Below are 72,089 nucleotides of genomic sequence, written 5' to 3' on the forward strand. Positions count from 1 at the left end.
AGCCCAATGCAGGGCTCGATCTCTCCGCCCTGGGATCGTGAGCTGAGCTGAAACCCAGAATCAGACACTCAACTCACTGAGCCACCCAGGGCCTTGCTTTCAAGGACCACGCAAGCTAACTGAGAACTCTTTCTTCTTTTCCTGTAAATAACACTAGCAGTCTTCCGTCGGGCATGCTCTATGCACTTCACATATATTAACTCGACTGATCCTCACGCAATCCCAGGTGGTGGGGGCTACTGTTGCCCCCATTTTACAGAGGAGGAACCTGAGGCACAAAGAGGTTAAGTGACTTGCTCAAGGTCACACTGCCAGTAGGTGGCAAGTCCAGGACTGAGACTCTGGCAGTCTGGCCCAGAGTGTATGCACTCAGCATCACATGACACTGCTTTTCTAAATAATTCTCGACTCCAGAACGTCACAAAAGAAATTCCTGTGTATTTGAGCTTTTATTTTAGAGAGAATATAGCCTTTAGAATTTGTAGGAATGTTACATATTGATGGTTGAAAATACAGAAAATGTTGAAAAATATAGCTCAAGGGGCGCCTGGGTGGCTTCATCGGTTAAGCGTCTGACTTCGGCTCAGGTCATGATCTCGCGGTCCGTGAGTTCGAGCCCTGCGTCGGGCTCCGTGCTGACTGCTCAGAGCCTAGAGCCTGCTTCCGATTCTGTGTCTCCCTCTCTCTCTGCCCCTCCCCTGTTCATGCTCGGTCTCTCTCTGTCTCAAAAATAAATAAACGTTAAAAAAATAAAAAAAAAATATAGCTCAAGAACATTAAAAACCAGTACCACTCAGAGATTGTTGGTGTTCATATTCTGATGCATGCCCTATATTTTTCTATGCATATTTCTAATATTAAAATATGATATAATTTAAAATGTTATACTATGCTACAGCTTATATTTAAAACTATAAAATATTTTCACTTCATGCTCTTTTCAATTTAATGTTATTTTACTCATGTAGATTTTCCCATTCATTTCCCCATATTATTGAATAATCATAACACATAAGTTTAATTTTTTTAAGTCTATCACAGCTTGCTTAATCACCTGTATATCTCTGCTGTTTATTGTTTTTAACCTTTCATTATACATAATAGTCAAGTGCACATGTTGTGTAAACAGTTACTTCTGTGTTTCAGATTCTTTACGGTTGATTTCTACAAGAGAAATTTCTGGTTTAAAATTCCTCTTCTAAAGATATTCATGAATGTTGGAAATTTTCTTGTTATGAAAGCCATGTAATTAACGTACTTCAGATGTGTATGAAACGAGAAAGACTTTTTACCCTAGTCTGGCCAAGCTTGGGTATCATGTGGTTCAGACGAGGGAGCTAAGGTCTGGCTGGGTTGGTATCCTGATTCGGTAAATTAGACCTGGTGTTCTTTTGTTAACTTATGTGACTTTGCTATTGAGTTTGAACATTCTTTTTATTTACAGATAAATGTGTTTCTCTTGTGCTACTTTTCTGTTGTTGTTTTTGCCTATTTGAACTATTTGGATCTAGACGGTTTTCTTATATCTATCTGTTCACGCTTTCAGCACGTGAAGTACATCTTCTCTTGGTCGTGTCATTAGAGTTGTGTTCTGATTTGGTTGCCTTTTAATTTTGTATATGCTATTTTGATAGATAGATGTTTTAAATTTCTGTATAACCATTATTCCTCACCCCCCACCCTCAATATCTTCTAATCTGGCCTGCCTTCAGAAGAATCCTATTGGGTCTAGCAAGAATCCCCCTAGCCTTGAGGTATCCTGTTAATAATTTTCTATCCACTCACCCGCCCTGCGTCTTAGGTATCGATCCCTACTTGTCTTTGTTGTATTCAGAATGGAGCCCGGTCACTCCTTTAATGCAAAGCCCCCACTGAGGTGGTCCTTTGATAAAGTCTTCCTTACCATCTTTAACAAATGCTGGAATAATATTTTTCTTTGGCGTTATGGTCTGCTAATAGGATTACAGGAAGCCTGTTGGGCATTAGGTTGCAAAGCCGAACGTCTGCCAACCATGTGACCCAGCAGTTCCCTTATCTCAATGAACTTATTCTCAAAGGAAACAGGCTGAAGTATCTTTACTTCCATTTGCCCAGGTATTATGGGCCGAAATGAGTCCCCAAAAGAGATATGTTCACGTTGACCTGGAACCTGTGAATTGACCTCATTTGGAAATAGGGTCTTTGTAGATATAATCAAGTTAAGAGGAGGTCATTAGGGTGGGCCTTCATCCAAAATGAGTGGTGTCCCTTTAAGAAGAGAAGAAACACAGAGACAAGACCTGTAGGGGAATGGTGATATAAAGACACACAGGGAGTACTCTATGTGTATCCATTGGCAGAAACGGGAGTGAGGTATTTACAAACCAAGGAGGGTCAAGGATTACTGGCAGCCACCAAGAACAGAGATAGGTCTGGAATAGGTTCTCTTCTAGAACCTTCAGAAGGAGCACCATCCTGTGGACATCTTGATTTCAGACTTTTAGCCTCCCCAACTGTAAAACAGCAAATTTCTGTGGTTTTAAGCCACTCAGCTTGGGATGTTTTGTTACAACAGCCCTGGAAACCGGTATATGAGGCATCATCTTAAAAGCCAAGCAACCAATGCCTTTATCAAGAGCCACCTTGTTTTGTCAAAATAATGCCTCATAATTTATTCTCAGAGGAGAAGATTGAGAAACAATTACTCGTTCTGACTTTTTTTTTTTTACTTTGTAGAAAAGTGATAATAAATCTCTATTGGGAAAGCAAACACAGGATTGGTAAATGCTCCATAATATTTCTCTGGAACATGCCATTTTCCCGTTAAAACAACATTTGCGACTAATATCATCCCAGAGTTTTTGTCATCTTGTCGAGAATGGATGTAATTTTGTTTGTGACTAAGTTCTTTCAGATAAAGACATTGTTCTGAAAAGAGAACATAATGCAATGGTTGGAGAATTCCCGTCATTTTTCTTTTGTGGACCCTAATCCGTGACTTGGTAGCATTGTGTGGTAAGATGTTGCTCGGGCGAGGAAAAGAAACACTTGGAAAATCCCCAACCTCAGAGGTCCTGTTTTGATAAGGGCAGAGACAGTCACACTCGAAGAGTCACGTTCCGGAACAATCCGCAGCTTTGTGAGAACCGTATTTTCTTTCAAGCTCTTTTCCGGAGAGCTCTTTCTAGTGAAGAGTCTCTTCCTCCAGGGAAATCATCAGTGACTCCACTTCAGTGCTCACTGGGTTAAATACCACAGGAAGCCTGTGGAAACCCCCCACTCTCTCCCCCAGGGAAAGTAGGGAGTGAGACAAAGCATGGCTTGGAGTATGTGACTTGCTGGAAGAAAGGGGGGTTGTAATTTTTGATTCCCATTCTCCAACCCCCATGTCCAGACCTTCTCACCTCCACCTCCTCCAGATCTTGTGCGGCCATTTGCTCTTCCCAGCCCCTCAACCCCCCCATACCCCCCGACCCCAACCCCCCACTCCCCCATTAGACTCCGTGAGCTCCCTTCTGAGAGGCTGCACTCACTCTTTAGTTGGCCTTTCTGGCCATGGTCTTTATCAGCACCTGGTTTTGTCGCCATACTCATCTTCCCCAATGAGGGTTTAAAAGCATCACTTCCATTCTTAAAACTTTGAATTTGTATTTACTGGGAGTTTAGTACGTGCAGGATCCTGTGCCTTACTGAGACACCATACAGGAAAAACTTTCAATAAACATTGGATGTTTACAACGCATCGCTCCTGCATACAGTGTAGAGAGCTTGAAGCCTACTTTAAGGAAAAAAAAAAAAAAAAGTAATGAATAAAACATTTTCGAATTTTTCTTTTTGTCTTCCAACTTCACACTTGAACTGAGATAAGATTCTGGTGTAGACACAGGCATATCCTATTTTAAACCTTTGGCTCGAACACTTTCTATAACACTTGCTAAATGAGCATGTAACTCATGCTTGGTAACATTTTGCTGAGTGAATCATTAGAAAAAATCATTAGAAAAGCTTGGTAACAGTTTGCTGAGTGAATCATTAGAACGGTGTTACCTCGCTCAATGCCCCGAGAAGTCGCTTTCCTGGAAAGTTCTCTTTCACCTCATTTGACTTCTGCAAATACGCTTGTGGGATTTAGGAACGAAATGGGGACGGAGTTAATCAGATTTAACATCAGCGCTGAGAATGAAAAATGTGTTTTCTAGAATACAGTTCTTCACAGTATGGCCTGTGGACTGGCCAGCCCGTTCATTCTTGGTTATGAGTCACAACATGAGATACGAGGCATATGCTGGGATGTAAATTCAGATGAACCAACCAAGTTACCACACACACTGTTTGGGCCAACTGATCTCCCCCCCGCCCCCCCCCCAACTTTTTTTGTAATAAGACTTTCTCAAGGAAGAGAACAACGTGTTGATTACGTCACTCTGGGCACAAGCTCCTTGAGTAGCACTGTTCCAGAAGAGTCTGTCAAAGCTCAGTGGAAGCCATGTTCTCTGTGGATCCTGTCCTCTCTCAGGCCGAATGAGGGCCCCTGAGTGCACATCTATTATAGCACTCATCTGATGGTATTGTAATAGTCTTTTTAGGGCATCACAGAGTATGTATGTAGTATCGATTTAGTGTCTATTTTTTAGTTATAAAAATAGCACATCTAAGCCATAAAAAGGAATGAAATTCTGATACATGTTAACCCATGGATGGACCTTCAACTTTATGCTAAGTGAAAGACACGGGCACAAAGGGACAAATGTTGTCGATTCCACTTGTCTCGGGTATCTAGAGTAGTCACGATCACAGGGACGGGAAGCAGAGTAGCGGTTACCAGGGGCTGGGAAGGGGAAATTGGGGGGTTATTGCTTAATTCCTTCTGTTTGGGATGACGAAATCGTTTTGGAAATAGTAGTGATGGGTGGATGACATTAATAGTGTACTGGATGTTACTGAACGGTACACTTAAAAAAAGCTAAAAAAGGGGCACCTGGGTGGTTCAGTGGGTTGAGGAGCTGACTCTTGATTTTGGCTCAGGTCACGGTATCAAGGTTTCATGAGTTCAAGCCCCGCATCGGGCTCTGCATTAATGGCATAGAGCTTGCTCGGGATTCTCTCTCTCCCTCTCTCTCTCTGACCCTCCTTCACTCACGATCTCTCTGTCAGCATAAATAAATAAACTTAAAAGAGGCTAAAATAGTAAATTTTATGTTGTTATACTTTATCAAGTGCTGGTTGAAAGAAATTCAAAGAATGTACACATAGAGAAGGCAAACAGTCAATGAGAGGCTGGAGAGAGGTATTTCCGCCCCCTAGTCCCCCAAACCACAGGGGAATGTCCCAGGAGATTCTGGAAAGGCAAAGGGGCAGGTGATTGGTTGAGAATTGTGTTCTGGGCTTGGAAGAGAGAGGACAGAAGTAGGGAGACAGGGTGTTTCGTGTGGAGGCCGCTTGTACCATGCCTGTTGTCTGAGACTGTACCTTTTGGTGAAATCCAGTGAGAAAGGGGCCCACCTCAGGGCCCAGACACCTCCTCTCCTACATCAGGGCACACTGAGGGTACCCAGGGAAAGGGAGGGTAAAGACATTTCTAATTGTCTCCATTTTAAAATGGTAGAGGTTGAATTGTCTTGATAGCAAAATTAAGTTTTCTGCCACTCCGTGGAAATGAAGTAATGAAAGCAGACAATGGATCTGAAGTGAGTAATAAAAAATCATCATCATAGGGGCACCTGGGTGGCTCAGTCAGTTAAGCATCCGACTTCCACTCGGGTCATGATCTCACGGTTTGTGGGATCGAGCTCCGCGTCGGGCTCTGTGCGGACAGCTCAGAGCCTGGAGGCTGCTTCGGATTGTTTCTCCCTCTCTCTCTGCCTCTCTCTCAAAAATAAATAAACGTTAAATTTTTTTTTTTTTTTAAATCATCATCAGAAATCGTGGAAAGTGTCTCATAACATCCTGCACGGCATCTACCCTCAGGACCCATTTCCAGCTCCTAACCTGATAAGGCAAAGCATTGGGACAACGATTATCCCAGGATGCTTTAGGACTACTCAAAGTAGAGAGACGTATTGGGCCTCCCCCAAATCAGCAGTATAGCATCTCTGACTCCCCACACCACAGGCTTTGTTTCTAAAGTAAAACTGATTTGAAATCATGATATTATCAGAAGCCTTTACTATAAAGCTTGGTGGTAACTATGGAGAATTTTACTGTCCTGACTTTATTATGAGTGGGCAGCCTGGTCGTGGGATTGTGTTGGTTGTAGAGAGCTGTGAGGACCCATTCAGCCTGGTTCAGGTAAGTATAGTAGGGACTCACATGAAGTGAAAGGGGATAGTCACGAAGAAATCTAAGAACAAGAGCCTTAGGGAGGCCACCCTTCACTGAGACCAGAACCGCAAGGTGCTTTGGGATAAAAGGTGGCTTGGGTCCTGAAGTTTGGGAGCTGTGTGCCTGCCTTCCGGACGTCACCTTTCACTGCCTCAGCTCCTCTGCACCGTTCCTCCTTCTCACCGTTTACCTGAAAACAACTGCTAAGTTCCTTTATTCTGTGCTGGGCATATTTTTAAACCTCTTGTCTGTGTTCCCCCTAAGCTAAGCATAGTCCATGGGACGCCATCTTAGCTCAAGCTGCTATACCAAAAATACTGAGTGACTTAAACAATAAAGATGTATTTCTCACAGTTCTGGGGGCGGAGAAGCCCAAGATCAAGGAGCTAGTAGATTTGGGGGCTGGTGAGGACCTGCTCCCTGGTTCACAGGCAACCATGCTGTGTTCTCACACGGTGGAGAGAGAGCTAGCTAGCTCTGCGGTCTCTCTTTCTAAGAGCACCAATGTCATAATAAGGGCTGTATCTCATGACCTCATTGCTTCCTAAAAGCCCCATCTCCAAATACTATCACATTGGAATCGGGGTTTCAGCATGTGAACTTGAGGGGGATGCAAACATTCAGTTCATAAATCCCCGCCTTCCCTTCCCCAGTCAAACCCGTTGGGCTCCAGTACATGTTGAGTTAGTGGTCCTAGCTTGCTATGGAAAAGTAAATGACATGGAGAGATTTTAGGCTAACACACAAGGGTTATTTCTAGCCCGTTTATATAACACTGACCTTAGTTAGGTATATTACTTGATCTCCTTGTCCTTCATTTTCTTTGTTTGTGTAACGGGACCTATTGCACAGGTCGTGGTGAAGCATATGTGAGTTAATATGTATAAAGGGCTAAGAGGACCTGATAAGCACTCAGTACGTGTCAGCTGTTACTCACCTGTCACCCCCTTCTCCATTCCATTTAGGGTAAAGAAAATAATCTAAGTGACCCACAGAACCCAGCATCATCTAGCATCTTCTACCTAGCATCCTCTTAACATCAGCTGGCTCCCTGCATCCCCTGTGCCTGCCACCATTTCAATCCCTGGAGGTGCCAGCTCCTCCCAAAGCACAGGCCTTGCCTACACCTGCCCCTCTGCCTGGAAGGTTCTTTCCTCCTCTTGCTACTTAATCGATTCCCACTCAGGGTTCCAACCTCAGCTCAAATGTTCCTTCCTCTAGGAAATCTCCAGTCTCACTAAATTAGCCAAACCGTGCTCTATTCTTTTCCCTAATAGTTGTTATGGAAGTTGAAATGTGACATTAGTTGGTGACGTTTGAACCTGTCTGTCTCCCCCTTAGCCCATGGCTCCACCACGGCATGTACTGTCTGTTCCGCCCACCATTTTATCCCCAGCACATAACGCAATACCTTTCACGTTGATCCTAAAAATATGTTGCATGAATGAGTGAGCGGATGGCTAAGGGAACAAATGATCACCCTACTTTTCTTCTCTGCCTTGAGCCAAGCAATTCAGGGTAAGGGTCTTCTGTTCCCACTGCAAGTTGCCAAACATGATAAAAAGCATCTATCCAGCATGGTTTTCCTTACATTTTTTTTTTTTTTTTTTTTTTAATCCTTTAGGGTTATAGATTGTTTCAGAATTCTCCCGAAGACTTGTTTTCCTGGGCACATGATCTGAAACAAAGGAGGCTTAAGTAACACCTTAATGAGCCAACCAGCCACTCAATGTATATTATTTGTGACCGGTACTCCCTCCTGAGAGGGGGGTGGGCGGGGACTGCCCATGCCCTGTACCTACCAGCGTGCTATAATAAATTCTCCCCCCTCCCCATTTCCTTGGCTTCATCTTGGCCTGGCACTGATACGAGTTGGGCTCTGTGGTTACCGAAACAGCGGATCACTCCTCTTCTTTGAGGATAAGGAGCCATGTGGGCTGAAACAAAGCTAGACCTGGGACCTGCCGGGGACTGACGCATTCGCCACCAACGGCCCCTCCCTCTGTCTTTCCACATGACCTGCAAGGTACATCTTACTTCCAGGTTTTGCCTCTCTCTGCATGTTTGGCCTGCTCCGCTCTTGTTACTGAGTCGTTTATTTACTCTGTACTTTTGGTGGGATGAAAAGATGAGTTGGGCCACAGCATGGGTTGCCATGCATCACGTGGACCAGCTGCCTTGGGTCAGGGGTGGAGTTGGATCAAACTGCGCTACGCATGGCCACCTCTGATGTCCTTTCAGAGGAGCTCAGGAGGGGATTTTCCTTAAAAGAGCTGTGGGCATGGCGGGCGGGACCACCCCAGCTACAGTGTCTCCTACGGAGTCCAGTTTTTCCATCGTAAATGTCCACAATCTTGCACAGTTCTCTGGAGTTAGAACCAATATCATATACATTAAAAGAATAGTTGTCTATTGCAAAAAGAAATATTAAAATATATAAGAAAATTAAACCATAGAAAGACTATTAAGATAGCATTTATTTAAATTTTTTGAATAGGTAATATAATCACAACAGTTAAAAATTCAAAAATTATGGAATAGTATACAGTAACAATTCTCTCTGCCACCCTTGTCCCCCGTCCATCCAATGCCACACCCCATCCACAAGAAGTAGCCACTGTTGTTTCTTAACCTTTTTTTTTTTAAATAAATATAGACTCCAAAGAAATTGAAAAACTAGTACAGAGAACTCCCAATATAACCACTGTTTTAAATTTATAGTATAAGTCTTCATAAAATGTTATGAATATACAAGCACATATAAATATGTAGTATTTTCTGCTGTTTTTATTCTGATGGTTCATATTATACATAATTGCATATCTTGCTGCTATAGACTGGGGGATGTGATGATATGAGGAGGTAGGGCCTTCGGGGGTGACTTGGGTTTCTGTGAAGCTGTGAGGTCATAAGGGTAGAGCCCTCCTGAGTAAGACTAGTGCCCTTACAAAAAAAGACATGAGACAGAGAGTCTCACTTTTCTGCCATGTGAGGACACAGTAAGAAAGCATCCACCTTCAAATCAGGAAGAGTTCCCTCACCAGGAATCAAACTGGCCCCCACCTTGATCTTGGAGTTCCCAGCCTCCAAGAAGGTGAGAGAAGTCTTGGAGTTCCCAGCCTCCAAGAAGGTGGGGAAAAAAAAAAATTCTGCTTAAGCCACCTCACCTATGATATTTGTGTTATAGCAACCCAATCCAACATTTGCTAAACAAATGTTAAGACATTTGTTTAAAAACCAAAACAAACAAACAAACCCTACCGTAAGTTACCTAATTAACCAAACTGTCATTTTAGGGTTTTTTTAGGTCACTTTTCCTGGATCAAAGTTTTTCTCCAATGCAAACTATGATCATTTTTCTGCTCTATCTGTTGCCTTAGGCTTTGTTAAAAAATATATATCAAAACCTCGGGTCAGGGTTTCACAAATATGACGTTTTTAAAATGCAGACTATCAGGCCTTTTTCCCAGAAATTTTCTTTCACTAGATGTGAGTTGGTGCCTGGAAATCTCCCCTTTGAAAGACAAGTTCCCCAGGGGATTCCTAGCTTCTGGCAAGTTGAGGACACATTGCTCTTGGAGAAAAGTTGAACAGGAGGAAGATTAAACACCTTCTACCGCTGTTAGCAACCCCTAGCGCATTCAACTATTTACTCACATTCTGGAACTTATTGTCTACGCCTATATTTATTAGGCACACGATTTTAAAAAGCGAATGCACCTGGGCATTACCAAACCCACAACACACCCCCAGTGCACACGCCGTGATCTTTGCTCCTTTGCAAAGTCCTCTGAGAGTCACAGAGTTCACCCTGTCCCTCCCACAGCTCCCTCTTCCTTCATTCCTCGTTCCTGTCTCTGTTTGTTTAAGGGCAGTGTGGGAAGTGTGTGCGCTGTTCAGAGGGAGAGTCAGTCTTACGACCATGTTTTTCCTGACTCCAGTCCTGGTAGCAGTTGTCTGCATTTTGATCGTGTGGATCTTTAAGAATGGTGATGGAAGCAGCAAGAGACGGAAGGGGGAGCCCAGAGCCAGGGCCGAGGTTCGTCCCTGGGTGGATGAGGACCTAAAAGACAATACTGATCTCCACCAAGGGGAAGAAGGTAAGGACACTGGCCAGGCTACTGAGCTTCTCCCGTATGCGTTTTTCTGATGAGCAGGGCTTCTGGGGAGGAGGAAGCACGTGCGGGTCAGTTTCATCATCAGCTTCTACTATGTCATCAGAGACAGATCATTTCTCTCAGGGGACACCTGCTGGCACCAACCCACCCTTGATTTCTGGATCAAGAGTCAGTAAACAGCTGTTGAGAGGCTTTTTCCCTAGCTCCATTCCTGCTCTGGCTGTTAAAATCTTGGCCAAGGGGCACATCACAGGCTGGTGGTGGCCATGGGGAAAGGGGTCGTGGTTTGTTTTTTTTTTTTTTTTTTTTGGATGTTTATTTATTTTGAGAGGAGGGGAGTGCAGAAAGAGGGAGAGAGAGAATCCCAAGCAGGTTCCGCGCTATCAGCACAGAGCCCGATACGGGGCTCAGTCTCATGAACCACAAGATAACGACCTGAGCCGAAATCAGGAGTCAGACGCTGAACTGACTGAGCCACCCAAGTGCCCCAAGAGTGGCCAGGTTTTAATCAAGGACTTGGAAATGTAAATCTTTTTTTTTTTTTTCCAACATTTATTTATTTTTGGGACAGAGAGAGACAGAGTATGAACGGGGGAGGGGCAGAGAGAGAGGGAGACACAGAATCGGAAACAGGCTCCAGGCTCTGAGCCATCAGCCCAGAGCCCGACGCGGGGCTCGAACTCACGGACCGCGAGATCGCAACCTGGCTGAAGTCGGACGCCCAACCGACTGCGCCACCCGGGCGCCCCAAGGACTTGGAAATGTAAAATGTGGCATCGATCTAGGAGCTCACTACTCTTCCTTGTGCCAGTCGCCCTGTGTCTTCAAAGCTGGGTGTTCAACTTAGTGGACAAGGCAAGAAGTAGGCAACAATCAGGGAGTAATGAGGGGCTGAAGGGATCATCAGGGCCTTCAAAGAGGTGCGGGGAGCGTGGGGGTGCAACAGGGAAAGGACGAATCGGGCCTGGCCAATTAATAAGACATGAAGAGCAATGGTTAGGAGGCACCTCAGATGAGAGGAGCAGAACGAGCGTAAGAGCAGGGACGGACCCTCTGAGAAAAATGTGGAGGAGATGGGAAGACCTCACTGGTAAAGGCGGTGGGGGGAAGGGGGGAAGTGAAATGGGGTGGTGACCATGGGCCCAGTCCTGGCTGATCTGAGGATGAAGAGGTGATAAGGAAGCAGGCAGGGAGACGTTCTTGAGGAGCCTTGAGTGATCAGTGTTGGATGTGCCTCAGAGGTGGGTTTGTGGGATGGGACTCGATTTGGAAGAGGCTCAGTGAGTCTCAGCTGGACCGGTGATGCCCCCGCCTGGGAAGAGGCCACCTGGTCATGTGTGTGGGTGTGTTCGTGTACGGGCACGTAGGTGTGCACATGTTCTGAGTTGCCCTGATCTCAGGATTGGGGGTGGGGTATACAGCTGGCGCTCACTGCGGGGAACCACTGAATGTACTGCAGAAAAATTCAAGCCCAGGCAGCCTCTGGGAAGGGCTCCCTCTCACTCTCTCCCTGAAGGACATCCCCCCGAATGCCAATGCTGCCCAGTTGAGAAGCACTTTTCTTGAACAAAGGGGCATCCTTTACGAAGCCGTGTGGTGGTCTGCCCTGGTAAGGATGGCCTGGATGGTGATCCAGTGGGAACGCAGAGGAAGGAGTGAGTCAGGGCGAAGTGAAAGAAAGAACAACGGGGGTTGGTAATAAATTGAATCTGGGGAGAAGGAGAGGGTAAGCGCCGGAGGCTGGCAGAGGTGGAAGGACCCTATCATACATGGGGGAGGGGAGGAGAGCTATGCAAGAGAGGATGTGGAACGTAGACAAAGACGTGTTGGATTTGAGAAGATGACACATCTAAGCAGAAAGGGAGAGGGGGTCCAGGCGAGGGATCCAGGTTGCAGGCACGGATTGGATAGTCCCAGCACAGGGTGGTACTTGGAACTTATAAAACTGATGACTTCTCTAACGGGATGTTTGCTGGTGATAAGACTGAGCATAGAATGGGGGGCAGCCGCAACTAAGAGGGTCTGTGGTGGGAAAAAGGGACCACAGAAAAGACCACCTGGGGAAAGAGCTCCAGGATATGGACAACAACAGGCTCTTAACAGAACACTGGCTGTGTCCACTTAGCATCGCGTTTTATGGATAGTAAACCACTCAATCTTCAAATCAATACAGCAACGTGGGCACTATTATTACCCCCATATTAAAGATAAGGAAACTGGGGCTCAAACCTGCTAAGTCACCTGCCCAAGTAGGTAGTGATAGAGCCAGAACCCAGGCACAGAGCCAGCTGTTAGACTGCATTTCTCATAGGAGAATAACCTAGAACAGAGAGGGCAGGAGATGACCAGCGGGCCTAAAAATTCCCTGCGAGATCAGAGGTAGTGTGCCTTAAGGAAAGCCCACTCAATCTGCAGACTTTGGGGGTACAAGAGGGACTGATAAGGCTGGTGGGGAACCAGGGACCTGGGGCTGGGCTGAACGTTGGGAACACAGAGCAAAGCTGTATGGCCCCGTCTCGTTCTGCCTGTTCATTTTTGCAAAACCCTCTGCCTCTTTCTTTGTTCCTCACATGGAAGAATAAATTGCACCTTTAGTGGCCTCCTCAGCAGCCATGGGCACCTCTGCCCAGAATGTAGGGTTCAGTCCCTTGTCGGAATTTTTCTTGGTCACTTAAGTGACACCTACTGAGGTCTCAGAGGGGATGGGTGAGAAGCAACTCTTAAACCCAGGCTTCTCTGCCACCCAAGTCCCTGCGTCTAACCCCTGGACGGGTGGATACGGTCTAAGAGAGGATTCAGTGCTGGCACTGAAGGTTCAGAGGGGACCGGGTAGGGGTGTCAGCTGGAGAACCAAAAGGGTTCCATTACTGAAGAAACACGGAGATGCTTTTGATGACAGCAAACGGATGCCAGATTCAAACCATGTGGAAATTAATTATAAGAGACAAAACAATCAAATAAGGATTATAGGCCATTCTAGTGCGAGTTAAGGAAAATATGGGTACCAACCCCACCTCCTCCAGCTTTGGCTCACAAAGAATTCTTACTCCACCGAATCAGCATGCGTGTGAGCTGCTTGGAGAGTAAATTCGGCATAATTCAGAATAAATAGACATTCGGCACAGGCGTCCTTTAGGGAGCGGTCAAACATGTGTCTTGTTAATATTTTCTTGTTTAACTGTGGCAGAGGCCTAAGGAGGAGAAATGACAAAGAGGAAGGCTCGGATTGTCTCCCTAAAGTGAGCCATCAATCCTGTACAAACCTGCTCTAGTCAGGTCCAGGTTCTTGGAAGCTCATGGAAATGGAGATAGGAAGAGAAGATATAGGGAACACATCTCATCAGGATGTGTTTGTTTTAATACTGGTGGGGATATGTCTTCACTTAGCTTTACTGACCATCCAAAAACTACTGTCCTCATTGAAATTTGGTCCCGGATTGTCTAGTCACTACTAAGAAAGGCTAGTGTTAGGGGTGCCTGTGTGGCTCAGTTGGTTAAGCGTCGCACTTTGGCTCGGGTCATGATCTCACAGCTTATGAGTTCGAGCCCGCATTAGACTCTGTGCTGACAGCTCAGAGCCTGGAGCCTGCATCAGATTTTGTGTCTTCCCTCTCTCTCTGCCCCTCCCCTGCTTGCTCTCTCTCTCTCAAAAATAAACATTAAAAGAAAAATTTTTTTAAAGGAAAGGCTTGTGTTAGCAATTTTATATGGTTCTACCTAACACACTGTGTAACTTCCAAGTGAGAAAAGATAAAATGGGGAAAACTCAGTCATACCAGTGGACAGCAGGAAAGGTCGTGGAGGAGAGAGGCAAGAAAAAACCATGTGTTAGAAAAGTGAGCTCAGTGATGAGGATAGATATATGTACATAGATACGCATGTATGCATATGTATATAATTTTACAAATCTCACACACAAATTGATACATCTCTGTATGCATATGTATATGTGTGGGATATATTTGCATGTAGCGAATGGTAATAAGCAATTTCGGGGTTTGTGGCTGGCCGTTAAAAAAAAAAAAATAAAGGCCTGTGTTAAAATTATGGCCTGGGTGGGTAACACCTGAGAATTAAAATGTTCCCACAGACTTGGGGAAGGACAGTTTTTTTATGTACCCATGATAACGAGCAGCCGTTGGAAGAGGTTTCAAACCTGTTCAACGAATAGAGGACAACGCCCCTCAGTAAAAGCTTGGCAAACCCACCAATCAGTGGCAGCCTCTTACCTCTGAAAGCCAATCAGGGATGGATTCACTTCAGTACCAGCCCCTCTGGGCGCCAACCAATCAACAACAGTTTCAAACAAGTAACACTGTTCCTACAGATGATATCGATCTTTTTACACTCTAGGGAATCCACTAATTCCTGAACTCCAAGCTTCTCAACCAAGTGGTGGGCTAGAGCTAGACAATGGGAGGAGCAAGAACCAACTGTTAAACATTCAGGAACATGGTGAGCCATTTTTCACTCATCAGCTTCACGTCAGGCCATGATGGGAGTATTTGCTCAATGGAAATGGGCACGTGCTGCAAATCAGGCCTCCTCACCCCTCTCCTGGGGCTGGTTTGCCAGCACACCACTGCCAAAAATACCCCAAAATACTATAAAAGGTCAACACTCTACTGTGTTCACAGAGATTCTCCTTTGATATAGGAAGGAACAAGTCTGGCTTTGGCTTTGCATTTCATTATCCTTTGACACATACACCCGTTAATACTTTTACATGGCTAATTTTAAAAGGTTAGTTTACCAAGATTCCTGTAAGACCTTAAGGTTTTAGGGCAAAGGGCAGGTAGATTGAGATGAGAGATTAGCAAAGGGAAAGGACTTGAATGGAGTCCTTGTCTTTGAGATCAAGTCCCGGGGAGCCCTAGGGGGGAGGGTGGACCAACACAGGGGGCACTGGGGATACCACAAGAGATGATGGGGCTCAGAAACAAGTTCTGTCAAATTCATTCAGGATAGCACAGGGGAGGAAAAATTGCTCTCTACCCGTCAAGATTCTTACATCTGATCTAAGAATTAAACTGCCAGGAGACGGATTAACAGGAGGGAACAAACGACTACATGTGCCTAGAGTTTCAGTCATAAAATCGAGACCCAAAGAAATGATCGAGGCAGGCAGACTTTACACATTTTAGACAGAGACAAGAAACTTGTGAGGAATCAACAGGACAAAGAAAGGTTTGGGAGCTTCAATTAGTAAGAAATTCTAAACAGAATTTGGGCTGAGGTAGTAGATTAGTAAAAAGGAACAAGACTTGTTTCTAAAGCTTTCTTGGCTGTGAAGTTCATGTCTCTGGCGATGAGGATCTCTCTCTACTTTCTAGTACAGGGAGAGTACCTTTCATATGAGAGATTTACTCTCTGCTTTCAGGGAGACAGAGGAGGTCAGAGCGTCCTTCCTGTACTGGCTGTTTCCTAAGTAGCTTCAGTTCAAAATAACCAGTATGCCCTTGTGGCACATTTTGGGGCAGGTTGCCCTGCCCTGAGTCCCTACAAAAGCATGGCTCTATTCAAGAACTTTCCACTAACCCCCCCCCCCCATTCCTCAGGCCCCGCACACCTCGGGAGCTGCTGGTGAAATATACTGCAGGGAGCTGGACAGTTGACAGCCCTACGTGGAAACAGAGTGATGGCTAAGGCAGCTGGGAAGGAGGTGTTCTCAGGGCAGGTGTGGAGCCCTGACCTCGCTTCAGCCTCACCTTCAGAATTTGTCTCCTGCAAGAGCTGCCTCACCCTCAGCCGTATTAATATTGCTTCTCAATGTTCCCCAAAATTCCAAGAAGGGGACAAGGATGATGTGACACAAGTTGGCCTTCTAGCTTCATAGCTAGAAACTAGTTGGCTCATTTGCAAAGATTTTGAAGTAGAACTCCAAAAACACAAAAGCACTTTATGTGGAGATGCAGCCCCAAACGAACAAACACAAAAATACCTCTGTGTTAACCATGAGAGAATACACATGGCCTAGAGCTTCTTGGCTGTTGGACCTAATGGTGCCGTTTAGAGATCCTTGGCATTAAAGCAATGATGAAAGGCGAATTGTCCTGGGTGTCAATACCAAACCCCAAGTGTGGCAGTATAGGTTGCGATCAAAACGTAGACTACAATAGCATCCATTTGTTTTGAAATATGTGGGCTTTATGCTCGAATGAATCCTCTAGGGAGGCTTGGCTGGTGTAGCGTGGAGGCAGGATGACTAGAGTTCACGGAGGTTGTTCTCTCCTCTTGGAGTGAGGCGATCAGGGGGAAGGGAAAAAGTGGTACCGTTGGTATTGGTTCACTGCCCTGCAGTTCCCTGGGTGCTTTCTCTCCAAGCCCGCCCCCTTCCTCCCCCCCCCCCCCCCCCCCGCCCCTCCACTGGCAAAATGTAGACCATCTGCCCTGGGAGAGGCTCCAGGAACAGCAAGCCTTTCAGGACAATCCATTGACTGGCCATTCATCTACCCTGCTCGCTGATAACATCCAGGCAGCTGCTGCTTCATTCTGCTACAGTGGGAATGTTTACCTTGGACTTTACGAGCTGTGGAAACTGCCAAGTCATGAACCCGGGCCGCCTTTAGTTTATACAAATGCTGAATGGATATTAAGAGTTGGTAGCTTGTCTCTCACACGGTTAGTGAGGCATTTCATGAATTTACTCATTTACCACTTGCTAAGGACAGAAGTCGTCAGACTTCATAACAAATGACGTGAAAGGATTCACGGGCGTTAAAAGTCTGTTTACACATTTGCTAAGTTCAGGGTTCGCATTGATGACATCTGGGTTGGGTTCAGAGTCGACTGCTAGAAACCTGCCCCTCCGCCATCATACCCGCTTCATTTAACTGAGCAACTGTTGATGGTCCTTCTCATTAAATGTGTGAACTGCCCTGGCTAGTAAACTTTATACAGAGAAAGAAGTTTCTCACTAACAGTGGTGAGGAAACCACAGTACTTGCTGGTATTGTCATTGGGGTTTTCGGCGTCTTTGAAGTCATTTCTTCTTGACTTTCCCTCCCGGGTCAGTCTTCCGAGAGCGAGGAGTAAAGTGCAGTATGTGCGTGCGAGTGAAGGAGAAAGGTCATTCTCTACCTGAACTCCACCTGGAACGTCCCAGACCCTCAGGGCCAGGCACTGCATCCCTTTTGCTCTTTTCTTCTGTTCCTGTTGTCATTCTCATCTTTATGTGAGGGTTCCCAAAGTGACATCCCACCTTCTGGACTCAGACTTTTACTTTCACACTTGACATCTTTTTTTTTTTAATATATATATATTTTTAATGTTTATTCACTTCTTGAGAGACAGAGACAGAGTTTGAGCAGGGCAGGGGCAGAGAGAGAGGGAGACACAGAATCTAAAGCAGGCTCCAGGCTCTGAGCTGTCAGCCCAGAGCCCGACGCAGGGCTCAAACCCACAAACTGCGAGATCATGACCTGAGCCGAAGTCGGATACTTAACCGACTGAGCCACCCAGGCGCCCCTCACGCTGGACATCTTTGCTTGAACAACTCACAGGCATCTCTAATGTGATAGACTGATGATTCATACCCCTACTTCCCCCAGATGGCTCATTGCTCATCCTCTGTCTCAGTAGATGGTCCCACTCTCCCCTCAGGTGCTAAAGCCCACCCCGTGGGACTCATCTCTTGTCCCTCTCTCCCACCACTCCTGACCACATACCTCGGCAGGTCTTACCATTTGTATCTCCAAGATCTCCAAGAATGTGTCATTCTTTCGTGGCCCACCTACTCCAGGCCAGCATTCTGCCCTGGCTTCTCAGTGGTGTCTCGACCACTTCACTTTTGTCTCCCTCCAATATATATATCACTCTGCTTTGTTTTTTCTCACTCTTATGTTTTCTATCTATTAGTTTCTCCTTGCTCTAGATATTTCCTTCTATCTTCCAGTTCGCTAATTTTTTTCTTTAGGTATGTATAAATCCTAAATCCATCCTGCTTTAAATCCATCCATTAAGTTCTTAATTCTGTTACTTTATTTTTCAGTTTTAGAAGTTTAGTTTCTCATATTTTCTTTGTCACTTTTTGTCATTTCCTGTACCCTACAGATCTATGAGTTCTAAATATAGTAATCGTAGTTGTTTTATCTTTTGAGTCTGATAATTCCAATATTTGGAGACATAGGAAATCTGATTCTGTTTTTAAACATCAATTCTGTTGTTTCTTGCTCAAAATGTTTTGTTTCTTTTTATGCCTGATTGTATTTGGTGCATTGCTGGTAATTATACTTAAAATTACTTGTGTATTGACATTTGCTCTTGCTAGGCAATGGAGGTATTTTCAGGCAGGACCACCTAATTCCAAGTTCAAGTTTGAGGCAAGACCCACCAAATGGTATTACCCCTTGGGGGCTGATTTATTTAGAATTCATTCTTTCTTTGAGGATGTGATCTTGGGGTCCCAGCTTATTAGCCTTCCCATTGTGTATAGGCCTGGGCTTTGATTCCTGTCATCCTCAATCCCTGAAAATATGAAAATAAAAACTCAAATATGTAGAGATTGGCAAGTACTGTCAGAAGAAATGTGGCTTCTGTGCTTACCCACCTGCAGATTCGTATTTCCCTTCAGTTTTGGCTTGGGAATTTCTTACTACACTGTCGGCAATATACTGATTTTTTTTTAAAGACTTTAAAAGTACTTTATTTCATGATTTTACTGGTTTTCAGCTCATGCGAGATTGTTTCAAACAAACTAGTTCACCATTAATAGAAATTTTCATTCCTCATCTTTGCATAGGTAAAACTTTCTTTTTCTTGATTTATAACCAGTGGAATTTGGATAGTCAGTAGTCAAGACCAGAGTTCAGAATTCTGTAGACCAATTCTTTTCATTTTTTATGGACTCTTTTGAGCTGATAATCTTGCAGACATTTTTGAAAACTTTATTTCTTTCTCCCCACTGGCCATCTTATGACTGTAGGAGAGGAGAAATAATCTTCCCTCTATCTTCTAGGTTCTTGGCTGGGACCCCTTCCCCCTCCCCCCCCCCCATAATAAAAGATAGATTAAGAGGAGAAAAAGAAATAGGAGCTTAATCACATGTATACCTACCGTATACATGGGACAGGCCCAGGAAACTTGAGTAAGTCCCTGAAATGGCCCAAGTCACTACTTAAATACAATTTTCAACTAAAGACAAAAGAAAGACACTAGGGGAAGGGGATCCAGTTAGGGGAGGTTATCAAGAAAAGCACAGTGTTTTAAGCTGGGGTAAGGCGGTTGTACAGATTTAAGTCCACCTTCTTCATTGATAAGACTTTCTTGCCAGGGTCATCCTTTCCTTCTTGGTACAGGGAAGGCTTGTGGGTGGGGATTTCCTTCACAAAAGTACACGTCCCTTGCAAAAAGGTAACTTCTACTCTGGTTTTCAACACTTTTCTTGTGTCTTTTGTTTCTTAAAAATTATCGGCTCAAAATAATCCTTATGCCAAAGAGGCGTACCACGGGGTGACATATTCTGCTCTCCTTCATGACCAAGAAGTGCAATTTAGTTTGTTGCCTTTTTTGTTCTTATTTGTAGATGCCAATGACTGGCAAGAGTCAGAGGAAGACGTCGAACATATTCCATTCTCCCACACCCGGTATCCTGAGAAGGAAATGGTGAAGAGATCCCAGGAATTTTATGCACTTCTCAGTAAAAGACGGTCTGTGAGATTCATAAGTAATGAGCAAGTCCCCATGGAAGTCATTGATAATGTCATCAAAACAGCAGGTCTGTAACTGCACGTTGTGCTTTTGAGAATGTCAGCTGCAAGTCACAATATTGGAGCACTGCTGAAGTTCAAACACACTGAATAAAGCCTAGGGTGATACGTTTATCTATAAAATCTTACCCTGGTGTTGACTGACTGCCAGAAACATAATGATTTCTGCTTTCTACAAACTTTTGACTATTACAAACTACCCGGGACCAGATGTGACAACAGTTTAAAACTTCTGAAATTACTGAATATTAGGATCTTTTATTAAAAATAAACATTTCTGAACATACTATTATGCATTGGAAGAGAAACATCCCCTTACTTTACCCCCCTCTTAAAATACATTCACACACACACACACACACACACACACACAGGCTCACTCACATTTGTGCATTTCTCTTTTCAGAACCAAATTTTTTAGATTACACGCTCTACTACTATTTTCTAATAAACTAGCAAAATTTACCTACACGAATTTGCAAAGTAAACCACAGCAAGACAAACCCATTTTCTTTTCTTTTCTTTTTTTTCAACGTTTATTTATTTTTGAGACAGAGAGAGACAGAGCATGAACGGGGGAGGGTCAGAGAAAGAGGGAGACACAGAATCTGAAACAGGCTCCAGGCTCTGAGCGGTCAGCACAGAGCCCGACGCGGGGCTCGAACTCACGGACCGTGAGATCATGACTTGAGCTGAAGTCGGACGCTTAACCAACTGAGCCACCCAGACGCCCCAAGACAAACCCATTTTCAACATGAATTGATATTTCCACAGAGGAAAATAAAAGAATTATAGAAAAAAGGGGGGAAGGAGATGTCAGAGAAATCCCCTATTTGAGAGTCTCCTCTGATTGGAGTATTACTCCTATATAAATCACATTTAAGTTCATTTGCAAAGATTATTGCATGGCCGTTGTGAATCCATTGCTCAAATTAAAAGGAAGCAAGAATAAAGCTTTTCATTTCAGTTAAGAATCCAAATGCACCGGCTGGTTGTTTGTCTAACAACCCTCGTCACTAAGTTCCTTCCGTGTATCTGTCTGTGCTCTGTGTGTGTGTACACACACATAGGATGTCCAGATAAATTTGGCACAATTGAAGACATTAGGGAACAGAGTATTTCTTATGTGTAGTGACACAAATATTTAGGGGACAAACAACACAGGTACAAAGGGAACCAGAATCACTCCGTTCAGAAATTTGGGCTTTACGTTTAGCTCTTGACTTGGCGTTTCCCAATCCAATCATGCCGTCTTGACTGTAGGGAGGGTGGGTGACAACAAGAGCCCCATCAAGCGGGCAGTCCTGACCCGCCTGGTGTAGAGCTCCTGCCATTAAATTACTCACCAGGAAGAATGGAATAGTTGCTTCTGAAATAACCTATTCGTGGGTCCCTGTGGTCTCTGGCTGGGAACAGCGGGCCATCTCTAAGACAGCAGGGTGACACCTAGATCAGAAGCTGGGCCTGGTTGGAGTCTGAAAGGGGATTCTAGCTCCTGGGGCACTGAGATACACTACTAAGCTCTGTACCAGGATCCTGGGGCTGATCCAAGTGTGGGCTGAGGCTTCCCATAGCCCATGAGAGCTGGGAGACAGGCTCTTATGTACTGAGCACCCAGGGCCAAGAGTTCTTATGTGTCTCCAGTGGGACCACAAACCCCACGGTGCTGCCTTCAGCGTCCTGATACAGGTACCAAACAATGTATAGTTGAGTTACTTCTCGTGAGTGGTGTTTTCCTTTTATTTAAAGTTTGTTTATTTATTTTGAGAGAGAGAGAAAGAGAAAGAGAGAGAGTGAGCCAGCCGGGGAGGGGCAGAGAGAAAGGGAGAGAACCCCAAGCAGGCTCCACCAGCCCAGAGCTCACCACCGTGCTCGAACCCCTGAACCTCGAGATCATGACCCCAGCCAAAGTCAAGAGTCAGGCACCCAACTGACTGATCCACCCAGGCGTCCCTCTCATGGGTGTTTTAAAAGCCATTTGACCATTTCAGTGTTACCATTTTCAACGAGCTTCACGACTCTATCCTTTTCTAAGAATATCAAGGGGCACTTGGGTGGCTCAGTCGGTGAAGTGCTCGACTCCTGGTATCGGTGTAAGTCATGATCTCACGGTTTGTGAGTTGGAGCCCCACATCGATTCTCTCTCTCCCCCTCTCTCTCTCTGCCCCTCTCCCTGTCATGCTTTCTCTCCAAATAAATCAACTTAGAAAAATAATATCAAAACAGACAACATTTTGGAGCATGGGGGCTGTTAGAATTTCCCTTCTGGGTTCCCTTAGTTCCCTTACATAGGAATGTTTCCCCCCCACATACTTAGAGAAGTGGTGATAAATCCCCATAGCCCTGGAACCACTGGCCTCGACCTCAGTTAGTTGGTCTGTAGCCCCTAAAGTGATGCAGAATGAAACAGAGAGGACAGCCACATACCAGAAGCTGTGACCAAGCACTTTGCTCACCAGGTGATTGAACTGCGTTTTCAGCGAGTGTGAGTTACTCTACCCATTCTTAACGACCATTCTCACATTTTCGTGTTTCCATTTCTGCTTTTCATGTTATGGATGATAGGAACTGCCCCAAGTGGGGCCCACACAGAGCCCTGGACCTTTGTGATTGTGAGGGACCCGGACGTGAAACATAAGATTCGGGAGATCATCGAGGAGGAGGAAGAAATAAACTACTTGAAAAGGATGGGACGCCAATGGGTTACAGACCTGAAGAAACTGAGGTACAAGAGTTGATGGGATGATTAACCTCTTCCGTGCCTTAGTGTCCTCATCTGGAAAACGGGACTCCGTAGGATTTACTTCGTTATGAAAATTGAATGTGCAAGCCTGCTTGTCAGCACATAGAATGGTGATGACAAGTAGGAAGTGGCATCATTGGTAAACAAGCAGGCTTCCACCCAAGTAGTCGTAAACACACCTTTGAGGACTCACTTCACTTTTCTCCCATCTAGAGTGTGAGATCGTGGCATAAAGGTGTCTCGGGACCTTGCCTGGAGTAAATTACATTTGCTAAAGTGATAACATCTTCCAAGTAATCTTAGCACATGGTTAGCAAGAGTAAGCAATCCATGCAGGTATGCCATCTCTTAGGCATCAGTAACTGTGGGGGCTTCCTTATCTCTAGGAGAGAAGCGTGGGGGAACTCACTGTGACTAGGTTTAAGCCTGAGCCCTCGCGCCCCGGGGGAGGCCCTGCAGGTGTCCATTTTCTCTCGTAGCTGCCCCTGCCAGCCACGTGTGGAGTCCTGTTTGCCCATTGAGGGGCAGTCATCCCTCATAATGTCTCAGATGCATTCCATAACTTCTCTGTCACTTTTGTCATCACGGGGCCGTCACCTTCCATTGTTTAGACTCTGCTTTGTCATTTACGGAGTCCTCTTTATAAGCACGGCCCTCCCCACAAAGACCACGTCCTTTCCCCTCCAGCGCGCTCTGAGGCTGAGTGTGAGAAGGGACAGTGGGCAGAGATGTTGGTTTTTCTTTCTGAGAAGGGAAGCTTGCTCTAGTCTTTGGCATTTGGAGTGCAAGGGCGCTCACACCGCTGGTCCCAGCCGCGGGCCTTCGGTGGCCAGTCCTGGGGTGTTATGGGGTATTATCTGACACCCCAGTGTGACACAAGCTTGTGATAAGACAAAAGCAAGAAAAGGCGACCAGATTGCAGCCCTGGGGGCAAGGGAGGAGTATTCAGGGCTGGGTGATGGGAAGAGGGTCTCTTGGCTCTGTTCCTGTTTCACTGATTTGGCCCCAGAGGTCATTTTCTTACCTAAGATGTTTAAACCCTATTAAACAGACGCCCTTATGGAAATGTAACTTATTACCATGCTCTGGAACTAGCACAGACTATTAATAATAAATATAAAAATCTCACTGCATATTCATGGGAAAAAGGGGATGGATAAAAGTTGAGTTCCTACCCTTAGAGAGATGTCCTGCTCTATGCGTGCACAGTGCTTACAAAACGCTGCTGGCCCCTGACGTTTTGCCCGATGAAGGCAGAATTAGTCGCTCTCTTGTCTCTGTGCTCAAAGCCCCTAACAGGTAACTTCTGTGCATCTAAAATGGCCATTTCATCACATAGCATTTTGCTTATTGGCTTGCTTTTCTTCTCATTGCATAGGTGATATTTTAGAAGCCTTATGGACTTTCTTTGCGGGCAATACGTACACGCGCATATATACATAAAACGCTAGGGGTCCAGGTTTAAAAATGTCTTACACCATCGAGCGTAGTGCAGTTGCAGAGTAGGCAGTGGAAAAAATGTTAAATTGAGTTGCAAATGAGCATATATCCTGACATCCTAGGCAGAAGGTGCTAGTTGTCCCTTTATTAATAAGTCTCACTGCCGTGTTTTTATCCACGGTCATGTGATGTCATAATAAATTCTTGTGAACCTGAGCAAGCCAGAAATATTAGATACCAGTGTGCATTTAGACCAAAAAAAAAAAATAAGTACAAAAATCATTAAAAAGTATTCATCTGCATTTGAACAAAGGCACACTGCTTCATCTCTTACATTAATTTCTTTTGAATTATTCACTGCAATATAATATCAGTGACCATAATAATGCTAACACACACACAGCAATGTGTACTGGGTACTTTTCTAAGCCCTTAATATATTTGACTGATATCACCCTCAGGATAGCTGTATGAGGTGACAGCACATTTTACATATGCAGGAACTGAGCCACGGGAGGTTGAGCAGGTTGCCCAGCATGACAAAACCCGTGGGCTCCCAGAGTTTATCTTCTTTCTGAACAACAAGCATTCTTCCTCTTCTGCGAGGAGAAAAGAATTGGTAACAGCCCAATGTGACGAAACTGGCTGAAGCGTGAGAAGGCAGCTTGGAAAATGTGACCTGTAGAAGTTAATAGCATAAGAGGAACCATAGAAAACCGCACAAGCGAGTTTAGTATGTTTGAAAATAATGACGCACAGCTAGGCTTAAGGTGAAATCACCTCTTGTTTATTAATGACATAATGTGTCCCAAGAAAAATTCTAATGTGTATCATTGCATGAGTAGCACTCTGAGTATCTGAGCTAGAATAAAGCTTTCGCCAAATGTATGGATTAGGGTAACGGGATAGAGAAAGATATGCTCCTTAGCTGGCAAGCAAAACTCTAAACTTCGTATTTATACCTCACGTGAATTATCTCCCAATCTCAGAAAGTTCACTTCCTTTTCTCCATCACTGGGCTGGCAGCATCACCATCTTTGCACCTGTCATTTTGGTTAAACTTCATCACCTTTTTCTCTCCTTTGCTTCTGTACCCGACGACCAGCTTGTACGTCTTCCCGAATTCCCTTGGCCCATTGCTATTGTCTACCTTCTGGTCCCCCTTGAACTTGCCCCTTGCCCACACCTATCTACCTCTTCCTAAAACAGATCTGATCATGTGATGCTTCTGCTCAGAAGCTTACAGTCCCTCTCCATCACCTCCCACACGAAGTCCAGGACTCTGCAAAATCCGTGCGTAACCTGCCAGCCCACCCGCGCTCCACCTCGCACCCCATCCTCCAGCCGAGCGGGCTTCTGGAAACTCCCCGACCTGCCAAGCGTCCTCCGTCCTGACTCTGCCTTTATTCGTTGACTCACTAAGATGTCCTCCCCAGTGCCCCTCTCCATCCAGTCTCCAGCACCCCACCTCGAGGGAAACTTTGGAAACGTTCTTCTAATATTCTTATTCAAAATTACCGACACTTCATTTGGAGGGTTCCTAATGCAATTGACTTATATTTCTTTAATATCACCTCCCGGGTTTTAGCTTGCTAAATTTTACACACTGCCTTCTGGGTTATAGGCTCCTTGTGTGTGCCTTTCTGCATGTCAGGTGCCTTGCTACACTAGGCCCTCGTTAACACATGCTTATGGAATTGAATGACCTTGGACAGAACACTATAGCGAAGACACAAATAAACAACCAAAAGTCCTTTTTTTCCATTTAAACATAAAGGACAGGAAAGTGCTTTTATTTTAGATGTAAATAAGATAAGGTTGTAAAGGGAAAAAAAAAGAACGAAATTCATTAAGAGCAAAGAGTCTCTGGATTATCTTTCTTTCCCTTCAGAACCAATTGGGTTAAGGAGTACTTGGACACGGCGCCTGTTTTGATTCTGATTTTCAAACAAGTACACGGCGTTGCCGCAAGTGGCAAAAGAAAGGTCCACTACTACAATGAGATCAGTGTTTCCATTGCTTGTGGCATCCTCCTGGCTGCTCTTCAGGTATGTTACCCCCGCCCCCCATCCCGCCCCAAAGAGAGGAGCGATCCTGGAAAGCCAAGCAGTGGCCTTATTCACAAATCTCAGCGGAGTTTCTACTTGAGAGACACTTGGAAGCTGTTCCTCTAAAGTTGAACGCCTAAGACACGTAGCTTGGTGTGAAAAATGCCCCTGGAAACCTGGACTGGTAGGTACGCTGGTGCAACGCGCTGGAATCCTCTTCTGGAAACATCACTTGAGGCTCAGAAAAATGCCCACTGCGTTTGCCTTCATCTGTAACGACACGAAGCTCCAAGGGTTTCGGCAGGCATGCTGCCTTGCTGGGCTCGCTGTCGTCCGAGCCGGTGGCATGATTAAAAAGCTATAAAGAGGGGCACCTGGGTGGCTCAGTTGGTTGGGTGTCCGACTTCGGCTCAGGTCATGATCTCGCGGTCCGTGAGTTCGAGCCTCGTGTCAGGCTCTGTGCTGACAGCTCAGAGCCTGGAGCCTGTTTCCGATTCTGTGTCTCCCTCTCTCTCTGACCTTCCCCCATTCATGCTCTGTCTCTCTCTGTCTCAAAAAAAAAATGAATAAACGTTAAAAAAAAAATTAAAAAAAAAAAAAAGCTATAAAGAGAAGGCTCTCCTAGAGCTCCTTCCCTGGAAAGTCGAGTTTACGTGGCCTTGCACTGGAAAGACATCTATGTGCTTTAAACAATTCCATCTCTGCGGTATGTGGGGTCGCTGGAGCCATGCTAAGCATGAAACAGAGCAGACTGAGGTGTACCTTTTACTGGTTTCAGTTCATTCACTCAACTCCTTCTGTGTGGCCTGTCCGAGGGGAGGGGGGGGGCACCAGGGAGGTCTTGCCTCATGAACTGTGTGTGCATTCTGGGGTCCTGGGGTAGAGAGAGACAGCGAGCACGCAAAAGAAATGAGGCAAACAAGATGGTAAGTGCGAGTGATCATACTTCCAAGCGACAATCGAGTCCAAAAAGCTACACGCTTCTTCACTCACTCGAAGCAAACTTTATATGGCGAAAATACCTTGCAAAATACAGTCGTGGCTAACACAGAAGAGGAATAGGCTTTTAGATTACTTGAAAAGTTTACCTAGAGAAAGTGGCATGTCACTTCCTCCCTAATGCTGTGAGCGTGCAGATAAAGGAAGTGATGTGCAACATCGGACCACGCGGACCGATTCATTCATTCATTCATCTGCCGGAAGAAGCAAACGGTGCACAGAGATTTTTGAGCTCTGAAGCAACAGCCTTGTCACGTTAGTGTTGAGTTTGCTGCCCTCTAGCGTCGCCTCAGGCATGATTCTGAGCGTACGTCCTATTTGGGAGGGAGGAAAGAGGAATCTTCCTCATGATGCTCCCCATCTGCACAGATCGCATGGCGACCGGACCAAAGAGCCTGTCCTGTAGGACTCTCAAAGGCAGTTCTAGAACTTCTGTGTGGCTCAGGCTTAGCGGTGACCCTCTGATTGGGAAATCAGAGGGGAGGGAGGAGCTTGGGAAGCATCTTGAAGCTGCATGTGATTTTTATTAGGTGTTTATTATCCGGAGGGGCTCGTAGACAGGTTGAGGGAGTAATGCCAGGCTACTGAGCCTCTGTCACTGGACGTAGGTATTTTCGGCTGGGGTGGTCCTCCGCCTGCATTGCTGGTTATATAAGCATAGGAACTCCCTGTTGTTTGAGGGTATACCCCTTCCTTGGGTATATTTGGACCCCCCAAATTTCCTTCCATGAAATAACCATTCCTGTGTCCTAACCATCAATGACGAATAGGACGAGTATTTTTCTTCTTCAAGAAGCTTCTTACTGTTTGGTTCAAAGCATGTGGCGACTAGGGAGGTTGAGGAGAACAGGTGAGGTTTAAGGTCCACCTGCCCAAGCTGGCGGGCTCTTTGCTGCCCAGCTGCAGGGAAATGATGGGACAAGCAGGCCTAATGGGGACCGGAATGTCCCCAGGCCACAAGCAAAGTCGTGACTTCCATTGAGTTGACACTGTATTCTCTCCCCTTCTGTCGTAGAATGCGGGACTGGTGACTGTCACCACCACACCTCTCAACTGTGGTCCCCGTCTGAGGGTGCTCCTGGGCCGCCCCACAAACGAAAAGCTGCTGATGCTCCTCCCCGTGGGATACGCCAGCAAAGAGGCCACGGTGCCCAACCTAACTCGGAAGCCTGTGGATCAGATCAGGGTGACCGTGTAGGCGGGAGCCCATCTGGGATGCAGGCAGACGACGGCCTGGTCCTCTCTTGTCCCTCTTGGGTCTGCGGGCTGCTCTTCCCACGGGTGTTAGGTCTCCCCAGCACCTCCCTCCGCTCAAGAAACCTTTCCGCAGGAGTCTGAGAAGCTCCTAGCGTGACGAGGTGAACATATTATAGTAAGAGGACGACAGGTGCTTGTCTTCCATTTCCCATCTGCTTTGGGGATGCATGCAAATTTTACTAAGAACAATTTCAAGATTTTAAAATTGTTCCAGAAAAATCCCTGGTGATTCTTTTTCTCTCTTACACCCTAAAAGCTCGTATGCAGCAAAGATTCATCAGAGAGTTTAATGTGGCCCCAAGAACTCAGCTACGTGATCGTTCTTGAATTTGCATTTAGACTAATCAGATAGCCTCTGCCCTCTGATTTCTGGCGGCTCTTAGGCCACGGATGGGCTTTTGAGATCCACTCTTTTACTGGACTTCATGGTCATCCTGCCAGTTTTTAGCAAGCAACTAGCAAACTAATGAAAGCGTCCCAGGCCCGGAACAGACGAGTGCACGCCGAGCAGGTGACCCTGAACTGGCAACCACGCGAACACGTAAGGGGACAGTCGTGTCATCCGGCGGTGCGTTGGAGCTGGCTCGCACCAGCCTGCGGAAGCGGACTGTTCAATATTCAGGAATTTGGTGAGCCAGCTGTTAAACCACGTGCTGCTTGGCATCTCCCGTGGTGGGAGTATTTGTACCACCGCAGTTGGCCGATACTACCATTTTTCTCGAAGAGCACTGTTTTCCATACCCCGCACTGAACCGTGTCTCTCTTCTTTTCTGCTCCAGACCACGGAAGACGCATCCCTTTTTTGCAGACGGCACTCAAGCAGTTTGGGACTGGTGGGGTGCGAGGTGTTAGGCTGGGAACGCCAGACCCCATCTTTCACCGATTGCTCTGTCTTCCCTTCCCGGGACTCTGCACACACAGGCACGTGTAGCTCAGATCCGTTTTTGTCAAGCAGCCCTACACAACTCTTTCTCCCCTCCACCACCCTTCTCCTCTTCTTTTTCCTCAGTTTCCTCAAGAAAAATCTCTTCGGCCTCTTTTCATTCCACGTGTGAGTACACAATTTAGGAAAAGCCCTTGGTATTTTTGACGAGAGTCAGAGCTGGAGACAAACCTGTATCAAAGGAGGACGTTTCCCCCCCCCCCCCTTAAAATATAATTAGATGTTACAAGAACCTGTGACCCTCGACCTCCCAAGTCCTTCAAAGGATCTAGAAGTCTCCTTTGGAATCTCCAAAGTCTTCCATCTGTGTTTTCCTTGTTCTCTAAACATGCTTGTCCCCATGGCTACAGATTTTAATAAATGAAAATTTTCTTACATCTGTTTCCAGCTTTTTAATTAGTGTTGTGACAGGTGTTTGTCCTGTACTCTTCATTGTAAACGAGCATTGTTTTAACTAACTATGGCCTTATTAGTCTTACACGGGCTGCGAGCCTATGGGAGCCTAACCACTGTATTTCAGATTTTTTTAAATAGGGAAAAGATACTCTGAATTCCAAGTATCAGATTAATAAACAGACTTTGGCGTCTCAATGCAAAGAAATTGGGGGGCGCCTGGGTGGCTCCGTCGGTTAAGCAGCCGACTTCAGCTCAGGTCATGATCTCACGGTTTGTGAGCTCGAGCCCCGCGTCGGGCTCTGGGCTGACAGCTCGGAGCCTGGCACCTGCTTCGGATTCCTTGTCTCCCTCTCCCTCCGCCCCCAAGCCCCTCCTTGTGAGCACGCTCTCTCTTTCTCTCAAAAAATAAACATTAAAAAAATAATAAAAAATAATATTTTAAAAACAACAAAAAGAACAATGCAAAGAAGTTGAAGTTATATTTATAAACTTCCGTTTCTCATGTGTTGAAACTGTTCAAGCCCAGAGAGCTATGTGCTGGTTTTCGTTCCGCTGAGGAGGGCTGAGGTGTATAAGGGAATCTTGCCTCTGGAGTGTGGGGTGAGAGGGAATCAGGTCAGTGGTGGGAGTCTGGGTACAAGTTCAAGTACAGAGCCACTTGAGAGGAAAGAGAAAGCCCAGCCACACCAGTCAGGAGCCCTCAGGCAACAGACTCCAAAGGCCCAGTCACCTTCCGGATCACTGTGTCCAGAAACACAGCCCTGGTTTTCTTTTTTTTTTTTTTTTTAATTTTTTTTTTTTTCAACGTTTATTTATTTTTGGGACAGAGAGAGACAGAGCATGAACGGGGGAGGGGCAGAGAGAGAGGGAGACACAGAATCGGAAACAGGCTCCAGGCTCTGAGCCATCAGCCCAGAGCCCGACGCGGGGCTCGAACTCACGGACCGCGAGATCGTGACCTGGCTGAAGTCGGACGCTTAACCGACTGCGCCACCCAGGCGCCCCTGGCCCTGGTTTTCATAGACGCTGAGCAAATGTGCAAAGGCACATAGTCTGGAAGCACTATAGCCATTCCCTTTGGGTTCAGGGAGGAGGATGGAATTACAGTCAACCTTTGAACAACACGGATTTTTTAGATAAATACACCAGGACTAGAAATGTCTTTTCTCCTCCTTATGATTTTTTTAGTTTTTAAATGATTAAGAAATTTTGTTAATGTTTATTTTATTTTTGAGAGAGAGAGAGAGAGTGTGAGTCGGGGAGGGGCAGAGAGAGAGAGGGAGACACAGAATCCAAAGCAGGCTCCAGGCTCTGAGCTGTCAGCACAGAGCCCCATGAGGGGCTCGAACACATGAACCGGGAGATCATGATCTGAGCCGATCCCAGGAGTTGGAACTTAACTGACTGAGCCACCCAGGTGTCCCCTCCTCATAATTATCTGAATAACATTTTCTTTTCTCCAGCTTGCTTTACTGTAAGAATACAGTATATAAAACATATACCACACCAGATATGCGTTAATTGACTATTTATGCTATCGGTAAGGCTTCCTGTCAACAGGTTATCTGTAGCAAAGGTCTGGGGGAGCCCAAAGCTAGATGTGGACTTTGGGCTGTGCGATGGCGGGGGGCAGTGCGTGGTCAGTGTCCCTAACCCCTGTCAACTGTAACAGTGGTTCTTAGTCTAGACAGCATAGCATAGATGACCTGGTTTGTCTTCTCACCAGCTGGGTGACCATGAAAAACTGGCTCTTTTCAGGCCTCATTTGCTTCATTTGCAAAATGACAGCAGAGGTGGCATTGGCCTCGGGATATGGGGCGATTGTGTGTGACGAGTCGCTTAGTTCCTAGCACCCGGGAGGGAACACTTGGTGCTTAGCTTTGATCGTTGGCTCCTGATAGCAGCAGGAGCAGTGGTAGCAGGTGGTAGGAGAAGGTATTCTTACAATTATTAACACTAGGTGCTGCGAGTGTTCAGCAAAAACATAAACGACACCCCTTAAGAATCTCGTCGTTAATGCACTCAATAGTCTTACACTGCAGAAGAAACGTATCTGCTATCTTGGCTTGAGTTAGGCGGTGTTAAGCATTTCGGCTTGACTTGGGCTGTGTCTGATTGGGTTCTGGGAAACTCGACAGGGGTCCATTTAACGAGTCATAAAAAGACTCATTTTCAGGGAGGAGCGCCGAGGACGTAAAGTAAGATCCCATGACGACAATCGATATCAGAAAAAAAGAGGCCAAAAAAAAAAAAAAAAGCAAAGTGCAATGTGGTCTGGAGTCTGCACCCCCCAGGTCCCAGTCCATAGAGCCTTGCTTACGTTGCTGGCCAGCTTCCGGAGCTGCTCCTGAAGATGCCTGTGTGATGAGTACACAGCCCGGCCATGGAGTCCAGTTACGCGCGGGGCTGCGTTCAAAGAAACATCAGACGGGCGTCGGTGGTAGAGCGGTGAGCGTAGCTGCCTTCCAAAGAAACATCCGATGGTTCTTGCGTAGCCAATAATACCTGACAAGCAATTAATATCTTTATTGCCTTCGCTTGACGACACAGCAAAGGAAGTTCCAGAACTTAAAGGCCTCCTTCCCATCTTCCTGTCTCTAAATACGTACCTCTAAATACGTAAATCCGGGTCTAACCAACAAAGTGGGGCAGCTGCTCCCAAAGTCCGTATCTTCGCCATTCTTTAATCGTCTCAAACGCTTTGCACACATTCTCTCTACACGGGCCCTCTTATACCCCTTGTTCCTTCCCGCTTCCTGTGTCTGTTTCTCTCTCTCACTTTTCAGCATTGTACACCCAGCTGGCCCTTCCAGCCCTTCGGGCTTTCCCCCACCTCCGGCACACATCATTCTGATCCTGGTATGAAAGGCCTAATAATAGCAGGTGAGGGGAGGCTTTCCCCAGCCGGCCAGGGAGAGGAGAGGAGCTGGTGCAGCCTTGGATAGCAGTATGACCTTCAAGGTCACGTCTGGGAAACAAGGGTGGCGGTGGGCGTAGCAGTTAAGCACGTGAGCTTCGGGGTCACACGGCCTGGGTTGATAGTCCCCGTCCTACCAGAGATCCCAAGAAAAGAGTCTTATTTCTTCGCTCACCTGGGTCCCATGTTAATGGAGGCTCTTATCTGCTGTACAAAATGGCGGCTTACGTATAATACGTATAATATTGATACGTTACCTGGCAGAGTTCAGCTCAGTCCCTGGTACCCAGCATTCCTACACAGGAGGTGTCTTTATTGTGTGGGAGGCGGTAGATACCACCGTCATCGTAAGGCAGCCCTGCTCTGGGATCCGGGTAAGCGAAGGTAAGAATCGTGGGTGAGAGACACCCCCCTGTTCAGGGGAGAAGCCTGACTATGGCCTGCACTATGGCAGCTGCATCAGCCCCCAACCCCCCCCCCCCCACCCCAACCGCCTCACCCCCTGTCCCCTCCCAGAGCTCCTCAGCGGGGACCACCGCTGGGAATTCTCTTTTGCCTCTGTGTGGTTAATGTTGCCAATTTGATACGCAATGAGGTTGTCTGTCTGCATGCATTTTTAACCTTAACATTTTTTTTTTACTTCAAACTTCCAGCGGGAAGGTGGGGCCGTCACCTTGACCCAGTGACAAACTCTTAGGACACACCGCCAGTAGAAGGAAAACGGACATGAAGTGCCTCCCTTAAGGATACGACATGAAGGGGTCAGCCTCGCATTTTGGACGAAAATGTCCAAAGGGAAACTAATGATACCCGTAGAGCTAAGTCCCAGTTTACAATATGGGATACCTCGGAGATATCGCGGGTTTGGGGCTAGGCCACTGCAATAAAGCAAATATTGCAATAAGCAAGTCAAATGAATTTTTTTTTATTTCCCAGGGCACATGAAAGTTGTTTATGCTATAGTGAAGTCTATTAAGTGTGCAATAATATTATGTCTAAAAAAAACCAATGTACATTCCTTAATCTAAAATACTTTAGGGGCACACCTGGGTGGCTCAGTCAGTTACACATCTGACTTTGGCTCAGGCCATGATCTAGAGGTTCATGAGTTTGAACCCTGCATCGAGTTCCTTGTACTTATGGTGCAGGGCCTGCTTGGGATTCTCTCTCTTCCTCTCTCTGCTTCTCTCTTTCTCTCTCTCAACATAAATAAATAAATATTAAAAAAAATAAAAATAATTTCTTATTTATTTTTGAGAGAGACACAGAATGTGAGTGGGGGAGGGGCAGTGAGAGAGGGAGACACAGAATCCGAAGCAGTCTCCAGGCTCCGAGCGGTCAGCACAGAGCCCGACGCGGGGCTCGAACTCATGGACCGCGAGATCGTGACCTGAGCTGAAGTCGGACGCTTAACCGACAGAGCCACCCAGGCACCCGAGAAGGGTCACTTTTCGATCCTTGCCACTCAAAGCGTGTCCCCACAGCTCCCACGGCGGCATTGTGATGCAGGCTGGCATTTGAGGACCACTCGTCTGCCCCATCCTGGCCAACGCAGCTCTCGATTACAGAGCCTGGCAAAGTGGGAGTCTTCTCCCACAAAGACTCTCTCTCTTCCTCCTGACAAAGTGGGAGTCTTTTAAGTGAGTCCTATCAAAAGGTGTCCGTGGATGGATGCCAAATTGGTACAATGAGGGACATCTTATTTGGCCACCTTGCTGATGTCACTCCTTCCTTATACTTTTATTTTAACTTCTCTGTGTGTTTGGAGTTTTCCAAAGCAAAAAGATGACGGAACAAAAACACTTAGAATTAGATCTGAATGGAAATGCTACATGTAAATAGGCATTTTTTTTTTCAGTGATAGAAAGGATTTGTCTAAAATTGCCAAGTTCATTGTTAGGTTTAGAGATTTGCTGAAGGCACCAGAGCTCATGTTTGGTTCATTGGCTTATCTTGGAGTGTCCCCAAGGAGATGCATTTCCGGTGGGAAGACAGGAATCATAGAAGAAATAAGGCCAGAGGTTTCACTTGCTTGCAGGGAGTCTATTGGGTAGCGAAGGAAGGGAGAGGAACTTGGGGGAAAAATGGAAAAACACATTTCATCCTACCTGCTTCCGGGCTGGGGAGGCTTCCTGGGAAACCGGTTATATCAGGCATTCCTCCTGCCCCAGCCACACCTCACACTAATTTCTGCTGCTGCATCATAATCTCAGCAGATCGGCCCAGCCCCCAGCCAGTGGCTGTGCCTGGAAAAATAAAGATAATTTTCTTTCTTCTCTCTGTAGCCTCAAGCTTTTTTCTACTTTCTTTTATGTGTTCATTAAACACCGTCCTGTAACGACGGCGTTCAAAGTAGAAAGAGTGATCTGGCAGGCTTATAGATCCTCTTGTGGTTTTGAGGCCCTAAGACCGGGGGCAATCATTGGATTATTTCATCACCGTGAGAAAGAATAATTAATGAAGAAGCTCAGAAAATGATTTGTGTCCTTTTGCTAGGACTCGCTTAAAGGACTCCCACTTTGCCAGGGGGGAGTTTGTAATTGAGAGCCACGTTAGCCAGGATGGGCCAGACCCGTGGTCCTCCAATGCCAGCCCGCATCACGGCCACCTGGAGGGATTGTTCAGATGCAGACCCTGAGTCCCACCTGCAGGGGGTCTGATTTGGTAGGACTGGGTGCTCACAGGTTCCCAGCACATGTCCTGTGCTGCTTAGGGGCCGCACTTTGAGAACCAGGGGGCTGTGGCAATGAACAACTCCGACACTTCAGTGACTAAATAGGATAAAATTGTATTTCTTGGGCAGGCAAAGTCCCCTGCAGGTCCCGGCAACCCTCCAAGACCATCATTCTCCATCAGGTGACTCAGCTATGCTGTGGCTGCACCACCCACGCACTTTGCCTTCTTACTCAGGGACGTGCTTGCCCCAGCAGTCATACCCCCGGGGTCCAGGAGTGACTTCCTCACTCTCACAGCCCATTGGCCGGGACGAGTCCCATGGCCTGACCAGCCGGTGGGGAAATGTCATCCTGTGTCCAGGAAGGGGAGGAGACCCAGATGTGGACAGGCAGTAGAAGCCTCTTCCCCAAGAACAAGGAACTTTGAACTTAGGGAATAAAATTGGACATAACAAAAGAAGGGTGGGAATGGAAAGTTGAAGAAGTTGGTGAAAGGCACGGAGGTTCTCTCCTGAACGATTAACATTAAATTGGTTGCTATTCGTCATATGCAGTTTTCAAATGCGGTATCCGTTTGGGCCAAGAAAATCAATACAGATAGGTAAGAAAGGAATTACAAGTCTCTTCTTCCTAAATATTCCTGCCTCTGCCCACAGAGTGGAAGCTTCTGTCTCAGAAGTGCTGAGGCCAAGGCCTCATTTTCACTTCTTGTTTGCTCAACCCTGTGAAAGGAAAAGGGTCTTCTCTGGTCCGTGCAATTGGGGGGAAAATGGCATGGGTTCAGAACCCACCGAAGAACACTCCACTTTAAGTCAAATGTACAAATCAGGGGCGACTGTTCACCCTAGGAGGATGATTTACCAATGGATTTCCGTAAAGATTACAGTTTTCAAAAGCGTAGCCAAGCTGATACGATATTTAAAAACAAGTTTTTGTAAAGACCTTTCAGAAATGTTTATAACCTGGAAAAAAAATATTCCACGAATATTTTGCCTGAGAGTCTTGAGAAATGTAACTTATCAGCAGAGGGCTCCAGTGTAATTTGGCGCAATGGGAAGAGTCCGTGATGTTGCAACCCACACGTTATCTACAAGCAATAAAAGGTCTAAAACAGACATCGCTCCAGCTTTGCTGCTGTGGTGCCCACAGTTTCACACACAAAAAAGGCTGGACACTCAAAAAGGAAGTACTTCTCTGCCTTTTACAGAGAGGTAGGTAAAGAGGACAGGAGGCAGGAATGCTAAGTGGAGATAATGGGTCAGTGCATCTGAGGTTGAGGTCGGAGCAGCGTCCCCTGTGGGTGGCCTAGGCTAACTTCCAGGATGGTCAGCAGCGGACTCCAGGGAGAACAGACCTTGAAGCAGAGATCCTGTCCAGTTAAATGCAGTAGTTCTGATGAAATGTGAGATGTTATCATCTCCGTTTGGGAATTCCTAAAAAGGCACAAGGAAAGGGGATGGTTTGTGTTATTATCCTGACTTTAAAGTCACGGCACAGAGCCAGCGTTCAGGATTAAACTCCACGGCATTAAAATGCCCTCAGAGCAACACGAAGATATGCCAGCAGTGTCTACAGAGGGCCAAGTAAACATAGGAGCCAATGAGGTAACAAAGGAAGTTCGCTAACTTGGGTGGGGGTGAAGGGGCAGACTTCTTTCTTCTCTAATGACTAACAATAGAGAATAACTAAGAGGTAACGGGCATGAAGGTTCTAAACTCAACCCCCTCCAAAGGGGGTCCACCGTCGTCATGGTGACCACAAAAAGGGTCATGGTGCTCATTTTCCTTCTGTCTCTAGCTCCTTAGCAACCTCAGCTTATCTGAGATGTCCACCATATTGCTGTCATGAGTTTTTAACCCGCAGAACTTTGACTCCCTTGAGGTAGAAAATCTGTTGTTTTGTTGAGTAAGTGATTTTTGATGTCTGGGAATGTTTATAATTATATATGGAGATGATGAAATAAATCCAACCCATAATATTGACACGTTTATGTTAAGTTCAGGAATGATCTTGTGTATGTTTCTTATTTAAGTGACTGAAATGTTTTACACAATTTATTATGCCAGTTTAAAATGTGAAATTGAGGGGCGCCTGGGTGGCGCAGTCGGTTAAGCGTCCGACTTCAGCCAGGTCACGATCTCGCGGTCCGTGAGTTCGAGCCCCGCGTCGGGCTCTGGGCTGATGGCTCAGAGCCTGGAGCCTGCTTCTGATTCTGTGTCTCCCTCTCTCTCTGCCCCTCCCCCGTTCATGCTCTGTCTCTCTCTGTGCCCCCCAAAATAAATAAACGTTAAAATGTGAAATTGATTTTAGGCTCGTGCTTTTAAGTTGAAAAGTGTAAGAAAGTTTGACTTTACTCACTAACAGTATTAGGACAGATTCACTATAACATAGTAGGGGGTTCCCTCAAAAAACTAAAAATAGAATTACCGTATGATGCAATTATTCCACTCCTGGGTATTTATCCAAAGAAAACAAAAACACTAATTCAAAAATATGCCCTTTGTTTATTGCAACATTATGTATAACAGCCAAAATATGGAAGAAAGCTAAGTGTCTATCAATAGATGAATAGATAAAGAAGATGTGGCATATAGATATAGATATAGATATAGATATAGATATAGATATAGACATAGATATAGATGTAGATATAGTGGAATATTATTCAGCCATAAAAAGAACGAAATCTTGCCATTTGCAACAACAGGGATGGACCCTGAGGGTATAATGCTAAGTGAAACAAATCATTTAGCGAAAGACACATTCCACATGATTTCACTCATATGTGGAATTTAAGAAACAAAACAAATAAGCAAAGAAAAAAAGAGACACACAAAAAAACCAGACTCTTGACCATAGAGAATAAACTGGTGGTTGCCAGAAGGGAGGTGGGTGGGGGGAAGGGTGAAACAGGTGAAGGGGATTAAGAGTACACTTATCCTGATGAACACTGAGAAATGTATAGAATTGTTGAATCATTATATTGTACACCTGAAACTAATATAACACAGTATGTCAATTATACTTTAATAAAAATATTTTTAAAATGATCTATACATTAAAAAAAGAACAGATTCACTATATTTATCAGTGTACCACATTGAGAAAAGATGCTTAAAGATATGAGAACATTTGGCTTAATTGGTTGTCAACTTGCCAGGTCAGTTATTTGAAGTGCTAAAACAGAAAAGCAAATATGATCGGTCTATCCAAGGAATTTAAAATGTCGAAGGGATTCGAACAAACGATCTTCACAAATGAGACTGATGGTTTACATTCCAACTATTCAAATGCCCATCAAAGCCTCTCTTCCCCAAAGTGATTAGTTTTATTTTATTTAAACTGTGTATTAACTTAGAGTGTTCTGGACAGAAAGTGACAAACAAAAACCGCCAACCATAGTGGCTTAAATAAATAGGGGTTACCTTTCCCTCGTCATGACCAGTGTGGATTGAATTTCATCAGTTCAGTGAAATCTCAGTGGTTCTCCAGGCCTCTCTTCATGACTGCGGAATGTGTCTTAATTTTACCCATCACAACCCAGTGCCGTGCTTGAAACATAATAGGCACTCAGTCGGTATTGGGTGAAACAGAATTTATGCAATACATATCATAAATGTTTATCATTTATGTACGATAGAAAATATGCATCATAAAATTTTAGAATGTAAGATCTGAACAGGACCTGGGAAATCTGTGATCTTAATAAGTTCGCCAGGTGATTCTGCTGACCAGGTGAGTCTGGCCAACATGGACAGCGTTCTCTCATGGACCCTTCCATCTCACGGCTGTGAGTACTTGCCATCTGCCAGTGCCTCCTAGCCTCCATCTCCAGCCGTGACCTTTCCTCTAAATGCTTGCACCCACTGGTTTCTATGCCTCTCTGCGTAGGTGTCTCTTAGGCATCTCAACATTTACACGCTCCAAGTAGTATTTACGCATCCTTGTTACCCCTTGCATGGGCCTTCAATTTATCTCCTTTGGGTGGAGTCCCAAATCTAGAAAGCATCTTAAATTCCCATCATTCTCTTATCCCCTACATCCAAAGCCATCAGCAAGACTTACAGACTCTACCTCTGAACAGCGCCCATGGGAAGGGGGCAGGGAGAACCAACGGAGCTCGCACTGCCTACTGCCATGAATAATAAAATCTGGGGTCTGACCCAGATGTCTCGTGTCTTCAGCCAGCACCCACAAGACTGGCAGGCCACCTTGTTAGTAAGGAAAGCACTAACTCGGATTTGGTGTCATTCATTCCCCATATTTAAAACTATACTTTTGCCACTTAAAGACATATAATATAATTTTGCATATTTTAACTTCGCATAGATGGCATCATAATTGGCATAGTTTTCTACAACATGTTTCTTTTTTTAAATTTTTTTCCCCTAATGTTTATTTATTTTTTACAGAGAGAGAGAGAAACAGACAGAGCATGAGTAGAGGAGGGGCAGAGAGAGAGGGAGACACAGAATTCAAAGCAGGCTCCAGGCTCGGAGCTGTCAGCACGGAGCCAGACGTGGGACTCGAACTCACGGACCACGAGGAGGTCACGGACTGCGAGATCGTGACCCGAGCCAAAGTCGGACGCTCAACTGACTGAGCCACCCAGGCGCCCCTGCAACATGCTTCTTTAAGCCAAGGTTGTTTGTGAGATATCCACACTGTCTGTTTTCACTGCAATACGTGACTGTGTATATATCACAGGTTATGTATTCTCTGGTGAGTCGGCATTTAAATTCTTTCAAGTTCATTCTTTCTCCTTGTGCAAATGTTTAAGAATTTCCCTAAGGTATACACCTAGGCATAGAATTGCCGAGTCAAAGGGCATTCATATTTCAACTAGATACTATAAATTGTTCTCCTAAGGGTTTCCACCTGTCCCCTGGTGTTTTAAGCTCATTTATTGACTATCTCCATGACCAGACTGTACATTCTAAGCCATCTTATAAATCATTTCCACCCCTATATCCTCAGTGCCTAGAAGAGAGGCTGCTACATGGCTATTTGTTGAATGGCTAAAGAAACGGGGGCCGTGGGGCGCCTGGGTGGCGCAGTCGGTTAAGCGTCCGACTTCAGCCAGGTCACGATCTCGCGGTCCGTGAGTTCGAGCCCTGTGTCGGGCTCTGGGCTGATGGCTCAGAGCCTGGAGCCTGTTTCCGATTCTGTGTCTCCCTCTCTCTCTGCCCCTCCCCCGTTCATGCTCTGTCTCTCTCTGTCCCAAAAATAAATAAACGTTGAAAAAAAAAATTAAAAAAAAAAAAAAAAAAAAGAAATGGGGGCCGAGAGATGTGCAGTGACCTTCCCAGGGTTACAAAACTATCTTAGTGAGAAAACTGGGATTTGAGCCCAGGCTGCTGACTCAGTAAAGCCTGACTAAGAGGAAGCAGTTATTGTTAATACAATCCCCTGACCAGTGGTCCAAAGGTCCTGCCCCGAGGAAGACAGGAAGAAAGTCTGGAATGAGCTCACCCTCATTAACCCATGGGACTTCCCGTGGTGCCTGGGCTGATGTGGGCCAGACACAGGCTCCCAGTGCAGGTGGAAGTTACAGTTTCTGAAGAGTCTTCCAAAAGTGAGGCTCTGGGCCCAAGTGTGCAGGAACAGAGCCGCTAGGAAGTGGGGAGGCTGCAGTGGTAGGGGGACCCCTGAAGAGGAGAGGGAGCAGCGGGGAGCAGGCCATTCCTATGGCAGAGGGAATGCTGACCCAGCAGAGGCTCCCTGGTCAAGCCCTGAGATCCCACCAATCTTAAAATGGCAAAGAGGGAATGCAACGAGGTGCCTGCGCATCCTTGGTGAGGACAGTTCATGGGAGCGCAGCGGGCAGGCCAGATGGATGCACAGCCTTGGAAGCTGTGAGTTTGAGGTCATTAAGTTTGTGTTTATTCTGGCCTTTCTTTCTAGCTGATTTGCATTTGGTTTTCATCCCACACTGTTTTGGATCCAGCCTGGAATGTATCAATCACGTAGTAAGCAAGCAAACAGCGGGGCCACCAAAGGGATGGAAAAGAAAACCCCCAAAGTGGGGTCGAGAAAGGGCAATTGGAGAAAGGGGAGAGGGAGAAGAATAGAGGGGGCGTGGGGGGGGTGCAGAGAGGAGCTGGGGGTGTGAGTCACTGAAGCAGTGAGTGTCTCCTAGTTCCCGAAGACCAGCTGCACCAGACTCGATACTTGGAGGGGGAGAGAGAGACAGAGACAGAGAGACAGAGCATGCTAGACTAAGCATGTGTACAGAGCATGAGTGAAAGAGAGCAAGCCCAAGAATCCAGCATCAGGGTGTCTGACTCTCACTCAGGTGGTCCCGCTCATGGGTCCCATTTAGCCAACCCCTCATGGTTGCCCTTCCTGTCCAGACACAGAATACCTTTCTATACTTCTCCGGCTTTATCCTCTCCACTTCCTGTCACTTTGATGAGGAAGTCTTCTCAGATTCTCCAGTCAGACTTCACTAGGGAAGACCAAGGCTGGGCCGGGAGCTTTCCTTTGAGCATCCCAAGCATCCCTTCCGGTGGCACTCACCATCCTCTTCCTTGGGTCAAGCCCTCTACTAGACTCTCAGCTTCCAGAGTCCTCTCCACATCTAGCCCCCAGCCTGGCCCATGATAGATGTACTGGCTGATAGTACTTACAGAGTACTACAGAGAATCCCTGCAATTTGATGCTATCACCGGATGTTTGGATGGCTGCACCAAAGTCTTTTCTCCATCTTTGGTGAGAAATCTAGGAAAAAACGAAGAGCCCAAGTCTCTCAGATTTGGTGGCTAGACAAACGAGCTATAACAAAACCCACACAACTGTGGGCAGAGCGAGGGCATGAGTTTGGAGGGTGGGATGGTGAGATGGGATTAAACTAAGCACAATCTCTTCACTCTTTGGCACTCTGAGTTCATAGTTTAATTTCTGGTCACAAGCCACGAGCATTGGGCTGACGAAACAACATTTTCTATAAATTTTTAGACGAAAAAAAGGAATCGAAAACCTCTTTCTAAGGCCACCCTCTGCCCTTGGAAGGGATGGATGGCACCCAGGTTACCGCATGAGACAGGATATTTTTCTAAGAAAGGCATTACAGGGTGTATTGGACAAGCCCAGCCAGGCAAATAGATACCATTCTAGGTATTTCTGTAAAGGGGATAAAATAAGAAATTGGTTGCACAGGTAATGGGAATACTGGAAAACCAAAGGAGATGGTAAGGCAATGGTTGATGAGCATTACCTTCCCCTAACCCGCCCCCCACCTTGGGTGCTTGAGGGGTGGGAGGTGGGGGACTCAGCAGGGGACCACCTGGAGGAAGCTGGGAACAGGACATCAGGCCAGGTAGCAGCTGGTGCCATGAGGCAACGCGGCCACAAGGAAGTGCTCTGACTACACTCTTCCCACTCTCCGGATTCTCACCAGTGCTTCCAACCGGCTGTGTTTTTCTTTCTCCCTCCCTCCCTTCTGCTTCCCTTCTTCCTTCCTTCCCTATTTTTGTGACCAAAAAGAAAAGAAGAGGAAACTTTGCTGGAGCTCTCTAGATACATCTAAAAAAAGAAAGTAGCGCATTTAAAATGTAAAAGTAGGGGCACCTGCCAGGCTCAGTCGGTTGAGCGTCCCACTTCGGCTCAGGTCATGATCTTGCGATTTGTTGAGTTTTGAGTCCCGTATCGAACTGGTAGTGCAGATCCTGCTTGGGATCCTCTCTCTCTCTCTCTCAAAATAAATAAACTCAAAAAATTAAATTAAATTAAATTAAATTAAAAAACAAAATAAATAAAATAAATAAAATAAAATAAAGTAAATAAAATAAAATTAAATAAATTAAATAAATTAAATAAAATAAATTAAATTAAATAAATTAAATAAACTAAATTAAATAAATAAAATAAAATAAAATAAAATAAAATAAATAAAATAAAATAAATTAAATAAATAAAATAAAATAAATAAAATTAAATTAAATTAAATAAATTAAATAAATTAAATAAAATAAAATAAATTAAATTAAATTAAATTAAATAAATTAAATAAATTAATAAAATAAAATAAAATAAAATAAATAAAATTAAATTAAATTAAATAAATTAAATTAAATAAATAAAATAAAATAAATAAAATAAAATAAATAGAAAAAAATAAATAAAATAAAATAAAATAAATCAAATCAAATAAATTAAATTAAATAAATTAAATAAATAAAATAAAATAAAATAAATTAAATAAATTAAATAAATAAAATAAAATAAATTAAATTAAATAAATTAAATAAACTAAATTAAATAAATAAAATAAAATAAAATAAAATAAATAAATAAAATAAAATAAATAAAATAAAATAAATTAAATAAATTAAATAAATAAAATAAATTAAATTAAATTAAATTAAATTAATTAAATAAATTAAATTAAATAAATAAAATAAAATAAATAAAATAAAATAAATAGAATAAAATAAAATAAAATAAATCAAATCAAATAAATTAAATTAAATAAATAAATAAAATAAAATAAAATAAAATGGAAGACTAACAACTATATTGCCCCCATAGCCCTGATGGCACTGAAGAGCTGACTCAAAGCACGCATATACACTGCAGGGGAACATTCTGGTCTCACTTGAGAGGCAGCGGCCCGGGGGCAGGAGCATGGGCCCTGGAGGCGGGCAACGTAGTCCGCGTTCAAGGTCCACTCCCTGACCGGGGGCCCCTGGGGAAGAGTTGACCTGGTCATGGAGTCCTCCGTCTGTGGCTCCACAGGAGTCCTTACAGGGTTATTGTAAGGATTATGGAGCTACCCCACTTAAGGGCCTTAGGACAGTGACTGGCAAGCAACACAGGAGCTCTTATCCCCCAGAAGATTCCTCAGTGGTCCTGTGGTCCTCCGCTGTCTCCTGGCGCACTCCAGAAAACAGAAAGCCTGCCACGGCAACCCTTTTCCTGTGGAAATGTTTGGATTCGGAGATCAGATATCACCCATTTTCAGCCCTTAATCAAACACACACTATTTCCACCAGTGGGAGGCGAGTGCTGTCTTGGCAGCCTGCCAGATGTCAAGTGGTGAGGACCCAATTAAACCGGCAGCAGGAAGGAGGAGAGACAAAATAAACCCTTCTTTTGTCTCACGATGGCATTTCAAAGCCTGCCAGGCTCGGCTGCCAGCCCGGTGCAAATCAGGGTTAATGTGCTGCACCTGTGGAATTAGGGCCCCGGGCATCAGCATGCAATGTATCCCCACCCCCCGAGCGCCAGGCCAGAGGGCTGAGAGGCCCAAAGCACCCCTGCAGGGGCGAGAGCACTGTTACCATGTGCCCCCTCTCCAGGTGGGCAGGTGGGGCCTGTTCATCCAAAGCCTGTTTCTGTATGATCTTGCTTCTTCGTATTTAAAAGTGACAGTATTATGAGAATAAACTGAGGGTTGATGGGGGGGGGCGGAGAGGGGGAAGTGGGTGATGGGCATTGAGGAGGGCATCTGTTGGGATGAGCACTGGATGTTGTATGGAAACCAATTTGACAATAAATCTCACATTAAGAAAAAAGTAAAGTTACAGTATTAATTCCTGAAACATAAGAAGTGGGCTAGAGATCCCAGAGGCTTATCCTCAACATATTAACCACTGGGGAAAAAAAAGAACTATATCAAATACATGAGACGTCCCAAGTATCGACGATCCAGTTCATTGGAATGGAGACTTGTGAAACTTTTATCACAAACTGTTTGTGTCCCTACAAGTTAGTGGACTTCTGGTTTTCAATTAGGTGTTTAAATGTAATTAAATTAACACTTCGGCAAGTCCCTTAATTGAGGTCTAAGGAAATGAAGTGATTTAACCGAGGCCAGTTTCCATCCAAGCATGAATTTTTTCCATGTTGAATGTAAAACTCAGAATTTCCTAGCTGAGAGGCAGAAACTAAACCAGAGCCGGGGTGAACTCTGTCAGTGACCTACAAGGGGAAAATGGTGGGGGGAGAAGCTGGAGAGAAAATAAAGCTTAAAAGAGGCAGATGTCCACTCATTGAGACTAACATGGGACATGAAAATCGAAGCTAATAGACGATAGCTTTAACCCTTTAAGACTTCACATCCAAAGCCTGGTTTTCACGGCCAAGTCTACACTCGATAACAATAGGAATCTTTGCTAAATTCGTGAAGCCCTCCTACTTACTGCTTCACGACGTCTACTTTCAACGAAGCTTTAAAGCAACTGCTAACACTATGGAAACTTATTTTGCAAACAAATACACCCAGAAAAAAATAGAAAAGTTAAGGACAATAAGAAAGACAGCTTCTAATGAGATATTTTTTTCTAGCATTCTTAGGTGCAAATACATAGAATTGAAGGTGATGACATTGCGTTGTTGTCTCAACATAAGAACCCCTGAAAATAGTCTGAATGCGGAAAGCCTCTTCTAAAGAATACTTCAGGGTTTGCCCTTCATCACGAAAAACTGGAGTCTTAGTCAATTTCAATCTGCAACGTGACATACCAGTCATAGAAAAAGCTATAGATCAGAGCCATTGAGATAAATGGCCCACTTCAAAATGATGAATTACAGTGAAGTATTAAAACAACCCCAAGCCTTACATACAAATAGATATGATTTAAAGTGCCATTTTCCTTTTTATGAGCCATATTTCTATGATTGATCATAAAAAGCAAAGTAGAATATGTGCCAGCCAATTACCAGAAGATCTATCCTTTTCAAAGCCAAGGTTAGAAAGGAGAGATTCTGAGAGCTCACTGACGTTCTTCTAGATAACAAACCATGTGTGGGGTTCACTATTCCTTACTTGTAATTATTAATTTATAACAGGAAGCCTCGTGGCAAGGATTCTTTATCACAACGGACAATTAAGAAGCAAATATATGTATGTATATATACATATACATGTATATATACATATATACACATATACATATATACATATACATGTATATATACACATATACATATATACATATACATGTATATATACACATATACATATATACATGTATATATACATGTATATATACTTGTATATACATGTATATACATGTATGTACACATACATATATACATATATGTCTATACACATATATACACATATACAGATATACATGTATGTATACATGTATACATATATACATGTATGTACACATACATACATACATATACATATATATGTCTATATACGTATATACATATATATACATATATACGTCTATATACATATATACATATATACATACATATATAAACTGTAGAGCCAATATGGGTCAGCCAGGATCGTTTGATTACAGAAAATCTGCCATCTCAAGGACACATGTTGTCAGCTACTCTGAAGGGTCAAAAGCCTCCTATACCAAGAGGCAGGAAACAACCCCTGGGTTCTTCCTCTTTGGGTGAATAACGAGAACCACGCCTACGCCTTTTCATGGTAAGACTCAAATGCCATCCTTTATATTTTGAAACTATAAAGCACCATTTATATATTGGATGTGATAGTCACAGTAGGGACAGAAATATTGGAGATTCAATGCAAACTATTCTTACTCCAACAAATGACCCAAAGTATGTTCCTGTGAAATGGAATCAATGTATCATTGCCCTCTGCTGTGAAGGACATCAAGTGAATGACTCAAAATAATCCCATCAAGTCTGAAAATCAAAACACAACTTTTTCTAATAACTTGCAGCTTCAAAACACAATAGATCCAACCATTGGCTCCTTGGGGGAAAATATAAACAACCATCCAACATACATCTTAAACACTCAACAACTGCATAGTTATATATTTAATAACATGTTAATTCCCTAATTAGTTAGTATATTAAAAGAGTACTTCTCAAAAATCAATGTATTATGTCTTGGTCCAAATTGACTTGATCACCGGACACCAAATTGCTAAGTGAATTTGCTCCAAATAAATTGCTGGATTAAAAAGTCAGAAGACTGACTTTAATCCTCCAATGAAGTCTGGAAATAGAAAAAAGTGTTAATGTCTTCCCAAATGGTTTTGATTTGTAAGGAACTACTTTTCAGCAGCAAGCAGATAATTTCTTCACACACCGTCAAAAGGTAAAAATGAGAAGTATGCAGAGTTTATATCAAATATGGAAATGACTTATTTGACAAATGCTTGGATTTACAAAGACCTCGACCCTCTGGTTCATAAGTTCTAACCTATAAGCGATCAATTTTCCCCCTAACGGCCTTAAACAGCTGTCACAAAACCCATTCTAAAGATCCAGAAGAATTCACGGCATAGGTCTTCGGATCTTTACTCAAAGTCTATTTATTTTACAAACATGTCAAAAAAGCAGAGTTATCCGATTTCCCAACATACAGTAAATTAAATAGCGGCTTGGAAGGTGAGAGAAGGTGACAAAAACAGGAAGAAGCAAAGTCAAGAAAGACACGATGGTCTACTAGACAACAGGCACAAAGCTGTTGGCCTCGATGCACTTGATCGCAGTTGGGGGACGGTCATCTAGAGTATTTGCAATTTTTTTTTTCAACGTTTATTTATTTTTGGGACAGAGAGAGACAGAGCATGAACGGGGGAGGGGCAGAGAGAGAGGGAGACACAGAATCGGAAACAGGCTCCAGGCTCTGAGCCATCAGCCCAGAGCCCGACGCGGGGCTCGAACTCACGGACCGCGAGATCGTGACCTGGCTGAAGTCGGACGCTTAACCGACTGCGCCACCCAGGCGCCCCGAGTATTTGCAATTTTAATAGTGTTTCAGGGTAACACTGTGTTAGAGCACTTGACTTCTAGATCGGTGCTTTAACATCGGAAGACAAAGGAGGATATAGCAAAAGAAATTTTTATTTTTTCTTTGGAAAATTTGGAACATATATGAAGAGTCTGAAAAAAATCCCTCATGATATTATAACTTAGAAATACTCATTGTCAACCATTTGTTTTATTTCCTTTTGGTTGTGAGCATGGGCGATGTGTCAATGCACAGCTTTTTATTTTTTCCTTGACTCTGGCTGAACGTAGCTAAACGGTGGGATTTTAGCAAGAGGCAGGAGGGGTCTCGCATTTTGGCAAGTGGTCCTATCAGCTAAGCTCTAAGCTGGCATTTGAAAGAGAGATTCAGTTCATTTCGATTCAACAGACACATATTGAGTGACTAATACTTGTAAAAACAATGAGAGTCCCATCGGAGAGGCAGACAAGTGAACAGGTATTTTAACTGCATCACGGTGCTGCACGAGAGAATAAATACTACGTGGGAGGGAGCACTTTTTGTAGGGGTCATAACAATGAACCGGTCAAAGACCAAGAAAATGCCTTTCTGATACACAAATGACATAAAGCTGAGAGTGGTTGTATGGCGGAAACAGATTCATGAGTCCAAAAGACTCTAATAAGCTGGAGTTATAGACTAAAATGTAAAAGATGAGATTTAATAGGGATAGATACAAAGTCCCACAAACTGTCAAAACCAACTACCCAAGGGGCACCTGGGTGGCTCAGTCGGTTAAGCATCTGACTCTTGATTTTGGCTGAGGCCATGATCTCATGGTCCATGGGTTCAAGCCCCATGTCGGGCTCTGTGCTGACAGTGTGGAGCCTCCTTGGGATTCTCTCTCTCTCTCTCTCTCTCTCTCTCTCTCTCTCTCTCTCTGCCTCTTCCCTGCCTGTGCTCTCTTTCTATCTCAAAAATAAATAAATAAATAAACATTAAAACAAACCAACTGTCCAAGAACACTGGGGTAACAGCAGGTCATTGAAAACAGGAACTTTAGCTGATCAGTGCAGGCATAGTTTGAGCCAGTATATGACATAGTTGAAAAAATCGATATAGTCTTAGACTACATTATTAGAGGAAGCCTAGTGTTACAGCCCAAAAGTGCTCTCATTCTATTCCCCCACTGCCCCGAGCACATTTTGCTCACATTTGAGGGATACATGTTTAGAAGGATATTGACACACTTTACTGAAGGAGGTTGTAAAGGAATGGGATCCATGAATCTATGGAAAAGGTAAAGGTCTACAGAGAGCTTAGTGGGGATATATACTGAGGGCGGGGACATGGCAGTTGGCTTGACATAGATTAAGAATTAAAAAAAAAAAATTTCACAAGGTTTCGCACTTTACAAGAAGCTGTAAGACAACCGATTTTAAATTTCATTGCAGAAATTATAAATAAAATGGTAAGCCTTGTGAAGAAAACAGTTCCCCGTCATCGGATGGATTGAATGAAATAAACTCTCAGGTACATTGTGGCGAGCTTTCTCGCATCCGGCGGAGAAATCTCCTGGTGGCAGTTGTGACCCTGAGACTCTCTGCTTCTATAAGCTCCCCGGAAGCAGAATGTGCGTGTAGCAAGCCGTGCGATCATTCTCCTCTGGGTTAGGTAAGGTCAAAGCACACACTTGACCTTAACCCGTTGAGATCTTTTCTATGTCCAAACATCATCGTGTTTTTCCGGTCTATATTTGCCTCAATACCTGCTCTTAAAAGCCAGGGACTACTTCACATCCACTCTGATGGCTATAATCCTATAATAATAACAACAACAACAAGAATATTATTAAAAAAGAAAATAACAGGTGTTGGAGAGAACATAGAGACATTAGACCCGTCACCCATTGCTGGCGGGAATGTAAACGTACGGCCACTGTGCAAAACAGCTTGGTAGTTCTTCAAAGAGTCAAGTATACAAGTACCATGTGCCCCATCACTTCCGCTCCTAGATGTAGACCCAGAGACATTGAAGACACACATTCGTATGAAAACTTGCACATTAACGTTCATAGCGGGACCATTCATTATGGTCAAAAAGTAGAAACGACCCAAGTTCCCATCAACTACTGAGCGTATGGGTAAAGTGCAATATGTCTGCACCCTGGAATATCATAGCCATAAAAAGGAATAACGTAGCGTAAATGCTACGAGATAGATGAACTTGGAAAACATGCTCAGAGAGGGAAGACCGGCACCAAAGGCCACATACTGCATGACACCATTTGTACGAAATAGCTAGGACAGGCAAATCCACAGGGAAACAAAGCAGATTATTGGTTGCCAGAGGCTCAGTGGGGAGAGGGCATAAGAAGTGACCACCAGGGAAAAGGGGGTGACGAAGATATTCTAAAATTAGTTTCAGGCAATGATTGCACAACGTTGCAAATGACCTAAAAAGCATTGAACTGTACACTTTAAAATGGTGAATTTTATGTCATGCGAATCGTATCTCAATAAAACAATACCAATAGGGAATAACAGCAACTGTTTGGAATGTTCTGGCTTCCAACGGAGAGTATGTTTTTACCATTCTGACACACTTTGATTCTCCCGACTTTTCCAAAGGATCCAGAGGCTTTTGCCCCAGCTTGGCTCCCTGCCTGGCTCAGCTAGTTTCTGTACCTTTCTACGTTTTTGTAGATCTACGTGAAATGCCCAGTCATTGCAAAGCAACTTAGAAAATAAACTACGAACACTGTTTTCTAATTTTTCCTCCCCGAGTTTCTTCTGACTTTCTCCCTGTGGTCAGCACTGACCCCAGCGCCACGCTCAAAGCGTAGATGGCTGAGCAGAGAATGGCACACGTGGGGAAATTGAGGGCTGGGGACAACCCAAGGCGAGTACTGATGGCTTTCAGAACAGGACAGGGAGGAGGGACTCCAGGTAAAGTAAGAGAGCCAAAGGCTGGTGTGGCGAGGCATCCCATTTAGAGCTGAAATTAGCAAAGATGATCAAATTTCAGAGCAGAAATTCTGGGAGGTCAAGGTTGCTGCCTCCTAAAGAACATCAGCCTTCGGTTTTTGAAGCCTGTCCACGGGGTTTGGGCATTCTTCATCTGTATCTTTATTGCTATTGATCCTATTGTGACCTCTCAGCCCCTTATAAACAGAAGGAGAGAGAAGTCTGGAACTCCTCTCCTCCACGCTAATGCTTCTGGAGGGCAGTGACTGCATCTACAGAGCCGGTCGGTGTTTTTAAATACACAGCCATTGATGCACATTTTGGCACTGAGTGGATGCTCTTCTTACGTGATGGAATCAGTGGCGTGAAATCAGGCATTTGGGTGAAGTGCGTGAGCTTTCACTCCATTGCCTTCGGTAGTTTGGCAATAGCTAGACGCGGATGCCATGGAAATACTCCTTGAACCCCTTTTTCTCGTAGCCGGTGAGAAATTCAAAGCACATTTCTGAACCGGATGAAATTCCCTCTGGAGGCCGTTGCTGCACGGCCACTAGATGGCGCCGTGTTGCCAGACGCGATGAGGACGCCCCAGAGATCAGAATGAATCTCACTAGACCACGTCATCACATATTTGAGGAGCTGTAGTTTACTTCCTTTTTTTCCTCCTAGAATTTTCCTATGTGTTCCAGATCGTGTCAATGCAGACGTGCTAGAGCCAGTCATTCAAATCAACAGTTCGGTGACTAAAGCTGGGCTGTATAACTGATCATTTCCCTTTGTTTTCGGTTCAAGCATTTTGACTAGTCTTTTGCCACACATTCCTTTATTTTTCATACGGTTACCTCAGTGCACGGACCGCTGATCTTGCGCACACATAATGATGGGGAGGGAAACCGCTGCCTTGAATGTCCTGGAAATTCTTGTCCGGGACATCAATCTCCCAGCCCTCTTCAAGATGTCGCTCATCTGATTTTGCACTGTGGTGGGGAGCTCCGGCTTTTGGAACGAGAAAAAAAAAATGGCCCAAGACACAAAGTAAACAATTGCTTTCTTTACCCAGCTTTATTTGTTGTTGTCTTTGGGAAAACGAAGCCAAATTAGAGGAAACGTTTGATTCACAGTCAGAAGCCGAACCAGCGAGATCAGGCATGTTGGTGGGACTGTGTCCTGTGATCACTTGACACGAGCCACCTCCCACTCTACCCCTGACCCCAGCCAGCACCCCCGTCCAAAGCCAGACACACTCAGGCCCCCAGAGGAAACCTAAGTAGGGCATCATTGGGAGCAAGTCCAGAGCCAACAATGGAAGCTAATGCGAGAGGCTCAGGGGCAAGAAGAGAGAAATGAGAATTATTTAGCCTGAGGTCACCGTGTCACAAACATGGCCAGCACGAGGCACCTTGGGGGAATTGCAAAGCCAGAACAACCCAAAGGCTTGAAGCTGGAGGCTGGGAGTTCTACCTCCTGGCTGGGTCCCTGGTGCTGTCTCAAAAAATGCCGGCGCGTGGGACCTCACGGAATCTGGAGTGGGTGGTGTTAGGGAAAGGGCAGCAGAGCCGACCCAAGAAGGTGGAGGGTGTAGGGGGTAAGAATAGATACGTTAGCATGCCTTCCCTCCATTTTCTTTTGGTGCTCATTTTCCACAAGGGGGAAAGTAAAAAATAATAGAGTCTAAACTACAAAACAAGGGTGTGATCTAGAAAAGGACTAAGAAACATCCCTCAATTGCGTTGACAAGGCTTTAGGATCTATTTATAAGTATGTTACTGAGCTCTCCAGAGATGACCTTTATTTCTAGAAGCGTACGTGAGAGTTTTATTTATTTATTTATTTATTTATTTGTTATTTTTTACTGGCTTTGTCCTTGGGATAGAAAAAGAACCTTGTGGCACTTTGACATTTATTAAGAAGTGGAGTCCTTTTAATTTTTGAATACGCTGGATCAATTTTTATATAGTATGGCGTTTTTTATAATCCTTATTTCCTTTTTTTGTTTTCACCCCACCTTTCTGTTCTTTTGATCTAGATGTCACGTAATAAGTTGTGGCATTATACGTTTGTGTCCGGGAACCATGTTCTAGGGCCTCGCTGCGCTTGTTATGTAAAAAATGGTATGTCCTAGGAGAAAACACAAATATTAAAGAAAGTAGATGTGGCTTCAGCTTTGGAATAACCAAATTACATTCAGGGATGGCAAAGATTGACCTGCGATTTATATTTGGCATCAGTCATGACAAGAAATGCTGGACGCAGTAAGAAAACCCTGAACGTTTCAGTGGCTTTACTGCAATAAATGTTTATCTCTCATTCTCGTCCCAGTTGGACAGGTGTCTCTCAGGACATTCCTACCTTCATTCAGGGATCCAGGCTCTTCTCTGCTGGTGGCTCTGTCATCTTCTGGTGCTTTTATTTCCTCCACCAATGCTTTGCATTCTACCAGCGAGTAAGAGAAGAATGGAAAAAGCACGCTCCGTTTAAGTCTGGAGGTGACCGACATCGTTTCTGTTGACGTTCCACTGTGGAGAACCGTTCCCGGGGAACCCATGCCAGGAAGAAGAGAATCTGGAAGTTTGGTGTAAAATGTTCTTTACCACACATATGTACCAGAAATATAGAGTCTGATGAGACACACAACTGTTGGCTTCAGGGTAAGAAACATCATGTTCCACCTCTGAACGTACTCCTCCAATAGAGCCATTCCACTAATGCTAACCCAGTCAGGCATGCGCAAAATCCAGCTTTGGGAAAGAGACCCCAAGAGGGGGACAAGGTCGGTTTTGGAGCATGGAACATGCTGGGCAGTGAGGGACACACCTTTCAGTTCGAAGTCAGTTCAGGGCAGTTCAGTAACTTGTTGACTAAGTTCCAAGTTGGTAAATTGTGCCCTTAAGTCTTACTGTCCTACGGATTCTTTTTTTTTTTTTTTAATTTTTAACATTTATTTATTTTTTGAGAGAGAGACAGAATGCAGGGGAGGGGCAGAAAGAGGGAGACAGAGGCTCCGAATCTGCGCTGCGAGCACGGAGCCCCACGCGGGGTTCGAACGCACGAACCATGAGATCATGACCTGAGCTGAAACCAAGAGTCGGCCACTTAACTGACTGAGCCACCCAGGCACCCCCAGCCTGTGGATTCTCAATGGTCATAATAATAATGGTAATGACAGTGTGGTACTCACCATACATGTCAGATCCTATCCTGACTCATTCGCGTGTATTCGCTCACTTTATTCTCACAACAAACCCACGGTAGGAACTGTCATGCTATTGTCAGGCTATTTGTCATGCTATTTGACCGATGAGAGCAAAGAAAGGTGAAGTAACCTCCTCAAGGTCACCCAGCTAGGAAGTGGTAAAGCTGGGACCCCAAGCCCAAGAAGCTGATTACATTTATGATTTACCCGATTACGGTCTATGCATTTAACCTGGGCTGTGTACCTTTCCAGGCTGCTGAAATGACAAAGTTGGGTTTGTCCTCTATCTGCTGGTCTCCTCACCCCCTGTTATGGGCTGAACTGTGTCTCTCCAAACTTCATGTGCTGAAGTGCTGACTCCCAGCATCTCAGAACGAGGCGGTATTTGGAGACAGGGCCTTTAAAGAGGTGATTACGTCACCATGAAGCCGCGAGAGTGGGACCTAATCTAATCTGACTGGTGTCCTTAGGAGAGAAGCACTGGATACACAAAGAGGCATCAGGGACACATGTGCACAGAGGAAAGCCCATGTAAGGACACAAGAAGGTGGCCATCTGCAAGCCAAGAAGAGAGGCCTTAAAAGGAACCAGACCACACCGCACCGCACCTTGATCTTGGACTTTCAGGCTCCAAAACTGTGCGAAAACAATGTCTATTTGTTGAAGCCGAGTCTGTGGTATTCTGCAATATCAGCCATAGGCAACTGACCGCCCCCCCTTCTCCCCCTCTGCCCTCCTCTCTCCTGGCCACACCTTCACGTGTCCTGCCCTCCACATCAACGCACACTCCACCCCTGCCCTCTGTTGCTCAGCTCTCTTGTGTTGATGCCTGTCTGCCAGCTGTTTATGTCCACATGGTGGCCATGATCCTTGCCAGAGCTATATGGGTTCGAGACTATTATTTTTCCTAATGTTTCTGTTATGGACTGAATGTGTCTCCCCCATCCCCACATTCATATCTTGAAGCCTTACCTCCCCAATGTTGATAGTATTAGGATGTGGGCCTTTGGGAAGTAATTTGGTGTAGAGGAGGTCCCAGGGACGGGGACCTTTTAAGAGTCACGAGAGAGCTGGCCTCCCCTCTCTGCCCTCTGCCACGTGAGCATACCATGAGAAGCCTACAACCTGAGAGAGGGATCTCGCTAGAACTTGACTACAATGGATCCCTGATCTTGGTCCTCCAGCTTCCAGACTATGGGAAATAAAGCTCTGTTCTTTATAAAGCCACCCAGTTTGTGGTATTTTATTATAGCAGCCCCAACTGACTAAGACGTGCCCCAACTTTGATGGAGCCCGACTCAGTCTTCAGGGACAACCAAGAGTCTGTGTCCAAGCAGCACAACATGGTCATCTCGCGGAAACGTGTGCCAGAATCTGCCAGGCGCCGGTTGAAAATGCAGCTCCCCAGACTCCACGGGAATTCTGAGCTGTAGGCCTGACGTGAGGCTGGAGATTCTGAGGTGGATGGACATCCCTGGCCCTTGGAAGAACCTCAGAGCAGAGAAGCATCCTCCCTTTCACATGCCCCACCTGCAGAGGGTCTGCTCTCCTTCCCAGATCGCTCACGTGTTCCAAGTACTTCTCACGCTTTCCACGATGACCACTTCCTTCTCTCCGGGTCAGGGAGCCGCCTGGCCCGCAGTGTATTCTCACACCCTCGCTCCCTTCCAGGGGTCTGTTTGCCTCGGGGCCCAGACGAATCAGGGGAGAAGGCTCAGACAACACCCAGCTCCGCTCAATGCCACTCCAAGCCTGGGCTCTGATTCAGCTGGCTGCACCAGCCAGGGCCTGGAGCCCCGGGAACGGGGAGACACCAGCCCGGCCCCGAGGGACTCAGCTGTTAGCACAAAGTCAGACCCAGGAGCAGATCATTTCGATATCCTATGGAAGGAGCTGAAAAAGAAGGATGAACTGGGTTCCGCGGGAGCCCAGGCGAAGGGCCTTTTTCCCCGACATGCCCAGCGTTCAGAGAAGTTGCCTGACGAAGGCCACATCTGGCGTGGCGGTGAACAGCTAGTATTAGCCTACGTCGGGAACCGGCAAACTACATCCCGTGGGCCAAATCCAGGCAGTTGGAGGTTTTTATACAAGCCAAGGGCAGGAATGCGAGGCCAAGGCTAGTCTATAAATCAAATTTCATTAGAACCCAGCCATTTTCATTTGTTTATGTGTTGTCTGTGGTTGCTTTCACAACCTGAACAGTTGCCACAGAAATTGTGTGGCCTGCAAAGCCTCAGAGATTTACTATCTGGCCCTTGACAGATAGCACAAGGGTGGCAACCTTCCATCCAGGTGGAAACTTCTCTGAGCCACCTGCTGTAAGCAGTGTTATCAGAGCAAGGAGGGTGAGGTGGGGACAGGCAGGGAGATGGGGCCGAGGAAACAGCATCAAGCTGGCCATGGTCCTCGCGTGGAGGTTGCCCTGTGCATAATGGCGAGCTCTGGGAAACAGGGAAAGGTAGCAGTGAGAGCCTAACGCTCAGGTCAAGCTGGGGACAGGTAGCCAGTCAGCCACTGATCAGTCTGAGCGGCCGGAGGCCCAAAGGTAGAAGAAAAGTACAAAAAACACACAAAAGGAGCAAAGAATGATGGAGGAAACCCTGCTCATCAGGCAATTTTGCAAGAACAACTGCCCGGGCGTTAGCAGCCGGCAGTGGCTGCTCTTACAGACGCTTAGCGTGTATAAATAGAGGTCTCGGCTTCATTATTTCTCTCCCAAGTCCCTAATGAGTGGCTCCAATGCGAAGTTGCTCTTTGGCACTTTCTCAGATCAGGGACCTGAAGATACGATCATGTACGTCAAGGCACTTAATACCCAGGAGAGCGCCCTGTCAACGCCAGCTGCTCTCGGTCAACTGAGCCCAGATCAGGGCCAGGTCACTGCGGGACGGTTTAAATGGCTAAATGTTGTCTTTTCTTCATTGAGTATTTACCACCCTTCGCAATTTATCCTAGAGGCGCCTCCTCTCAGCTCGTTCCGGGTCGCTCTTAGAGGGACTTTTAGCACGTGGTCGCGCTCCCGGGTTGCTGATTTGGCAAACAGGTTACTCTCGCCAGTCCTTTCCGTTCAGCGAGGAAGGGCACCAGCCCCCGAGCATGTGATGAGCTCTCTGGATAGTTACACCCCATATTTTAGGGGCGGGGCGGGGGGGGGGGGGGAGAGACGAGAGATCCATGACTAATCCAGCTCGTATGTGGTAATTAATCATTGAGCCCGTTCTTCCAGTAAGAGAGGTGAAGGTCAGGGAGTGCGGGAGGAGAGCGAGGAAGGATGGAACACTTCAGAGAATCTTTAACCTCAAGTATACGCAAGGAGAATTGTGTCCGGGCAGACAAACAAGCGCGATGATTTGGAAGCCGTATGACATGCTTTCAGCGCTATTTTGCCTTCATTTACGTTTTTATTTTGGAGGGGAGGCAGGGGGCGGGGGGATGAAGTCAGAATTATTTCTAAATAAGAAAGATGATAAAAAAAAAAAACCGCAACCCATTAAAAGGCACCAATTAAATATTCATAAACACAGTCTCACATCCTTAATGGGCCGTCTTCCACAAGGAGGTGGCCGTCTCCCTCTTCTCAGCAGAGGAACCTCAATCGTACTGGTGGAGGCTGACCCTGGGCCCGCGTCCACACCCCCGTCTCCGGCCCGATGGGCTCTGCGAGCCACAGCGCTGCCTCCCGTGTTCGTAATCCCTCACTTTGTCAATTTCCTTTCCAAACTATTCCCGCAAACGCAAACTTGAGTTGGCCGAACTGGCCATTTCTCCCAAATTCTCACCGTTTTACATCTGGGAGGAGGGAAGCCGCAGAGAAGCAGGCTTTGGGCCGTGTACAAAACCCTAAGGGTGTGTGTTTCCAATTGATTAGGGAGTATGGTATGTCCACTGACCATGAAAACCAGTGACATCACAGCAACCCCCATGACCCTTCCCACCACAATTAAAAGGCGTGGGGAAAAAAAAACCCCAAAAAAACTCAGTCTACTGTCCTAGAGGGTTTCAGGGACTGAAGTAGATGCCAAGGGTGCGTGTGAATTAACCAGCAATTGGACAGAGAACAAAAGATACCGAAGTAATATTTAGCACCTCTCTCTTCTAGCATGATCTGGAAGCAAAGACCATCCACATAATTTGTGGGGTCCAGGACAAAATGAAAAATGCAGGGCCCCCTGTTCAAAATTATTAAGAATTCTGAGAGCAGAGCCTGAAACCAGGAGAAGGCTCTTCAGAGTGCAGGCCCTGGGCAACTGTACAGGTCACACATGCATGGAAGTTTAAGGCAGCTTTCGAGATGTGTCCAATTTACTCAAAGAGAGTTGATTTACCCACTAAGAGTTTGTCTTCGAGAGCAAGATTAAAATGTCCTGAAATAATTTTTCTTTCAGCTTGCAGAGGAACGAAGCTGCCTCAGGCTTTTGTCAGTGATATTCTCCTGCTGGGGAAAGTCATCAAGACCCACTCGAGTACCACATGTGGCTGCAAATATCCCCCTGTGAGCAGGACTTAACACGCTTTGGAACTGTAGTACTTTTTCATAAAAAACAAACAGAAAACCCCACTGATACACGGGGTCTGGAAGATACACTCAGATATTTAGGAATCCCATCTCCTCAGCTGCTTTTTCCTTTCATAAATTCTTTTTTTTTTTTTTTTTTTTTTTTTTTGCTACTGTCTGCTATTTCACTCAAAAGGTTTGTCTATTCACGTGCTTTATTGGAAGTTATTTGACAAGTCAGTATGAGGACAAGTCACTAATCACAAATTAGTGTGATTTTTGCTATAAAGCGGAGGGTCAGTAGATGACACAAATATTTCAGGTCTTGAAAGCTAACACAGATGTGGGATCAGGTTAAAGAAGGTGGGAGCGGCCCTGGACGTGGGGGACGAGCCCGCAGAGGAGAAATCCCCCAAGAGACGGGAAAACTCCAGGGAGTCCTGCCCTTGGAGTCAGTAGAGATGGAGGAGGGGGCACCCAGGACAGCTACCCAGGAAGCATCCAGGACAGCTACCCAGGGGGCACCCAGGATGGCTACCCAGGGAGCACCCAGACAGCTACCCAGGGAGCACCCAGATGGCCACCCAGGGGGCACCCAGGACGACTACCCAGGGGGCACCCAGGACGGCTACCCAGGGGGCACCCAGGACGGCTACCCAGGGGGCACCCAGGGCGGCTACCCAGGGGGCACCCAAGATGGCTACCCAGGGGACACCCAGGACGGCTACCCAGGGATTGAGCTCAGGTACCAGTTGGCAAGCAGGCGAGTCATCCTCTGTATTCCCACGCCTCCCTGCACCCAAGGCAGGTAACTGAGGCAGGAGGCGAGCATGGGACCAAGAGAAAGGGCAGACTTAACACCAGCAAGAGGATGCATCAAACCCCAGAGTTAAGGGAAGCCTCCGGTCAGGCTACCTGTTAACCTTTCACTGGCCGAAATAATTCACATGGCCCTACCCGATGCCAGCCAGCTAGTCCGCTATGTGGTCACATGGCAAGAGGAACAAAGAATCTAGAATAATCCAGATTGACACCAGGGTGAGTGAGGGCTTCCCACCCAGGCTTCTGCCTCCCTCCCCAGCTCGTTTTCACACACCCTGACCCATGGAGAAAGTTCCGGAAGGCCTTGGGCCGTGGTGCACATCTGTCCCTAGGGACTGCTGTAAATAAGCTGGCAGGGTGGTTCTGAGGGGTGCTCACCTCCAGACACAGCTGTTCTGGTTTATACCTAAAAGACCTGTTCTGCTGGGAATAGCAAAGGGCAAAAGCAGGGCCCCATCCCTGGCATCCCTGGTGCTGGGAGCACCGCAGGGAGGAGCAGGAGCCGCCGATGGGCCAACGTCGAGCCAGGCGGCCATGCTGAGTGAGGGCGTCTGGGCACCCCAGGGAGCTTCCCAAAGGCTGGAGTGTGAGGCATCATCGTTCGTCCATTCCCAGGCCCGTGAAGCTGGAACCAGAGGGGAATCGGGCCTGTGGAGAAAGGCAGGTTTTGCTGATCGGGGCGGAGGCGGCAGGTGGATTCTAGGGCGAGTTTGGCAACAGAGGACACACGTGGGTTGGAGAGACGGGGCCTGGCTATGTCTTGGTCGGAAGGTCCTTTTGGAAGCTCTGTGCGGGGCCCAGGAGTGTGGAGGCAGCTGCCGAGGGCACCCAGCCCCCTGGGACAATCACCCCATTTACCAATGGGAATCACAGGGCTTGTTAAGAATCAATCAAAGGGCACCTTCTGTAATGCCGTTAGGATTGTACAATCCACTTATTTGGATTATTTTTTTAATTGGGTGACCAGTTGAGCCCTTAATCAATAATGTTCAGAGCTCCCAATCAATAATGTGTGGATAAAAGGGCTTCTGCCATGTGAATTGGGCATCAGGATCCGGGGTTCTAGAATTTTTTCCAGTGAGCAAATAACCAATTTATATGTGCACGGTACCTTTAAATTTTTGCATTAGGCTGTGCAGATTAGTGGGAATTCCTTCAGGCCATGACCTCCCGGACCTTCTTGCAGGAAGACGCCGCAGTTGTAACAATGGCAAGAACTGTGGCTGCTCCAGACTTGCCCTGCTGGCCCGCTGCTGAGCCAGCTGCCAGGGGTGCAGGGTGGGGGCGGGGGGGGCTGCTGAGGGCGCTGAGCCGGTGTGCGCTGGGCGGTGGTTCGTGCACTTAGGCCCTCTGGTCCTGGGGTCGGTATTAACATGCAAAGGACAGGGGGCTCCCTCACCTCCTATTAGCCACACTCCCTTCTGAGCACTCGGAGGGCAAAAGGCTCCTTCTCTGCATCCCAGATTTTTTTCTTTTTCATAGTAAAGATGCAGAAAGAGAAGCAGGAGGGAATTGTGCGTAGATGCCATGAGTGTTCCTTGCAATATGCGATCTAGTTCACAATTTAAAATATATTTACAAAACAGGGGCGCCTGGGTGAATCAGTTGGTTAAGCATCTGACTCTGGATTTTGGCTCAGGTCACGATCTCACGGTTGTGAGTTCGAGCCCCGCTTAGGGCTCTATGCTGTCAGCACAGAGCCCTCTTCGGATCCTGTGTCCACCTCTCTCTCTTTGTCCCTCCACCTGTCTCTCTCCCTCTCTCTCTCTCTCTCAAAAATAAACATTAAAAAAAATAAACATTTTAAAAGCAATGTTTACAAAGGGAAAGATGAAAGTCGTGGCAGTTTTATATGAGACTCTTCCGGGCAGGTGTCTCGTTCTCCTCCCCGAGGTACTGCCCTCTGGGGAGGGCTGGGCCGGGCTCAGAGCTTCCTGATCTAGCCTCCGTTTGTCACTGTGGAATGAGGGGGGTCAGCTGAATGATAGCTGAGGAAGCTCACCTCCCTAGCTCTAGCCTTCTCTGATTCTGCATTCTTGGCCCCCCTTCCATTATGGATACTCCTTTTTTTTTTTTTTTTCCAATCTATTCCTGCATAATGCTCAGGTTTATTCGAATAGGGTCAAAGGCTCAAAAATGAGAAGAGTGTCTCATTTTTCTTTACTTGCCTGTTTTCATTTTTTAAAAGTGTGAGGCAGGTGAATTGGGGGGGCATGGACCCCCTACGGTGGTCGTTCCTGTCCCTCTACCTCTGCTCATCTTACTAGGGATCGCAGCCTTATCCACGGGATAGACCACACTTCCCAAACCCCTGACTTGCCTGGGAACATTCGCAGGGGCTTTAAGACTCTTCATTCTTCCTCTGAAGTCTAATGCACAATGAGCCTTTTCCCTCTCAAAGAGGATAAAATCTGTAGACTCACTTTATGTTTAGACATTGCATTGCACTCAAATTTCTACTTCAAACCGAATTGAGAAAAGACAGTATTTAAATTCACTTAAGATGAAATCTCGTTTGTTTACAACAACAGTTTAAAAGAATCCAGCCTCATTTTACCTTGGGCCCTGTGACAGTGAACATGACGTGGCCAGGAAGGGTGATGGACAAAAACTTTATGAAGAGAGAGCCGTATAAAGCCCCTTTTGAGTAAACTCAAAAGCCCCGTTTACTGTTTAATTCGGACCCAGTCTGGAAGATACCCACCAAAAAGAGAAGAGTTTCAGAGTGTCTTATTCTGTGCTGCAGGACAGACAGAAAAAGAGGAACCTGGTTCAAGAAAACAGCTCCTTAGATCAGAGGAAACAATTGAAGGACTGTTCCCTAGGAAGAGATATCTCCAGGCAGTAACTTCTGCTGGCTTTCCAGAAACATTTCTTGAAAGAATAATCCATACTTGATGTTTCCAGTTCTTCCTCTCTCATTCTCTTCTCGAACTATTCCAATCAGGTTTTTGCCTGCCCCTCAGGCAGACTTCTGCTCAGGTCATGATCTTGCCATTTGTCGGTCCAAGCCCCACGTTGGGCTCTGTGCCGACAGCTCAGAGCCTAGAGCCTGCTTTGGATTCTGGGTCTCCCTCTCTCTCTCTGTTCCCCCCCCCATACTCTCTCTCCCCCCCAAAAATAAACACCAAAAAAATTTTTTTGAAATAAAATTAAATAAAATTGCACCAAAGATGAGAGGTCATACATTGAGAGATCAATTCATGTCGCTTCTAAATAAGCCTAAGAAATAAAATGGACAATACCAATGTAAGAGAGATACTCTCTTTTTGCTTTTACATTCTTCGATTATTTGCATCTTGGGTGTTGTCTTCCTTTAGGAGACGATCCTTTTAAATAACCTCAAACAGATCTTAATATTAAATATGTTGGTGGTGATAGGTCAGGAATGGGGCAGAGAAATTAATAACGAAGAAGTGGCCTGAAGTCATTAAGGCACTAAGTTGTTTATTTACCTCTAAATAAACCTCTCATTGCATGCTCTTTAGAGCTACAGGTTCCTTCGTGAGACACAAGAAAGAACTGGTGGCCGTGAGTCAGGCTCTGTTGACAGCATGCACGGGAGAAAGTCAACTGCTGTCTTCACTCAGCTGACTAGAGATCGATGAGAATCAGAGCAGGATGGGATATGATGAGGAACAGCCAGGGACAAAGCATGGGCAGAAGTTTTTACGGGGCCGCTTCACATAGCCGGCATCTCTAATCTCTCCTTCTATACTTCAGTACATAATAAGCGTGTGCACATGTACGTATACACTCTTATACTCGTGTAACTAGTATGAAGGCACACACATACACACACACATATACACATACACACACAGTTTTATACTTCAGAAGCACTACAGACTAGGGTCTTTGGGGATACTCTGGGACCAAATCATCGTTTAGTTCAAGGAGTGCCACACATACAGGAGATAACTCAATATAGTGTGAACTACCTGCCTTATTTAAGCATTTGTACTTAATCATAAAGATAAGCACATTGCATACGATTCCTCTGCTCCTGTTTTGTTCGACTTCCCTGAGAATCCACATCGAGCCTGGGGAGCTGCGCACATGTGCGCTTCCCGCTTTTAGGAAAAGAGCATTGAAAGGCAGGACAGCTGGGGAGGGACATTAGTAGCTGGCTCAAGGATAGCATGGGCTGGTCGGAAGGTCCAGCTGAATTTTGAAGACTTCGTTTTTGAGAACAGCTTGCGACGCTTGATTGCATCATTCTATTTTAGAGATTCCCCACTGCAGGCTGTCTCAGCCCCAGGACACTGCAGTCTGGTCAATACTTTCCCTGCTTACTCGCTTGGGTATTACCTCATTCTGGTCAGGAGACATCAAGGCAATGGCCGTTTCTATCTTTATGCACCAGGTAGAAACTCTAAGGTTATGTGGTCTTGTTTATGAGTTTTGTCTCAAAACTTGGAATTCGATCATAGTAATGTCTCAGGGGTCACTGGGATGAAAAAAGCAAATGGGGAAGTGAGATGGCTTTGGGGGGCTGGGGCAGGTTGAAGAGGTTACTAAGGCCTAACTGGGGCCTCTTCCTCCCCTAATCTACCCTGCGTATAGATGTCTTTGGGGAGGAGGAAAAGGAAGAGAGAACCTATTTCCAGGAAAAGAAAGCACTGGTCATTCCTACATGAATCCAACATGTCTCAGCATAGTGTCAGAGAAAAAGCACGCACTGGGCTGTCCTAACGTGTTATGTGGCTTTGAATGTGTCACCTCGCTTCCCTGGGCCTCCGTTTTCTCGTGAGTAAACCACATGGGTGCACGTGGACGCCCCCGTCAGCTTCCCACCCAACGGCCGCTCCTTTTCCCCCCCTCTATAAAAAAATATTTCGTTCTGGTAGCCCCGTAGTCAGGGAACGTGGGCCCTGCTGTTGACCCCAGGGCACGAATCTGATTGGTTGGAGCCAAGCAGGGCAATTCCCCCTTTCTAGTATTTAATTTAGGGGTGGGCTGTGTTGAAACGTTTCCCCCTAACACACACACACACACACACACACACACACACACACACACACACAGACATGCTAGGGTCTTACGCCCCAGTACCTCAGATCTGACCTTATTGGAGAGAAGGCCTTCGCAGCGGTAATCAAGTTAAAATGAGGTCATTAGGGTGAGCTCTAGTCCAGGGCGATTAGTGTCCTCATGAAACGGGGAGATCAGGACTGAGACAGATATGCACGGAGGGAAGACAGCATGAAGAGACAGGGGCAGGAGACAGCTATGGATGAGTCAAGGAGAGAGGCCGAGCAGATTCTCCCTCACAAACGTCAGAAGGAACCAACTCGCTGACAGCTTGAATCCTGACTGCTGGCCTCCGGCCTCCAGATGCCACGTTGCCATTGTTTAAACCATTCGCTTCGTGCTGCTATGTTTCTACTGTGTTATGCAGGAAGGCATTCCCTTCTTGCTGCCTTAGGGGGCGGGAAGCCTGGGGGCCCAGAGCTCTGTGACGCCCCCAGGATGTCCTTCCTAGCTGGGGAGAGTGGGACGCTGCTTGAAAGGCTGAACTAACCTGTGGCCATCGACTTCCAGGCTTAGCACTTTTTGATATTACACATTTTTATTGCATAAGCCCGTTAGCTATTAGGAAACAGTTATTTCGGCTCCAACCAAATATGATTCTAGCTGTTTATCCTTGTACCATGTCCCCAGAGCTGATCTCTGCAGCTCTTAGTGATTGATGACTGCAAGGTTTTGATGAGATGTAGAGACTGCATGTAAAAGGCATTAAAGTCGGAGTGGCATATGACCCATTTCTATTCAAATTTTTTAAATGAATCACATAAGGCACTAAAGTGTAAGAAATTGAAACTCACACTTTCCAGGAGCCTATGAAACGCCACCGACCCTGGAAATGAATCACTTGGCAGTGAAAACAGGTTCTGGAGATTGAAATTATTTAACTTCCGTATATGAATTTTGATAGAAAAGTCTTGTGCAAGGGGCTAGGGGACCCGCGTGGAGCATCTGGGTCCTGCCCGTGGCTCGGATGAAGGTGCCAGCAGCCGTCTCGGAAGAGTCACACCCGGGGAGGCAGACCCAGGAAGCGGGAGCACAGACCTGGGGAGGGGAGCCAAAGCCACGCGGAGGAAAGTGGCAAGTACCAAGTGTGACAGGGCAAAAGAAGCTCCAGATGGGAGAAAGGGAAACTGGGTCTGAAGGGGCAGGACCAGAACAGTGCAGTGACAGAGCTGGAGCAAGCAGACTGAGGCCACCAGCAGACAGGGCATCATGGTCCCATTTTCACACAGTGCTGACTACAGAAACTGGGAGAAGTGGTGGTGAATTAACGGAAATTATAGGATCAGGCTCATTACACGTGGTAGATCATTCTGATGCTGTTCCCTAAAGGATGCCCCTTCCGCCTGGCAATTTTCTCTTGCCAGGACTATGAGGACCTACTCTCCTCTGTGGTGAGCACAGGCAAAGCATCCCTTTTCCCTAAAGGGGAAAGAGTCTCCTGACTCTGTCCAGTTTCCTGAAATCCACCCGTACCAAGTCTTCTCTCTGACTGTTATTAAATTCAATTCCTCAACTTCTGTTTCTGGTACTACGGTAGCCTACGTTATTGGGATCAGCACCTCTGCTGAAAACCAAAAATTCCCAATAAAAGGATTTGGGGGTATTTTCTGGAAAGCGTCCAAGCAATGAGAAGATAGTAAGGAATGATCAGGCCAAAAATATAAGTGAAATCTGAAACCTGTAGTCGTAGGGAGAAGCACCAAAGACACTTTTGCTCTGAGAGCATTTGCCAGTCCAGGTGAACTTGAGCTTCTGACTTGATATCCTCCTGGGGCACAGAGGACAGAAGAGATTCATCTGTGTTACTGCACGTACCAGTTCTTGGTTCCTTTTTATTGCTGAGTGGTATTTTTATGTATAGAGGTACTACAGATTGATTATACATCCACCAGTTCACGGACATTTGGCTTGTTTCCAGTCTCTGGCATTTACCAATCAGGCCATCATAGACCATCACGTACAGATTTTTGTGTGAACATAAGGTTTCATTTTCACTTGAATAAAGATGTGGGAGTGGGATTGTTGAGTTCTATGGAAAGTGCATGTTTAACTTTACAAGAAACTGTTAAATGTCTGTGCCATTTTGCACCAATAACGTATGAGAGTTCCAGTGGCTTCACATACTCATCAACACTTAATAGGGTCAGTTCTGTTTTGGTTTGATTTGGTTTGGCTTTTTTTTTTTTTTTTTTTTTTTTTTTGCCATTCTAATATAGTTGTATCTCATTGTGGTTTAAAAATTTTTTAATGTTTATTTATTTTTGAGAGAGAGAGAGAGAGACAGAGTGCCAGGGAGGGGCAGAGAGAAAGAGGGAGACACAGAATCTGAAGCAGGCTCCAGGCTCTGAGCTGTCAGCCCAGAGCCCAATGCGGGGCTTCAACTCATGAACTGTGAGATCGTGACCTGAGCTAAAGCCTGATGCTTAACCAACTGAGCCACCCAGAAGCCCCGTATGTCATTGTGGTTTAAATTTGCATTTTCCCAATGATTAATGATGTCAGGCATCTTTTCATAGACTTATTTGCAAGTATATTTTCTTTGAAGAAGTGTCTACTCAATGCTTTTGCTCATTTTTTAATCGAGCTGTTTGATTAATATTTAGTTTTGACAGTTCTTTATATATTCTGGATACAAGGGGTTTTTAAAAAAATTTTTTTTATCAGATCTGTGATTTCACAACAGTAGTCTCCCCATCTGTGCCTTCTCTTTTCATTTTTAACAGTATCTTTTTACAGATCAGAGCCTTTTAATTTTGATGAAGTTCAATTTATCAATTTATGGGACATGATTTTGTATTAGGACTAGTTTTGTGTTTCAGTGGCTGGCAGCTCCCAGGCCCTCATGTGGTTTCGGTACTTTGGTTCCACTTATGGCACTTTCTCAGATAAATGGAAAGCCGGTCTTCTAATAAATCACACAGAGCAACTCAAAATCTATTGTACAGATAACATGTCCATCCGTCAAAGTCTTGAAGACTTGGGATAAGCAGAACAAGACGCAGCAGGGCCACCATTAATTCTTTATAACAAATGAATCATCCTTTTCTATTATTGTGCTGCTTCACCCATTATAATGCCCATAACAAAAACGAGGTGATAGACACAATCTAGGTGATACAGTGACCCGTAATCTAAAATGAAGAGGGCTAAGAAGAGACGTGCTGAGTGGTCAATTAATGTTGCTCACAAAGATGAAAGCACGAGGCAATGTTGGCCTTCAAAGATTTGCTTTATCACCTCAACTTCCCTGGGTAGCAGGGAGGGTGTGGGTTTTTAAAGACATGAGACTTGGGGTGCCTGGGTGGCTCAATCGGTTAAGCATCGACTTTGCCTCAGGTCATGATCTCGTGGTCCGTGGGTTCGAGCCCCGCTTTGGGCTATGTGCTGACGGCTCGGAGCCTGGAGCCTGCTTCAGATTCTGTGTCTCCCTCTCTCTCTGCCCCTCCCCTGCTCATGCTTTGTTTCTCTCTCTCTCTGTCTCTCTCAAAAATAAATAAAAAAACATTAATTAAAAAAAAATTTAAGGACATGAAACTGATGCGGTGGAAAACTTATAGTAAATTGCTTATCTGAGTATCTGCTCACGTGGTTGGCTTTCTACCTTTCAAGTGTAACCCTTAGTTTTTTGAAGGAAGGCTACTTAGTAAAAAAAGATTTTGCTTATTCAATGATTTTTATCACCTAGGATTATATCATTATGTCTAAATTCTAAAGTGAGTTTTAAATAATTTTTAAAAATCCCTAATGATTCATACTGAGCTATTGTTGTTTTCTGATTAGCTGTGATCATTGAAATGTGGTCTTGGGGCTCCTGGGTGGCTCAGTCAGTTTAGTGTCTGACTTGGGCTCAGGTCATGATCTCATGGTCTGTGAGTTCGAGCCCCGCATTGGGCTCTGTGCTGACAGCTCAGAGCCTGGAGCCTGCTTCAGATTCTGTGTCTCCCTCTCTCTCTGCCCCTCCACCACTCATGCTCTGGCTCTCTCTCTCTCTCTCTCTCTCTCAAATAAATAAATAAATAAATAAATAAACATTAACAAAAAATAAATGTGGTCTTCATTGTTTCACATATCTAAGGTAAAATTCTTACCATTTTAAACGTTCTTCCCAGTATTTTGGTTAAGATTTTCTAAAGTTTAGTAATATCTTTGATCTCCTTTTCAAATCTACTAATAACCTGTTACATACCAAAATGACACTGGATCTAGAACCTAACAAAAAATTCCGTATCACTTAGCGTCTGGTAAAAAACAAATTAATATCTAATAGGTATAAGGCAAGCAGGGTTTATTTCATTAATCGGTCATTCCAGAAATATTCCCTAAGCGCTTACAGAGGTCAAATTTTGTTCTGGTCCCTAGAGATGTCATAATGAACAGTAGCTGGCATTTTCCCTACAATATGGCGCTGGCCAGTTTAGCACAGGTACAAGTATTAACCCATAATCTCACGAGTAAAGGTATACTTAAAATATGTGCTAAGTGCTTCGAATGATAGTTAAGTCATGAAGTAAGAGATCTTCCAGGAGTAGGGAAGGTTTTTATCAGAAACTAATGTTCTGGATGGGATCTCAATAAGAGCAAAGATGAACAGGGAAGGTCTTGTAAATCACGGGAGGATATTATGGAACACTGGATACTTGAGATTTGCTACGAAAAAGAATTCAAGTTCATGTATTAAAATCTGACTGTGCTTCCGCTTCAGAGGTTTTTCAGCCTATTTGTGAAGAACCGGAATCCTTTTAGGAACTGAAATTCCACTTATAGTTCCAGTCTGTGGAACAGATCCACGCAGAGGTGGTCTTTATGACACCTGCATGAAGTTCGAGGCTCCTCTCATGACAAGCCAATGTCTTTCCAAAGGTGTGGAAAAGTGGCACACTTCGTACTAGATGAGCATTCAACAATGACTTCCTTTTGCAATGCATTTATTTGAAGCAACTTGCAAAGGTACATCATATGCAAAAGAATCAAAGAGAGGAATAAACCAGAGCAAAGTCAGCTATCAGAAGAGCATACTCAACTCTGTATCAGCAGATTCTATACAGCTGCTAGACAGGACAGAAGGACAGAATTTTTGTCTCTGAGCTTCCCAGCAGCCAAAGCAAAGAGATATAAAAGATTACTCACAAGAATCACAGCATCCTTAAGAGAAGATGCCCAGCTGTTCAGGAAGGTAGCTTTCCATGATAACAAGGGCCAAGATAGATGTTTCCTGCGAATTCTCATACGGGAGGAACCAGGATGTAATGGGACAACACCCCCACATCGTCTTCAGCAGATATAGTGGTGAATTTTGTGCACCTGTTTCTTATGTTCCTCTAGAGGCGGAAGGGATAACATCAAAGTGCAGAATAATCCCAGCAGTGTTTGTGGGGTTAAGGAAGTCCAACAGAGACAGCGAAGCAACTTCTAAATGTTCTAAACAGAGCCCTTTGATGATGTTGCAAATCTCCCTACTTCCCCCTGCTTAGCACACATACTTACCTTCTCTAGGGAAAAAAAACAAATCATTTCTTTATGATTATAAAAGTAATGCACATTCATTACAAAAATGCAAAGAATTCTGAAATATAAAGCCCAAGAAGTCTAATTTCCAGAAATCCTACCCCTCAAAGATAACAGTCCTTTTAGTCTATGTTCTCCTGAGATTTTTGCATGCGTCTACAATGCTAATTTATACACATAGTTAGTAAATGGCTTCTACCCTGCCTAAGGTATAAAACCTCATCTTTCAATGCTGAGGATTAGCTCATCCTATGAATGTAAAATAATCCATCTCCCATGGATGGATATTAGGGTGTTTCAGCTTTCCTCACTATTTAAACTAAAGCTTCTGTAAATTTTTCATAGGTGTCATTGGGACAAAGTTCTTTTCCAAATTCCCGTCCGCCCCCTCCTCCTGCTGGTAGAACCTGCTGTGAGCTCATTCGTGTGCTCCCTTTACCTTCAAAGTTATCTTGCGTTTCATTTCTTAAAGCCCTGACCTCTGTCCGATGACTCATAGCTGAGAAGAAAACAATTCCCTGCTGAATGTCACTAAATACTAATGGCCTTGGAATTTTCCCTCCCAGTTAATACACGTCCATTGCAGTAGTGTCCTTCTAGAAACAATACTTCATCCACTGACGTGAACTTTCTGGAAGTGAATCAGATGGGCAGGTGAGGTATCTTCGGCCAGATAGAGTGGGTCAGGTACCTAAAGAGCAAGCCAGTTTGTCAGGTTCACAAGCCCACAAGTGGCGAATCCGGAAGGCTGTGCTTAGCACGGTGGTGGGGGGGGGGGCGGTGAAGAGTGGAACCCAGCTGCCTGGGTTTGAATCCTGGCCCCAGCACTGGCCGTGCGTGATCTCCGGAATCTTAGCGTGCCCGGTTTCCCCATCTCTAAAATAAATAGCGTGTTATGAAAACTGAACGTGCTAACAACAAAACACTAGAACGGTGCTGGCACCTAGTAAACTATGTAAGTATTTGAAAAATAAATAAAGTCTACTTTTAACCTGCTAGACATTGGTGCAGACACTTACAAGCCCTTCCTAACTTCATGCTGCCATTCGGTTGGGCCAGGATGAGAATTTGCAGCAATCGAGGCCCAAGTTTTCTGTGGCTAATCTATTCACAGGTTGCCCAATGAGCCTCCCTTCAGCCACTTATCTACTCGCGGCTACTCCCAGAATTTAATTTTGGTCAAGCACAGCTACGTAAGTGCCGTTGGAAGCACTTTTATTCCATTACTATGAAAATTACTATTTCCTTGGATGGATTCATAACAGATTAGACTTTAGCGTAAGAAACGGTTACTATTGTCAAGTTTGTAACAGATCAAGTACTTTGGATACTAGAGAACATGGGCATTATTGACCTATATTTTATGAAATGTAATTATTATATAAAATTTTTTAAATTCTCCATTTCATTCCGAAAGAGACTTGAAGCAGCTTCACAAATATCACTTCAAGGAAGAAAACACCCCATCAGCGTGCCTCTAAAAACAGACACATTTTTTTCAAAGTAGATCCTAACTCTGCAACAGATTTTACTAGGCTTTTATCCAAATCTGCCTACAAAAATCAGTGCTATTATTTTTTGGTGAAGAAAGGCTCAACAATAACCAGCTTTATTCACTTACAGAAGCATATTCTAGAAACATCCTTTTGAGTACTTACAAACAATGACCTGTTTATGCTGTGTGTAGTCTCCAGCTGAGGCCTACACCAGCTGCTCTGAGAGACGAAAAGCACCAAGAAGAACTCTGGGCCACGGTATCTGCCTCCTGTGCGACCTGAAATGTGGACCAGTTTCGCTCGCCTAACTTGGCCCAGTTACAGAATTCCTGCCCAGCTACCGCCATTTTGCATATGACATCATGAGTTTTAGAAAC

General features: G+C 45.2%; 1 protein-coding gene across 2 annotated transcripts; it reads left to right on the forward strand.

Annotated features, from left to right (window-relative positions):
- Positions 1 to 10,128: 10,128 nt before the first annotated feature.
- On the forward strand, positions 10,129 to 28,667 carry IYD (iodotyrosine deiodinase). 2 transcript variants are annotated; one of them, XM_045500011.1, is made up of 5 exons: positions 10,137 to 10,400; positions 19,942 to 20,133; positions 22,691 to 22,850; positions 26,200 to 26,356; positions 28,371 to 28,667. In XM_045500011.1, exons 1-5 carry the CDS (start codon positions 10,223 to 10,225, stop codon positions 28,551 to 28,553), a joined length of 870 nt encoding a protein of 289 aa, XP_045355967.1. In that variant the 5' UTR covers positions 10,137 to 10,222; the 3' UTR covers positions 28,554 to 28,667. The 2 variants fall into 2 exon arrangements, with proteins under 2 accessions (XP_045355968.1, XP_045355967.1); XM_045500012.1 differs by lacking the exons at positions 26,200 to 26,356; positions 28,371 to 28,667 and adding an exon at positions 25,518 to 26,002 and having other exon boundaries at positions 10,129 to 10,400.
- The last annotated feature ends 43,422 nt before the right edge of the window (positions 28,668 to 72,089 follow it).

The sequence above is a fragment of the Leopardus geoffroyi genome, chromosome B2 (assembly GCF_018350155.1).
Source record: "Leopardus geoffroyi isolate Oge1 chromosome B2, O.geoffroyi_Oge1_pat1.0, whole genome shotgun sequence".
Lineage (NCBI taxonomy): Eukaryota > Metazoa > Chordata > Mammalia > Carnivora > Felidae > Leopardus > Leopardus geoffroyi.

Coding starts and splice junctions, on each gene's coding strand:
- IYD (XM_045500011.1), top strand. CDS start 10,223: ATGTTTTTCCTGACTCCAGTCCTGGTAGCAGTTGTCTGCATTTTGATC. Junction 10,401..19,941: donor TCTCCACCAAGGGGAAGAAG/GTAAGGACACTG, acceptor TCTTATTTGTAG/ATGCCAATGACTGGCAAGAG. Junction 20,134..22,690: donor TAATGTCATCAAAACAGCAG/GTCTGTAACTGC, acceptor TATGGATGATAG/GAACTGCCCCAAGTGGGGCC.